This window comes from Martes martes (assembly GCF_963455335.1).
Source record: "Martes martes genome assembly, chromosome: 10".
Taxonomy (NCBI): domain Eukaryota; kingdom Metazoa; phylum Chordata; class Mammalia; order Carnivora; family Mustelidae; genus Martes; species Martes martes.
The window spans coordinates 95,324,101-95,396,189 of record NC_137898.1 but is presented as its reverse complement, the minus strand read 5'-3'; the positions used below and the strand labels follow the sequence as shown (position 1 = coordinate 95,396,189).

Sequence of the window (72,089 nt, the reverse complement as noted above, 5' to 3'; positions counted from 1 at the left end):
GCTCCATTAAAGGAGTTTGGACAAATGAACTCTCCAATTTTCTGGAAGTTTTTTTCTGGAATTAGTAGTATACCTTCCTGAAACGTTTCAGAGTTCACCACGGAATCCATCTGGGTTTCCCTTGTGAGGTTTTTAACTATGAAGCCACTGTCTTTCATGGACAGAAGTCTATTTCTGACTTTTGGAGTGTCCTTTGGTAGTTGGAGTCCCTCAGAACTGCCATTATCTGGCACAATGAGCATCATACGAGTTTGCCTTATTATAGTTTGCTTTGGTGACGACTTAAGATAACCTGTTGGCTGTGTTTGCAACACAGAGAAGGTGCTTAGAAAACTACAGTCATTTTTTAAAAAAGATTTTACTTTTTTTTTTTTGAAAGAGAGAGAACGAGCACAAGGAGAGGGAGAGGCAGAAGGAGAAGGAGAGGGAGAAGCAGACTCCCCACTGAACAGGGAGCCTGACACGGGGCTCGATCCCAGGACCCTGAGGTGATAACCTGAGCTGAAGGCAGACGCTTAACCGAGTCTCCCCCACCCCAGACATCCCTATCGTCATTACTGCGATCTACTAAGAAAAGGAACCATCAAAGACAAAAAAATTCTCAAGGTTAAGTTTATACTATAGAAAGGCAGGAATTCAAAAGATTCAAATACTAACACCCAAGAGTAATAAAACCATCAGTATTGAACCCCAGGGGCTTTTCATTGCTCCCCTCTGCTCTTCTCTGAGCTAATATAATCTATTTTTTTTTTTTAAAGATTTTATTTATTTATTTGACAGATCACAAGTAGGCAGAGAGGCAGGCAGAGAGAGAAGGGAGGAAGCAAGCTCCCTGCTGAGCAGAGAGCCTGATGCGGGGCTCGATCCCAGGACGCTGGGATCATGACCTGAGCCGAAGGCAGAGGCTTTAACCCACTGAGCCACCCAGGCGCCCCGCTAATATAATCTTTTAAGCAGCAAGCAATCATCTTTTCTAAGACTGCCTCTTTACCCCACATATGGGTAAGTGTCAGGTAAGTTCCTTCCGGCAGCTCAGGAGGCCAGCAGGTGACCGGCTCTGCCCTCTGGTGGCTATAATGAGGAGTTGCAGCTGAGACGCGGGTGTCCGGCGTTCCGGTGGAGGCTCTTCCAATAGCTCTGCCCTGCTCACAGAGCCCTTGGATGTGAGGAGCGGGCTAAGTCACACTGTGTGGGTCCCATGTGTCGTCTGGTTCTGGAGGGCGGAGGTGATTCCTCAGTTAATTCTGATGGAGGGCTTGGAGGGAAAGCTCTTGAGACATTGACCCTGGACTGTTTTCTCTCCTTGAAGCATCTTTCCGTCCATTTCATGGGTTTGGAAATGGAGGCTAAGAAAGGTTAAGTGATTTGCGAAAGTCAGAGTGCTAGGGAGCAGAGCTGTGACTGCAGCTTGGGCCTGTCCCCAAACCCATGCAGTTTTAATTAATTAATTTATTTTTTTTACATTTCAGCATTATAGAATTATAATTGACAAATAAAATTGGAAAATATTTAAAGTATACATCATGTTATTTGACATATATATTAAATATCAATATTGATATATTTAGATAGATATAGATAGATATTTACACACACACTTTGTGAAAGGATTTCCCCATCCCCCATCTAGATAATTTATCCATCATCTCACATCTTTTTTTTAAAAATTTTTATTTATTTATTTGACAGACAGAGACCACAAGTAGACAGAGAGGCAGGCAGAGAGAGAGGAGGAAGCAGGCTCCCCACTGAGCAGAGAGCCTGACGCGGGGCTCGATCCCAGGACCCTGGGATCACGACCCGAGCCGAAGGCAGAGGCTTTAACCCACTGAGCCACCCAGGCACCCCTCGTCTCACATATTTATCTTTTTGGCGGTGCAGAGGGGGAATGTGAGAACGCTTAAGTCCTGCTTACTACCTTGGAAAATTTCAATTATACAATACAATGTTGTCAACCATAGGCTCCCTGGTTTACATCAGATTTTCACACCTAATTCATCTTATAGTTGAAAATTTGTACCTTTTTACCAATCTGTCTCTCTTTCTCCCTGCCCCTGGCAACCACTTTTCCACCCTCTGTTTCTATAAATCAGATTTTTTTTTTTAAACTCCAGATATAAGTGGTACCATGAAGTGTCTGTCTGGCTTATTTCACTTAGCATAATGCCCTCAATTTCCATCCTTACAGCTTTTTTTTTTTTTTTTTAAGAGAGAGAGGACAGGGGGAAGGGGAAGAGAGAAAATCTCCAGCAGACTCCCTGCTGAGCATAGAGCCTGATGAGGGGTTTGATCTCATGATCCTGAGATCATGACCTGAGCCAAAACCAAGAGTCAGACATTAGACTGACTGAAACTCCCAGGTTCCCCAGCATCCATGCAGCTTTTATTTTTTAAAGATTTATTTACTAGAGAGAGCAGGAGAGGGGCAAAGGGACAGGGAGAGAATCCTTAAGCAGACTCCCCGCTGAGTGCACAGCCCAGTCCCAGGAGATCACAACCAGAGCCGAAATGAAGAGTCTAATGCTTAACAGGCTGAACCACCCAGGCACCCCTGTCCACGTAGCTTTTAACACTATGCCGGATAACGTGTGTACAGTGATGGGCCAGTTTCTCCGACACAGCAGGGCTCATCTCCGCATTTTTCCTGTTTGCTCTACATCAGAAGCATCTGCTGTCTGAGTAGAGGTCAGTCGGTTGAATATTGAAATATTTTGGAGCACTGAACTCTGCCAGGAAAGACAGAGGGGCTGGTCAGTGTGTAGGAGATCAGGGAAGTGCACCTCGTTATCAAGGCGAGGACACGGGACCAGCCTGCTTTAGTTCCTGGAAGGGGAGCCTGGGGGGCATGTAGCCCACGGGGTCAGGAGATCCTCTGGTGAGCCAGGCATTCTGCATTTAAATCCTTGCTGAACCTCTTCATAGCGCTCTTGATCTTGGGCAAATTAGTAACTTTGCTAAGTTTCGGTTTCGTGAACGGTGAAGTGGAGATGCTAATAGAATTGCCAACACAGGCTGGTTGGGATGACGGGATGAGTTAATACATGGAAAGCTATGCGGGCACCTGCGAGCAAGCAGCTCGTGTTTCTAGTTGGCTTACAGTGGGCTGGGGACAGAGTAAAGGGTGGCCCCAGGACGGAGACGTGGTGTGAAATCTAGCACGACAAGCAGGCTCAGGCTGAACGGCTGCATGAGATGGTGTCCTGGGGGGCGGACCGCACTGCTGGGGTTGCAGCCCGGAACGGAGCACTTCTGGAAGTCTCTCGCACCACTGCACTAAGCACCTTGCCCAGCTCAGGGGATCGGGGATCATCCCTGTTTCCAGACAATGAAGCTAAGACTCTTCATACACAGAAGAGCTGAGATTTGAGGCACAATGGTTCTGATTCTACTGAGTGGGCTCTTACGGTTGTGGGTAAAGCCTTGTGAGGTGCTGAAGAGGCTTGGCACCCTGAAAGGAAGCCGGGAGGAAGACCCTCTTGAGAGGGGCTGTGGGGACTTGTGGAGAAAGCCGAGCAATGCGGGGACTCTTGTCTTTGGAGGACACACCCTGCTTTGTCACACTCTGCCCCATGGGGACCGGCCACGGGCTGCAAGGTAGTCTTCCGTGTTTCGTCCTGCAGTGACCCTCTTTCTCCTTGGGGCCTTTTAAGTATGATTTCCTCATTAGGCCTCTCTGCTGACCCCCACACCCTCCCTGCCAGCTTTCACTCTTCTCTCTCCCGACCGGAGAAGGATCGTTGTCGTTGCCCCAAGCACGAGGAGTCCCATCCACTTCCTGGAGGGAGCCGAGGGCTCTAGCAGCGTTGCTCAGCATGGCGGTGAGGGTTGGGCTACAGCGGAGCTGAGGAGACAAAACCCCTGGGTGCCAGGGGTCAGAACAAGGGTACATTCTCTCGTTGGCTCCCAACCACAAACCACTGGGGGCGGTGACAGGCTGGTTATTTCAGGGGTGAGGAAACAGAGCTCTGAGGAGGTGTGACCCGAGGGCATGAGGACTCTCAGGGCCCCATGCTGTTGGGGCCACACCCTACAATCTCTTCAGTCTTTGACATAATTTAGGGCAGTTGGGGCACGCTTGGGGGTGGGGGTGGGGCTTCAAAACCCATTACCTGGGCGCAAGCCAACCTTACCCCAAGCCCAAATCTCTCCCCATCTCCTCCTGTTTATGGCAAACCTATGCCCTGAGAAGATGAGGGGAAAATATGCGGCCATCTGTAGCCAGAGGAAAAGAGACTTTTCAGGGATCCAAGTCTGGGGTTTTCTCACCTTCTCTGTACTCAGGACTCGAGGCGTGTGTCGAAATACAACAGCCTGCAGAGAATCTGTGGGAGAGGAGGGGTGGGGCTCTTCCTTCCCAGCCCTTCACGGCTCCCTCTGGACCCCAGAACTCAGTGTCAACTCCCTGAACTGTTGCTGTGGCTAAGAAAGAAATCTGAGAAGCTGATTCTGAATTGTTTTGTTTGTTTTTTAAGATTTTATTTAAGTAACCTCTACTCGCAACATGGGGCTCGAACTCACAGCCTTGAGATCAAGAGTGGCACATTCTACCCACTGAGCCAGCCAGGCGCCCCCTCCCCCACGCCTCAAGGTGTTTTTGGCACAGGACTCCCCAGGGGTATTCCCATGTATTTAATACATAGTTAGTGAAGATCTCCACACTCCAGAATTCTGTGTTAGGGAACACACACAAAAGAGGGTAACTTTTAGCCCGAAGGAGTGACTACAGGCGATGGACCTGGCCCTGGGTCATCTGGGCCCAACCATGAAATAGTCATGATAGTAATAATGATAAAATAGTGACCACACCCTGGAAAGTCATTGTGTGTCAGGCACTGTGCTCGATTTTGTATGTATGACCTTATTTAAGTGTCATAACAATTTCATTATTATTCCCGTTTCAGGTGAGGAACTGAGGCCCAGTGGTGTTACTATCTCAGGCAGGTGTCATTTCTTTCTTTTTTTAACTTTTAAATTTTTTAAAATTTAAATTGAAGTGACCAACTGATATTACATCATTAGTTTCAGGTGTAGTATTCAATAACTATCAGTGTCATTTCTAGTCAGTGGCAGAGGTGGGATTCATACCCAAGTGTGCTTAATTCCAGGCGTGAACTTTTAATCACTTTGAATGAGGCGATGACCATTTCAAGGGTTAGCAATGGCTGAGGTGGGGGTGGGCCCTTTGGGAAAAGGATTCTCTGGGGTATCCTCTGGGCATGTGTTGAGAGCGAAGGAGGAAAAAGCTCTATCATGTGAATTATAACATGGGGCTTGATGCTTACTCTTTTCACTGCTTTGTCTTGTTTCTATTTTTTTTTTTCTTCTCCTTGCTAATTTTATTTGACGTCTTTTAAACATTTTTGATTGATAAGTATAGGGTTTGGGTTCCAAGACATGATTTGGCTCTCACTTTCCACAGCGAAGCTTGAACAAATTGCTTAACTTTTTTTTTAGCTCCATACTTTCAGAATAAAATTCTTATTTCTATAGCCACCTCATAGGATTGTTTTCAAGGTTCAGTCATGCAAACAGACATGCACAAGCATGATCTCACTCTGCGCTGAAACTCTGCCCCATCACTAGCAGGCTGCTATATCACTGTACTTGGCTCAGTTAATCTCTGTGCCTCAGTTTTCAAAACAACATGTTTAAACCACTACTTGCCGCGTGGTCTACAAAAAACATCGATCCTCAGAGGACACATTAATCTGTCTGTAAAAAGCCTTGCAAATACAGATATGGAGTGTGTTTAGAAACATAACTCCTCATTATCCTATAGCCAAGTGCACATTAATTCTAGTTACAAAAGGTTCAGCTCATGGTGTATTACCATGATTTTTAGAAGTGCAGTTAAGTTAGCTGGGCACCGAGCTCAGGATCTCATGGGGAGAAATCCAGGGACCAGCCAAACTGAGTTTTCATCTGGAGCTCAAGGTCCTCTTCCAAGATAATTCAGGTTATTGAGAATTTGATTCTTTGCAATTGCAAGAATGGGGTTGAAGCTGAACATAAATGAATAAATAAAAGAGAAAGCAAAGCCAGTCCGTCCCTCACCAGTGTGAGTTTGAGAATCAGTGACTTGAAGGGTCTGTAAAATTTCTCACAGTTCCAAAATTATGTGAACCTAAGTTTCTTCTCTCTTAGCTGATAATTCTTATTTTGTTATTTCTACTTGGCCCTTCTTCCTCTAATACCATAAGAAGAGCTCCAGACATGACGTGTTTTCATCTTTTGCCTCATCTCATCCGTGGATGGATTTTGGTTTAGGTTCTTAGAACCTGGAACACAGGTGGTGCCTCTATACTTGGGCACTCAGAAGTTTGTGGATTTCAATGACCAATTTTGCACCGAAGCTCAGAGTCCAAATGTAAAGACTCACAGCCCCACATTCGGGCGCCAAATGATGAAGTTCTAGAATGTACGTGAGGTACGGTGGGGTGAAGTCTGGAGCCGATGACCAAGAAAGAATTCTTGAGACATGTTTGATGCAAAATGGTGGTTTATTAAAGCACGGGGACAAGGACCCATGGGCAGGAAGAGCTGCTGCCTCTATTTTTTTTTTAATTTAAGATTTTAGTTATTTAATTGAGACAGAGCATGAGAGAGAGAGAGGAGCAGGCTCCCCACTGAGCAGGGGGCCTGATGCGGGACTCGATCCCAGGACCCTGGTATCATGACCTGAACCGAAAGCAGCTGCTTAGCCGACTAAGCCACCCCGGAGCCCCATTTTGTTTCTATTTTACTGGGGTTTAATTATTTCATTTAGCCTGGGGGTGGGGCTCAAGACCTCTGCCGTGACCCTCCGGTATCTTGTTCTCTTGGCCGGCTTCCCTTTCCCTTTCTGGGGTATTCTCTTCACCTTCCTGAGCTTGTTACGCCTCAGGGTGGTCACTGTGAACTTGAGCGGCAGGTTGATGGGATGGCCGGTCACAGGCAGACATATTTACACCCACGTTGACCGGTTTCTTCCTCAGCCCCAGGCTCAGGCTGTCCCGTGCCTCAGTGTTACACCGTGGCTCCCAGTGGACCAGGACTGAGGGATTGGGATGTAGAGAATGTTTTCTTGAGCCATTGCCTCAAGGTTTCAGTTAATTTTCATTGCCCGCTCCCAGCCAAAGGTGCGACCCAAAATATGTTTAGTGAACTGTTAAACTAAACCCACGTCTTCTGACCTGATGTGGGAGAGAGTTGACATGAGCTCTCCCTCTGTGTGGGCATTACAAAAAATATCTGCTCATGGGCAACAATCAATTCACTTGGGTTTTGCGAGCTCCTACCCTTGACCCGGCCCCATCCTAGGCACTCTGGAGAATGCAAGTGAACATAAGTTAAGTCCCCAGAGGTGCAAACAATCTAGTAGAGAAAAATGAGGCTAGATGGAGGAAATATTCCCAATGCTAAAAGAGTTTTCAGGGCCCTGAAGGTATCTTTTTTTTCAGTGGCAGCTCCCTTGAATATTAACCACCTTTCCAACAAAGGACAGGATAGATTTACAGAGGTGGGCGATTAGGGAGCCATATTCATGTTGGGGTGGAGGCGGGAGTGGAGGAAGGGGAGGAAGGAATATTCGGGAAATACAAGGTACTGGGAAAGATGGAGAGAGAAGAGTGGGGGATGGGTGAGGTCGGGAGTGGACTGTGTGGAGGGTGTGATGTTGGTGTGAGATGGGATATGACATCAGTGGTCTGACTTTGGACATGTTGAATTTGATGGAGATGAAGAGAAGGCAGAGGAGGGTTCAGGAGGGAGCATACAGGGGTATTAGAGCCACAAGAAGCAGTCGCTGGAGGAGATAATTAATAGGGCAAGAAGACCAAGGATGGAGCAAGCCCTATCATGTCCATAACCTCAGGTTTTTTGGTGCTGAAAAGAAAAAAATAAAAACCTGAAACTCAAGGGGCGCCTGGGTGGCCCAGTCGGTTAAGCATCTGCCTTGGGCTCAGGTCATGGTCCCAGGGTCTGGGGACTGAGCAGCACATTGGGTTCCCTGCTCAGCGGGGAGACTGCTCCTCCTCCCTCGGCTGCTCCCCCTGCTTCTGTCTCTTTCTCTCTGTGAAATAAATAAATAAAATCTTAAAAACAAACAAACCATGAATCTCAAGCCACTAGGTATGATTATCATTATTACTATTACTTCTGGAAGCAGTGCTGCTCTGGGGGCTTGGGACAGCAGCCGGGCGGCCCCCTGTAGAGAGGATGTGCCGGATGAGCAGGCTTTGCCGGATGAGCAGGCTTTGCCGTCTGGCTTCCACCTGGGAGTCGGGGGGGTCTGCCTGAGCTGCTCACAAAGACTCGTCCTGGAGGAGTGTCTGTGGATGGGTGCCTGCGAAGGGCCCTCCGAAGGGCAGCCCACATCACGGCCATTGCGATCAGGGAAGTGCCCAGGAGACAGTCCCCAACCTAACATGCCATAAAGCCAAGTGGGGGCACTGAATGGCAGGAGGTGGGACAGAAGACACACTGTAAAGCCGCTGGCAAGGAGCAAACACCAGAAAAATGACATGATAATTAAAAAAAAAAAAGAACAAGAAATTATGATTCAAAACATGCCCCATTATACCTGGGATACTAGACTTTTGGCTTTTGCAACCATTTTGAAATTATGGAGATGTGGGTACCCGGGGGGATCTGAGCAGAGAGACCCTCGCAGACCACCTTTGGACATGCATCCCAGACTTCGTTTGGGGGAGGAATGTTTCTGGGCCCAGGAGTGGGGTGTGGAGGTATGACAAGGCTCTCCCTTCCTTATACTATGTGTGAGCATACATCCGCAGATTTCTAAGACATGCTCTTTCGGGTCTTGGACCTGCAACATTTGGGCTTATGTCTAAGTCTTTGAAATGATAAGGGCTGTTTTTTCTTTTCTTCCTGGAGTAGAAGGTGTCTTCTAAATGTACCTCTTACTCCTCCCCCCCCCCCCCCAAGGGCGCCAAGAGTTCAGTGCTCCTTGTTCCCTTTTCTCATCTGGATTAAGCTGTTCACCTCTCAGCTGCTGCCCATCTGGACTTCAGTGATCAGAAACCACCTCAGGTCAGGGCCCCGAGGAGAAGACGTTCTGTTCCTCTAACCCCAAGGGCTGGGTCCCAGGCTCTTCCTGGAACACTGGTCCTGGGCTTGTCAGGAGGACATGACACTAAACTAGTGTGTCCACAACCCACCTCCCCCTCCACCCCTTCTGGAGCTACGTGAACCCCACTCCCACCCCCCAGCATTACCACCCTCCTTGAGAGCGGGGGGTCCAATCGGACCTCCCCCCGCACTTCCGGCCCTGACCACCTCCCCCCGCACTTCCGGCCCTGACCACCTCCCCCAACCACACACTTCCTGCTCTGACCACCTCCCCCCGCACTCCCGGCCCTGACCAGGGGAGGCGCTGCTCCCAGGGCTCCTCTTCTTGACTTCATGCAATGCCCCCTTCCACAGATTTGTCATGGCGCTCCTTCCTCGGCACTTTCCCTCAGGCTGAAGTGCTTAGAACAGCCTCTCCTCCCGGCTCTTAGATCGTCTTCCTTCATTCCTCCACGCAGCTTCCGCACCCCAGCTCTGGAATCACAGCCTTCCTTTCCTCAAAGGGGCGGAGGCAGAGCCTTCTTCTCCAATCCAGTGCTCGTCAGACTCCATTCCAGGGGACTGAACTCAGTACACGCTTCCACACTGAGGAAAGAATGGGCCGCAGTGAGCGACAGGAAGGCCAGGTGGGAACGGAGAAGGGAAGGGGAGTCGGGAGAGCACGGAGACAAACAGAGAGGACTCTGTCACTGGGGTAATGCGGAATGGGAGAGGAGGACGAGTCCACGCGAGGGCTGTGTTCGCATCACGGCTCTCAGCTATGCTGTGGGGAGACACCGCAGTCAGGCGGCGACTTGGAAGGGGAACAGTCACACCAAGACCTGAAGTTGGATGGACACTTTCTTAGGGAGGAAGTGGGGAAAGCACGTGCAAGAGAGAAGGGAGCTCCTGCCCGGGACCGAGGAAGGTTCTCCACCATGCGAGCCTAGGGTGTCAACTGGGTGGGGTCGTCTACAGAGGGGCAACCGGCAGCGATCACCCCTCCTCCCTCGGAGCTTCCCGGGACCCCTCGGGCTTCCTCGCAATGACCCAGGGACTCAGCTGTCTTTCTTTCCTCTCCAGACTGCCACCACCCTCTGCATGCCACCGAGATTTTCTCCACTTATGCCGGGCCATGAGCTAGGCTCTGAGGCGTCCTCTCCCTATGTACGCTTTTCAATTCGGGAATTTTCCTGCCAAACACTTCAAACACAGAAACAGTGCAAGAGTTTTGAAAATCTTCCCACTTTCTTATAATTTATGAAACATGCCACCGTCTCTCCACACTTGGCCACGATGGCATCATGATCAGGAGGCAGACGACCTGGATTCTCCACTTGCGGGTCATGTGACCCTGTGTATGTCCTTCAGCCTCTCTATCTTCAGTCTTTGCTCCAGAAAAGAAAAAAAAAATAGTAGTATCTCTCAGGAAGAATTGCAAGGACTAAATTAGTACACATAAACTATTAAATTGTTTTTAAATGTTGTACCTTTTGAAGAGACCCGAAAGCAACATCGTGGAAACCGTGGGGGGTGGGGGTGGGGGCCTCCGAAGGACAGTCCCTCCACAGAAACCCTGAAAAGAGCAAAAATGGTCAGAATCAACCTCGTTTACGGTTTATAGAAATGGGGAGAATGATGAGTCACAATAAGGTGGTTTAAACACGGAGAGTTCTGTGGCATTTGAAATTTAGCATTCATCCCCGCAGACTTCATTCTTGATGTGGGTAACCTGGTTCCAGAGGAAGCAAAACAACCTTGTTGTCCAAGACTTGTGTTTGTCTTGACCTTTCTACAATTGTCTTTATTTCACCTGACTTGTAACTCTCCCGGGGCAGATAAGCAGCTAAGTGGAGGGTTTCCCTTGAACATGTTGAAAGGTAAAGGGACAAGCTCTAGTTACTACGTGGCGGGAAACATTAGGGTTAAGGCAAACAGCAAACATGCCAAGAACCAGGGAGGAAAGTCTGGGGAGAAGGTTACTTTGGGGAATGAGCTTCAAAGCACCGTCCCACATGATGGGGAGGGGTGTCTAGAAAACCACAGAAACTTCCAGAAGAGGAAAGACATGAGAAGAACCTAAGCCTTCACATCCGTCTGATTTGTAGGCTCAGCGCAAGCAGGAAGATACAGAATGGATCTGTGGTGCCAGTGGTTGGAAAGGCGGGACATGCTACCCTTTGTTGGTCTAATTCTGGTAATAGAGACATTATCCGAGAACTTCAGTACTCAAGGCCATTCTGATTCCCCATGGCTGTTACTGTCATTACTGTCTGATTTTAATCCCTCCACCTTGAGGATGGGCTGCTAATCAAAGCTTCTACAGGACAGAAATTTGGACCCAAGTGACCCCATTCCTTACCCTCAAAACTGAAAACCTTCTATGAGCTTTTAGATCAAAATGTGGAAAAAGATTTATCCTTCCTGGGGCTTAGGATTTCTGTTTAGTGAGACTTTAGCACCTGGGGGCAGCATCAGGGCCCTACAGAAATCATATATGAACAATGCAAGGAAGAATTATAATGAGACTCATGCACAAAACACCTTTTGAATCCATTTTACTAAGGTATAGATTGTGCATGTTGAAATGAACTCATTCAAAGTGTAGATTTCAGTGAGTGTTGACATATGTGCCCACTATAACCACCACCCTAATCAAGCTATAGGACATTTCCATCACCCCAGAAAACATCCTCATGCCCCTTTGCAGTCAACACCACTATTCCACCTCCTACCCGTTGAACCACTGATCTGCTCTCTGTCTCTAGAAATGTCACTAATTGTTGACTGCTAGAGCACCTAAACACTTTGAGTCTAGCTTTTTAAACTCAGTATAATGACTTTTATCCTAGAGGAAGAAAAAATATGTATGCTCACACATGAACCTGAAAAAGGTTATTCATAGCAGCTTTACTTGTATTAGTCTGGATTAAACTGGGGGGAAAAAAAACCCAGATTTTCTTCAGTGGGTGAGTGGATGAAGAAGCCATGGTATGTTCGTACAATGGATTACTATTCTGCAATAAAAAAGAATTTGATACACACAGCAACTAGACAGCTCTCAAGTGTATTATGCTGACCGGAAAAATCCAGTCTTAAAGGATTACGTAATATATGATTCCATTTTTGGAACACTTTCTGAGCGATAACATTATGGTGATGGGGAAGAGGTCAGTGGTTATTGGGCTCTGGAATTAGAGAGACTGTCTGAGTGTAAGGGATGGGGATGGAACAGTTATATATCCCGATTTGGGTGATTATTTCACAAATCTATACCTGTGACATATTTTCATAATAGTATACACCAAAAAGGGGCACCTGGGTGGCTCACTGGGTTAAGCCTCTGCCTTCGGCTCAGGTCATGATCTCAGGGTCCTGGGATCGAGCCCCACATCGGGCCCTCTGCTCAGCAGGGAACCTGTTTCTCCTCTCTTTCTGCCCACCTCTCTGCCTTCTTGTGATTTCTCTCTCTCTGTCAAATAAATAAAATCTTTTAAAAAAAATAGTATGCACCAAAAAAATGAGTATGTGTAAAAATATGAAATTTGAATAAGGTACATAGTTTACACTTGATTTTAGCCAAAAGACAAGAAGTCTTTTGTATGAATGAATGAGGGACATGGTTTGGTTAATAGTTTTGTACCATATCTATTTCCTGGTTTATAGAATGAATTATGGTTATTTACAATGTTTCACTGGGGAAGATGGATGAAAGGTACACAGACATTCCCTATTATATTTAGTAACTTCTTGAGATTCTTTCTTTTTAAGATTTATTTTATTTATTTAAGAGAAGAGAGAGAGACAGCATGAGTGGAGGGGAGGGGCAGAGGTTCTCCCAAGGGAGAAGCAGACTTCCCCCTTGAGCAGGAAGCCTGGCGTTGGGCTCGATCCCAGGTCCCTGAGCTGAAGGCAGTTGCTTAACTGACGGAGCCACCCAGGCGCCCCTCTAAGTGCAGATTTGTTGATGGCATTACTGTTGCCTAACAATATCCTTATTCCACTTCATTCCTGAAGAATGTTTTCCTCTGGATATGGAGTTCTATGCCAGCAGTGCTCGATTTCCAGCATATTGAAGATTTCATCCCATTTTCTAGTTTCCATCGTTCTGATTGAGAATTCAGCCAAACACTCGTTTGCAGCTATTATGTTTGTTGTCTTCTGATTACTTTTAACATTTTATTACTGTCTTGGGCTCTCTGAAATTTCACTGCAATGCTGGATTTGAAATTTTGTCTTGCTTAGGATTTTTTCAGGCTTCTTGAATCTCTGAGTTAATGATTTCCATTGGTACTGAAAAGTTCTCAGCCCTAAAATTCACACAATGGAATATGACATAGAAAAAGACGTGAGGCTTCCTACAAGAACATGAACAATTCCTAGGATGCGTACCGTTTGATTCCATTTATATCAATATTCAAAAACAAACAAAAATATAGCGTGGTGGGGCGCCTGGGTGGCTCAGTCAGTTAAGTGTCTGCCTTCAGCTCAAGTCATGATCCCAGGGTCCTGGGATGGAGCCCTACGTTGGGCTCCCTGCTCAGTGGGGAGCCTGCTTCTTTCTCTTCCTCTGTCTCCCTGCTCATGCTCTCCCTCCCAAATAAATAAATAAATAAATAAATAAATAAATAAATAAAATCTTTAAAAAAATCATAGCGTGATAAAACTATAAAACCAAACAATGGTTAAGTTCCATAAGAGAAAGGATGTTTCCCACTAGATGAGGAAAAAGGAGAATGTAGTTAGGAAGGAGCCCTTGGTGTGGGGAATTTTCTGTGGTTTTGGCAATATTCAATTTCATGACCTGGCTCATGGTCAATGATTTAAGATATGCACTTACATTTTTGACACTTTTTGGTATGTGTATTATTTTTCATCAGTCTAAAATATAGATGCTACACACATACACACTCTCTCTCACTCATTCTCTCTCTCTCTCTCTCTCTCTCTCACACACACACACACACAGGAAATAAGGGGGAAATCTACTTTGGTCAACAGCTCAGGGATAGTCTCTGAACCCAGAGAGGTTATTTTCGTAATCTGAAGGATTCATTTAAATAGTATGATGTAAACAAAGCAATACAGTGTCACCATGGGAGTGCCTGAGGTTTTGCAAAAAGGTCTCTAGCATGGCCTCTGTGTTCTGGTGACTTTCCCATGGAATGCACACAAGAGGATTCCCTAATTTCTCCTTAGCTGAGGTCACCCTTTGAGTGAGTTCTCCCGGTGAAAGATAGGTTTGTTGAAACTGCGTATTGAAAGTAGAGGAGTTTTGTCTTTGTTTTTGTTTTTGTTTTAAGCTGTAAACTGTAAGAGGAACAATGGGTAGATGAGTGGTTATGTCTGCTCCCTTGGGTCCTAGCCTTGCCTTTTCAGTTACGTCAATGTTCACGCTCTCTCTTCTCCATCATAGGAGGGAACCATCTAGGGAACTGTGGATATATTGAACTTGGGGATTGTGAGTCTCATGATAGAAAAGAATACACACGTAAAGTCTCCCCAGATACACTCCTTTTATGGTCTTTCTTGGACCTGCTCATAGAGTCTGTTCCTGTTTTCACATCCCTCCATAAAGTAGAACGTCTCTGATTTCATCTCGTCTCAGTTACCCAAGGCTGTGCTGGTCACTGGCCTGAAAGAAAAGAGACAGGCTGTTCTGATCGGACCATTTTCCCAAACGCTGATTTAGAAGAAACTGTCCTGTCCCTGCTAGATCACTGGAACAGGTCCTGTGGGTGCTGGGAAGAGCCCAGGACCCTGAGGCCATTGGTGCTACACCAGAACAGTCATTGGAATTCTTCATTTTGTTGAGACGCCTCTGTGTGGGATCTGCCTCTGTGGAGGTCTCATTCCTCAGATCCTGGTGGTATTCACCTGCGGTCCCATGAACCTCCTCAAAAAGGCCATTATATTGGGTGCCTGGGTGGCTCAGTTGGTTAAGCAACTGCCTTAGGCTCAGGTCATGATCCTGGAGTCCCAGGATCGAGTCCTAGGCTCCCCGGGCTCCCAGCTCCACGGGGAGTCTGCTTCTCCCTCTGACATTCTCCCCTCTCATGCTCTCTCTCTCTCACTCTCTCTCTTTCAAATAAATAAGTGAAATCTTTAAAAAAATAAAATAAATTTTAAAAAGTCATTATGTGAAAATATCTTAATTACCAGTGATTTTCTGAATATTGTGGCTGTATTCGCTGTGCAGAGTAGATCCATTTCTTTTAAAAAATAGTGGTAACTTAGGGGACCTGGGTGGCTCAGTGGGTTAAGCGTCAGACTCTTGATTTCTGCCTAGATTGTGACCTCAGGGTCCTGGGGTGGAACCCTGTGTCAGGCTCTGCACTCAGTGGTGGGGGGTCTGCTTGGGGATTCTCTCTCTCCCTCTGCCCCTCCCCTTCCTCATGCATGCACGTGCGCGCTCTCTCTATATAAACAAATCTTAAAATCTTAATCTTAAAAAAAAATAATGATGCCTTAGAATTGGAAAGTGAGTTTCCATTCAAAAAACATTTTGTTTTTTCTGACTTACGTGAAAACATTGGAGAGGCAAACCAAAAATGCTAGTCCATAATCAAAACAGCTTCTAACCAGACACATAAGGACACAATTAGGCACCTACCTCGTCGCTCTCAGAGTTGAGTGGTTGGGCTACTCTTCTGGACTAACAGGTGGGCCCCCAGAAGTCTGTGGTGGTTAGAAGGGAGAGCGTCATGAGCCAGGGATTGTGACAGACTTACATAAACCTTAGGGCAATCGGCAAAAGGGATTCATTCCTGAATACTGTTAAGTGACAGGTCTGAAATATATGACATAACATGAATTATGTGGGCTGCTTTAAGAAGATCAGAAAAGAACTAGGGGCACTGAGAAAAGGAAAGAGGGGGCCCAGTTAGAAAATCAGGTATCATGGGCTATTCACGCTGGAAGGATGATTTTGAGGAGACTTTTGGAGACAAGTAAGTCAATAAAATAGGGTTCAGCTGTAAGCTAGGAGTCCAGCTGGACCACTAAGGCTGGGAGAGGAAAATTCTGCTTGAGGAGAAGTGGTAGAACTGTAGCACAGGTGTGTCATCAGGAGAAGAGACAGTTTCTGACGAGGCGGAGGAAGAAAGCATTTCCGCCTTCCTTGTGGGCTGCCATTAGCCAAACAATGAAATATGGAATTCCTAGTAGGTAAAGAAGGGAGAGCTCAAAAGGTCAGAGAAAGGAATGTAAAGACGCAAGAGAAGATGCTGAATTCCAGGGCAATGGGAGGAGGGAAAGGGAAAGATCTGTTCGTAAATGTGCAGAACACAAGAATCAGTGGTGTTGTTTGTGTGTGTGTGTGTGTGTGTGTAAGGAACACATAAATACTTAATGGTCTTATTTCAAAGCTTTACCAGGGTTCCAGGTGCCCCGGGGAAGCAGTTAACTAGTTATACTAATAACCTCCAATATGTCATGGGGAAAATCTCCTCCATACACACGTCACTCTTACTGTCCCCTGTGTCTTCAGCCAACATCTGGCTTAGAACGCGACCCCACTTTGCTTCTGTAGCCCTAAATTGTGCCCCATTGCAAACTGCTTCCTTCTGGTTGCTGTTTCTCTCCCTCTATTGTTTTGCACTAAGTACGGGCCCAGACGTTTCCCTCAATTCCTTAGGATGACAGCAGAGACGAGGCTCTCACCTGTTAAAGGTATGAGAATAACCAAAGGAAACTACCAGAAAACTTAGAATGAGATACTAGGTGTGGCTGTTCCTAGAATCCACCGTCTCAGTCCCCTCCATGGGACTTGTACCTCCAGCCACCTCTCTGACCGAATACCTAGTCCTTCTCAGAGTTGGGGTAACCCCTGCCCCCCAATACCTGGCCTGACACCAAGTGGGAAGGACCAGCTTCCCTGGCTCCAGGAGGAATCTCAGACCTCTGTTTCCTAACAAAATCTCTCTCAATCCCTGGGAAACTTCAGGATGGGAAGCAGATTCCTCCTCAGCTCTTATGGCCAGGGTCTGCTTTGTTCCAGGGTGACTGAGTATGAAACTGGGAATCCTGTGTCAGTGTCCCAGAGTCTAACCTTCCACCTCTCTTCTCCGCCCCTCATATCTATGCCTTTTTAAGGGTCTATGCTCAATGCCCTTTCTGCATTGCCATGATTTGCGCTCATAGACTCTTTTCAGCTTTAATGAGCACCTTGGCATAGGTGACCCTGAATTGTACCCACCTAGCTCTGACTTACCCTCATATTTTCCCACAGTGTGGTATCATGATAAAAAGAAAAAAAAAACCACAGAACATGGCATCAACCATCTTGGGTGGTCAGACTGGAATAAATGAGGTCCAGGGAACTTTCGGGTCCCCTTTCTCCCCAGTTCTCCAAAAAGAGAAACTACAGAGTCACTGGTTTCCCTAGGGGTGGAGTATGCCTTTCTAGCATCTTCCGCAGTGTCCCCACCCCTAAGCCCTCCCGGGGAAGCCCAGCCTGGCAGAGGTATAAATAGGAATCTGGCAGCTTTCTACTCTAAACCCACTCCTTTCTCTTTTCAAAATGGACAAGCCCCTGCTTTTGGGACTCTCCATCCTGTTCAGCTGCATTAGGAGTGAGTCTCTGGCATTGGCGGTTGGTGTGGTGTGTCCAGGGTAGGGAACAGGTTAGAGCTCCCATGATGGAGGGAGGGGTTCTGAAGGGAGCTGCGTGATTGTTCTAATACCATGCCTTTCACCTCCAATGCATTACATCCCTGGGACCTTCACTAGAGTCTTCATCTCCCCCTTAGAGGCAGAAATAGGGGGATTATAAAGGAATTGAGAAGATTTTCATGGAAGCTCTGAGGCGGGGTTTGTAAAATGAGGTCTGCAGAGCACGTATCTTTTCCCCCAACAGTGCTGTCTGGGTCACTGCGTGACAAGGAGCACACAAGTGAGTAGAAACAGATCATGATGTGGGAGGGGGGAGATGGGAGGAGGGAGGAGAGAGGAGATGAGCCAGGCAGAGCGGGCACCGGGTGTTGAAAGGAACCCAGAGATAGACCTTGAGTTTCAGCACTCAGCAGCCTCTTACAGCAGGACTGGTTGGGCTGGGGGTTGATTTGCTGTTTGACAAAACAACAGGAGCTGCAGGTGATGACAAGGGGGTGGGGTGAGCGTACTCCAGGGCAAGTCAAAGGGAGAGACGGGAGGGGATATTGACCTTCCGGGTACCAGTTGGCTAGACCTACCCAGTGGCAACTTTGTGAATTTCAGACACTTTGCCCTTTTGTCAGCTTCCAGGCACAGGTACCTAAGAAAGCCGCACGGGTCAATTACAAAGAAGGGAAGGAGGGGGGAACGGGTGTGTTTATCTTTCTCCTGTGGCCTGTGCTCTAGGCCCCAAGAAAGTGAAGGGAAATGAAGGAAGAGGTGCAGAGATGCCAGGAGGCAGGTGCCAAGGCTTTGGAGGGACAGAAAGAGCCTAGACAGGCCCCAGGTGAAAAGCACGGTCGGACCCGTGTATTACAAGCATCACAGGGGCCCTGTGCAGGGTTAAATCTCGGACTAAATTGCAGATCGCTTTTGTTTCTCCTTGCCAGTACAGTCCAGGAAATATTTATCGAGGCTGCCCATTATTCCAGTGAGTATGAAGAGGACCTGATTATCTCCGTCTTGATTTCGTTCTTTTCCTTGCCCCGCCCCCTTTCTTTCCCCTCCCATTTTTCCCCCCAGCCCAGACTCCCCGAGACTGTAAACTCCAGTCCCTCTCCTGGTGTAGCCTCTCTTAATAGAGGCAAATACCTGTAATTCCTGGTCTCTGTGAAAGCCTTCTGGACTCCAAGCCGACTTCAGATCGGAAAGGGGAGGTGGGCTTTCTCGCTTCTCACTTCTCACTTCTGTCCCTGGTCTCCCGGCCCGATGACAGAACTTGTTCAGTGTAGGATGTGCCACCTGCAGTTTCCAGGAGAAAGGTGTTCCAGAGGCAGAGGAGTGTGCACTGCTACAGAAGACGAGGGCTGCGTGACTGGGAGGATTTTCAAGAGTAAGTTGGGGGACGGGGGTGTGGGAAGCTGAACGGGACATAGGCGCCATGGAACAAAGCAGGGACCTTATTTTGCCCCAGGCAGCCCCAGCCCTGGGATGCTTGATCTCTCTACCTCTATCACAAGCCATAATGGAAAATAGATGGAGGAGGTCCCAGAGGGGTGGGGATCTGTAGCTATGGAACCAGTAATTTGAGAAGCCTGCAGAAAGCAGGGAGGAGGAGGAGAGGGGAGGCACAATATGGCCAGTGGAGACCAGGTGCTTGTTGGAGAGGGGAGGGCAGCTCCTTGTCTGTCCCTGCCTGGACCTCCATGGGGTGGTTTTAAACTGTGAAGATAGGAGGATCAGTGTCCGCAACAGACACGAGCTAAATGGCCCTCTCAGTTTTCCTACAGTTCGTGCTAAGCAAAACCTTGGCATTTATAACCCTGACTTAAGCCAGTGTTAAGATTCTCCACTGAAACATCCAGCTTTGGAAATCCCTCCATTACTGCTGTCATCACCTCCCCACCCCCAGGAACTTTTGCAAACTCTTCTGCCACTGCTTTCCTTCTGGGAAGTCCTCACCTGGCAACATCTTGCAGTTCTGCCTGTTTGGATAACAGAGACTTGAGCTACCCACAAGGCTGTTCTTGTCTGCTGGTACGGGCTGCAAAGAAGTTTCTTTGCAGAAGCCTTTTTGCTAACCTGTTTCTCTTTCCTCCCGCAGAAGATGGGACTCTGTGGTTAACCTTCATGGGCTGCCTGAAAAACTGTGCTAATGTGGACAAAATAAAATGGAGCGTCTACTTGGTGACGTTCAGGTGCTGCAGGGTCTCTGACTTATGCAATGAAAACCTGTAGAGGTTGCGTGTCCTCTGGGGGCTCCAACCTCTGGATGACATTATTGTCTCAGCCTCTTCCGGAGGATTTCCTGGAAAGCCACTGTTTTGGATGGCAAGCACATGGTTCTGCCTTCTGCCTGTGTAAGAAAAAGTCCTCTTCTTTTCTAGATTTTTGCATTTTGGTCCCTGGTGGTTGTGGTGATGGAGTAGGGGGAAACGAAACACTTTGAGAGCAAGACCAGTGTCTCCTGCAGGTTCTTACAAAACCTAGTGCTTTCACTGTGTACCAAAGCTGCTTCAGAATAAGAAGACAAGTGATGTAAGCGTCTGACTCATGATTTTTAGTTCCAGTAAGATCTCAGTGTGCTGAGATCAAACCCTGGCTTGGGCTCTGGGTTGGGCAAGATTTTCTCATTTTCTCTCTCCCTCTGCCCAGCCCCCATCACGTGCTCACTCTTTCTCTCAAAAAAGGAAAAAGAAAAAGAAAAAGGATGAGACCGAGAATAGGTCAATTCTTTTCCTGGCTTTTCACCTTCCTTCTACAGTAGGTTCTTTTCTTCCCTTTCCTTTTTTCTTTTTTTCCTTTTCTTTCTTTCTTCCTTCCTTGTGTTTCTCTCTCTCAGTATTATCCTTCTTATCATACTCCCACTAAAGCCCATGACCCTGGCCTCTCGGGGAGGGAAGTAGCAAAATGAAAAGAGATAGCTTGGGTCTTCTTGAATTTTGTTCATGAATGCTATTCCCAGAGTGAGGAGAAGGGTAGAGTGTAGAAAGGAATTTGCATCAGGAATCCAGGAGAACACAAGCTTTTCTGCCGTCCAGGAATGAGGCTGTCTTTGAGGTCGGGGGTCGGAGAAGAGGAGAGGGCATCTAGAGGGGTTGGAGGTAGTAACTTGCACCCTGCTTGCCTGGCCACTTCACAGGAAGGCATCAACCCCTAGATATGGAAGAGCTGCAGGATACTGCCAAGGAGATGAGACCAGAAGCAGCCACACAAATATTCCCGTGTGTCTAGCGTGGCATGAAAGAGGCTGGGATTGGTGGGATCTGAGCAGCCGTGTGAGTCTGGCCACTCGATGTGTCAACAGTAACCTCTGTACAGAGCCGTGCCCATGAGCAGATGCCCCCCACCCCCACTTCACGCACACCTAGGCTTTCTACCCTGTATGGTTCTAGCACCCTGGAAAAAGTAGGAGTGGGAAGGAGCATGCTCACAGATGGAGACTGATTTCTAACAAACTGGTAGGAGGAGCCCTCTTTATTTGATTATAAAATATAAGCTCATTTTCCCATTTTTGTTGAACTGAATATAATTTGTTACTCTCACACACATTTTAATGTTTAGATTCGATCAGGAAGAGTCGCTTCAAGCTCGCTCCTGTCTCCTTTCAATATTCTTCATCCTTCTTGGAACATTTCCTTATATCTGCCTCATCCAAATGTTCAGGCTCATTTTATACTTCCCCTCTAGGAAGCCCTGCTTCTTTTCAGTGGGAACGTTATTTAGAAACTAAAACCGGGGTGCTAGGTATGCACATGGCCGCTGGAGTGTCACTGCCCTTAGGGCTTCGCCATGGCCGAAATTGAAGAACATACGTGTGGATGTACACATGTAAGTGTGTGCGTGCGTGAGCAGCCCTCTCCCCACACATGCGCACTTCCATCTAGAATTGATTCTAGTTTTTCTTTTTTCTCTTCCCGTATCTATAAATGCTTTCTACAATACTGAGAAACTGGGCTCCCATTATCCTCAATACATTTCTTGTTTTGTTATTCCCCTCTGTACAAGACCGAACTCCCATTGCTACCACCCGCCTTGGACTCCAGAGTCATCCCCACATGCAGATACCCTTCTGGCAACTTTCAGGGGCCATATCCTTTTTTGGGTCACCATGTACCCCACTTACATCTCAGCATTCCTTACCAGCCTGCCACAGCTGTCCACCACACAAGCTGCCCTCCTCACGCAGCTTGGACTCCAATGACCAACACTAGACCAAGTGACACTTGCTCAGTCCAGTCAGTCACCAACCGCCCATGTTCACCCCCATCTACCACCACACTACTCTGCAGGGACACTCTCCTCGCCGGAGCAGACTCTGACAACCTGCACCACAGCACGTGGATGTCGTCCTCACCCACTTGGGCTTCCAACAGCCCATGTTGCACCTATACCCAGTAACCTCCATCATGGGGATCTATCTTGCTCAGCCCATCTAAAAAGCCACCTAAAATGGCTTTTAGACTGAATTCTTAAAGAAAGAAGCTGAACATTTAAAAAAAATCTTTTTCTGGGGCACCTGGGTGGCTCAGTCAGTTAAGCGTGGGACTCTTGGTTCCAGCTCGGGTCATGATCTCAGCAGGGAGTCTGCTAGAGAGTCTCTCCCTCTTCCCCTCCCTCCACTCGTGTGTGTGCACACATGAGAACTCTCCCTCTCTCTCTCTCTCTCAAATACATAAATCTTTAAGAAGTTTTTTTCTATGCTGCTTTTTCATAGTTTCTATCATTTCCCTTATTTCTTTTCGTTCACTTTGAAATCTCACATTGAGTTTCTGTCAATTTTGCAGCCGTCTTTTCCTGGCACCCTTCTGTTTTCTGTAAGTACGGTGTTTAGTGCACTTGTTTCGTAACATTCTTACATGGGGTTTATGTGCAGTTCTTTTATGTCATACATGTTTAAATTAAATGTGTTTTTCCAGGAAGATCCCTATGTTGGGGCTGGCAGTGGACGGAGTGGGGTGGGCGGAGGGCTTTCCCAGCTTCATCTCTTGAAGGCAGTAAAAGGGAAGTACTTAAAATTTTTCATCTCTCCAGAGCAACCTCTATAGTGATTTCCAAGTGTTGCTACCTGCCATCTCCTCTCCCACCAACATTCGAATTTTGTCTTATAACCTTCGCCTGGATTCCCGGCTCAATTTTGCTTCTACTGACTGTCCCTTTCTTCCTTGGAATGGAACTCTTTGTTTGTGGGAGGAATTTCAGTGGTGTATTTTCTACATGTCTGAGATCCTTGAGGGCTGAGGCCACCCGAGCAGATCTTGATAGCAGATGGCACTTTGCTTTTGCTGTCCTAGCTATTCTGCCTTACTGATGAGAGGATTTGTAGAGGTTCATAAACCACGCTGCTGTCTCTCACTTGTTCCAACTGAGAGACCACAGTCCTACCTTGATGGTCCTAAGCAAAGATTTAAAATCAGTCCACAAAGTTTGAGGCAGGTGCTCTCAACCTCCAGACTCACAGCCTTTTCCCAGTCATGGCTTACACGTGTTCTTCCAGAGGACTCTTCCTCCGCCTGAGGACCAGTATCAGTCTGTGACAGAGCTGTAACTACCCAAAGTGCCAGAGGAACAAACAATGTTTATGTTTCCGGTTTTTCTTTGTCGCTGTGAGTCTCTGGAGAGACTCCAGAATAAATCAGGCAATCCGTACATCTATGTTGAATACTTACATGGCACATTTTCAAATATTCAGCAGTTTTTTTAGAGCTCCATCCATGGGAAAACATGAGATCAAACAGTGAGCCCCGGATTCTGTAATATGTCTGTGTAGAGTATATCATATCTCTGTATGAGGATCTGGGGCAGGCCTCCTGGTATTTCAGTCCAATCATGACTGGTGCAAAATTTGTGAGCAGAACAAAAGTTCTATGGTGTGGTTTTCTGAGAGCTTGTCGATCATGAGCACATTTCTATTGGGTTTCTAGGATTTTACACACATTTCTATGAAAGAAACCCTGTTTTCCTATGATGAATAATCCTCCAGATTTCTAGTTCCATACAATTGGTTTGTCTTCCTTTGATCAATTTTTCCTGTCTCAGTCTGTCTCCGAGTAAGGAATCCAAGGAATCTTTGGCCAGAATGAGTGTTCTGGACTGGAATCTGGAACTAGGGTCCATGATCAGAGTCTGTCTTTCCTCATCGCTTCTTCTATGTCCTATCTTCCCCCCCCCCCCAACCACCACCACCAAATGCAAAGAACAGAGATGTACTCCACTTGGGCAAGAAAATTAGGAGGTGATGGGGTATTGTAAATGGGGCAACAGGGGAGTCAAAATCTCCTGGAAATGCAAGATGAGAAACATAATAGGACGGGCTCTGAAAGATTGGACCTGGAGGGCCAGTCTGGGTATGATGAAGCGCTGGGGGCTTTGCCACAATGTTTTATGAAGCTCCACTTCACTTCACTCATTGTGCTAGTGAGTCTCCAGCTGCCTGTATAGTCTTCCTACTACTGGTTACCTTCTCCACCATCTCTATTGTTTCCCTTCTCTAATGTGAAGTTTCCAATTTTGACTGGTTTGGGACCATTCTAGGCACTAACCATACATCACAGTAATTCCCCTGCGAATCCCTTCATTGTTAGAAACTACTGCCAGCATCTCCATTCTATCCATATCAACGAATTAACCAGCCCTGAATGGACGTGTCTACCATATTTTCTACTTCTCAAGATGCTAAAGTATAATATGCCTGCTAATGTGACACAATTTGGGACAAGTCCCAGTACACGTATATTGCAAATATTTCAAAATTAATTTGTATTTTAAAATGTTTTATTATATCTATGCAAATACAATGTGGTAGAAAACAATAAGCATTTATAAGCCTGGATCCAGAGGGGAATTACTAAACCTGGGATAATATTATATTTGTATACATAATTATTAAGCTAAAAAAGAAATATAATAGTTTCTGTAGATTCTAACACATAGGAAGGCAAACAGGGCAAAAGAAAAGTTTAACCTAAAGTGAGTGAACAATAATTTAGGGATTCATTTTTGTCATTTCAGAGCTTATTATTTTGGTTAGAACACTAGAGTGAAGTCTGAAACTTTTATCTCTCCTTGACATAATCTGTTGCAGGGTTGTGCCAATAAATACTCAGCTTTTTATCAATGAGTTCATTGAGTTCAAGGTAAAATTTAAATATTTTTCAGGACTGGGTGGTACAGTATTCCTCACATGCCAGGAGACAGAGTAGTTGGCCAACAATGAGGCCAAGTACTTATCCTGATGGACTTGGCTTTGGCCATGAAAGCAAGGGGAGATCATTGGAAACATGGTAGCTTAGGGCTATGTGTTAGGTGTAACTGTGGCTGGTACAGTTTTCCCAAATGGTGGCAGGCACAAAGACTCTCTTGTCTAGTTCACCGACGATTCTTTTTGTGGAAGTTTGAATTCCTCACTTCATGTTTACTTTCTCAAGCCTTTGTTTCATAGAAGCCCTTCCTGCCCTCCACCAAATGCCTCTTCTATCTTCCTCCCCAATTTTTCTTCTAAAATATCTTGTGATTTCTTTTTCCTATTTCTATCCAGTCTACTTTCTTTTGATCTTTACTCAGAAGCTATACCAGAAAAATACTCTGTTCCCTTTGCCAGAGATTTCCCCCCAGGTTTAGCATCAGAACTTGAGGACAGTTACAGATCGCCAAGCAGTATCAAGTGGTAAAGACAGAGGAACCCAAGAAGAAGGCAGAGATTGGGGGTTCCCATTTTCCTCTTAATGAAAGCACTGACACGGGAAATATGGAGCTCCCGTGGGTAGATCTACTAGAACAGATTGGAGAGTAGGGTCTGGATTTTGAAATAATGTACAATGATGTTGCCATTGTGTAAGGGAAGGGCAAAGATTACTGGCAGAGATAGTCTAAGTTCATCTACCATTTAAGTGTTCTGGTCGGATGTCATCATGCATAGTGTAATCTGTGTCTTCTCCATACGGCACTGACCTTTCCAAATTATCCTTACCATTATTACACATGGATTTATCATTGCAGCAATGTGTTTCTTTCAGTAAGTCATGGTATACTTGGGTCACTCCCTCTTGACAAATTTTACAAGACAGTTTTGTAAGATGAAACAGGTATCTCCCTAAAGAGAGAAAAAAAGCAGATGCGATCACCTTGCTTATTCACACCATCTTCTTGGTAATAACGTCTCTCCAGAACCTCATTGGTTTTCTGTGGATAGGAATGAGCCCCAAAGCTGTGCCTGCGTCTCATCTAGGTCTCTCTGGACAGGATCAGGCAAGAGACATCTGCCTTCCACATAAACTCTACCCCTGGTTGGTGTATGGAAAATTCCTCTTTCCCCAGTATCTCCCATGGTCCCAGACTCCAGGGAAGGCGGGCACCACTGATGATGTTTTGTGTCTCTCTTTAACCCCTGCTTACCTGTAACTCGATTCCCATAGTAATAGTGCTCTGTGGTACAACTCCTGTTGTACGGCAGGAACAAATTAAACTTCCAGCAGCGTTTCATTTTACTACGGCATTTGAATCCATCAAAGAAATCACATTCATGGCAAAATCGAATCCCTAAAGAAACAGAGGAAAGACTGAAAGCAAGGCACTAGGGAAAGGAATTAGGCTTTATACCGGTGAGGTGTAGACCTCACAAGAAGGAAGCTGACACCCTTCCCAACTCCTGCCTGGGGTCCTTACTCCCTTGAATGGGTGACAGCTATGACCCCAGGGATTCAAGCCTCCTCCCCTCTTCACCCAAGGATGGGGAAGAAAAAAGACACTAGAGCAGTGAGTGAGGAGAGTGGGATATTTCAGGGAGGTAGAGAGACAATGTTTGAAAAAATCAGGAGTATCCCCTCTCATTGTGGCATTATTTATCCAAAAACTGCAAACCAACTGCGCCATACATTTTGAATCTGGGGCACGGTCCTCTGTGAAAAGAAGAAGAAAAATTCTCCTTGAGCCATTGTACAGCAGCCCAAAAAGTCAAGGTTAGAAACCACCTCCCTTTTCTCCCCACATAGGCTCTCGCTACCCATCCCTGCCTCCTTCACCAGCCTTTACCTTCATCAAGGTCCACGAAGACCACTGTGAATGTGCCCAGCAGAAGCAAGTGCAACAGTCTGGGGCTCATTCCTGAGCTGGTCCCAGTGGGAGGCTCCAGCTCTATTTATTCCCATCACCTGCCCTCAGGCATCCTACTACATCACAGAATCATAAATTTCCAGATCAAGCCGCCTGAATCCTCTCTACAATGTTCCCAGGAGAGGGTACATCCTGTCTGCGTTTGCATGCCTCTAGATACGCAGAACTCAGCCCATCCAGACACCCCACTTCATTTTATTAGATCCAGCATGAGGTACTCATTAACACTGGTAGAGAATCTCTCTCGCTAGTACCTCTTCACTTCCCCTGTAGTTCTGGATGTTGGCCTGCAAAGAGCATGACTGACCCCACGTCCGCAAGACAGCCTTTCCCATATGACAGAGCTGGGATCACTGAGCATCTGTGACGGAGCTGCGCAAGCCCTTTCAGGTAGAACCATCCTGGACACTGGCCTCAGGGCGACCTCCAGCGGTACTACCCTCCCACCCCGCCAAAGTGGGTCATCAGGACCAGAGCCTGGGACTCCAGATGTGGTCCACCTGCCCAGTGTAGCACGCCTCTGAGAGACGGATGGGACAGTTCAAGAAGCGGTGAAGAGGTTTAGATCTGTGTCCCTTGATCTTTATTCATTAATTTGTCCAAGGGAGACAAAGACCAGAAATGATTACAGTGGGAGAGACTTACACGGAGGGTGACGGGGAGAGGGGAAGACATATTTGGATTAGTCACTAGAAATGGAGTGTGAGGGAAGGAAAGGAGAAGGGAGGCCTGGAAGGGAGTGTTCCCATCAGTTCTCTGCCTTTGCCTCCCTCCCTGCAGATCACGCCCACAGGTGTCCCTCCCTCTTTCATCCACAAAGTGTCAGTTGATTAGTGAGGCTCCCCCACGTGTTTGGCCCGGTTTGTCATTTGATGGCTTTTCCTTATTTATGTTTCTTGTCTCTTCCCCTCTCGAGGATGAAAGTGCCATGAATGTAAGATTTTCCTGTGTTGTCCACTGCTCTCTCCTCGGCACCTAGAAGGATGCCTTGCACCTCTCAGATAATCAAACTATCTGATGAAAACACGAGTGCATTGTTGTCCTAGTTAACCTGAGAGGCACAAGAAATGGTCCCGCCATACGGACAGCCCCTAATTCCCAGATCGCAGGATGACAGTCCTTGTCTACCTTGCGGTTGGTGGTCACCACACAGAAGACAGGCATGGATAATGGCAGCTTCCCGTCTTGGGGGAAAGAGTGAGTGTGGGGCCCATTTATCTTGAGTGGGCTCGTTCCCAGAACCAGACGTAGGCTACCCCAAGTGTGATCCCCCACATAATCTTCCCTCCACATCTGGGATGGAAGGCAAAGTGTGCTACCTACCTGCCATGGGATCTGAAACAAGTTTCTCCCTTCTCTGTGCCTCTGGGACCTCACAGATGGAAACAAGGACTGCCAGAGGTACATCAGATGGAGGCGTTGGGACTTAAGAAATTCACGTAAGGAGCGGCGCCTGGGGGCTCAGTCGGTTAGGTGTCTGCCTTCGGCTCAGGTCATGGTTTCGTGGTCCTGGGACTGAGCCCTGAGTAGGGCTCCTTGCTTGCCAAGGGAGTCTGCTTGTCCCTCTCCCTCTGGCCCTCCCCACCAACACATGCTCTCTCTCTCTCTCTCTCTCTCATAAAGAAATAAAATCTAAAAAAGAAATAAAAATTCATGTATGGATAATGGTCAGAAGACCTTACTTGGTGTCAAACCTTCTTTGGGCATGTTTTGCACTTGATTTCTTTGGATTTTCTGAACAAGCACGTAGGTTAGAAAGAATGGACCTCATCTTCCAGTTGAAGCCCAAGGGCACATGGAGGGGAAGCATTTTCCCCCTGGGAACAAGGTGCCTACCTGTTGGACTGGGTGGGCCATTATCTTTCCATGTTACCATGCTCTTTCCTTCTTTTTATAATCTGGAGACAGGTTCCCAGGGCTGGGGATGACTGTGGGGAGAGACAAAGGGAGAACAGGTAAGAAAAAGTCTTTCTCCATTAAAAAAATTAAGTAAAAAAAGAATCTCTCTCTGCCTGGCAGAGAAAACATTCAGAAATGAACTCCCACTAAAACTAGGGCGTCCCACAAGCCTGGTTGGGATCTAAGACTTATGAGCCACTGTCCAAGTAATTTCCATAGGGACCACATCTGTGAGTCTTGCATTTGGACCCTGTGAGACACGGGCACCAATCCATGGACAGAAGTTTGGAGGGTCTGAATTGGGAGGCCAAGGTTCTGCTTGGAAGCAAAGGACCCCGTGTTCTGGCTGGAAGGATGCTCCTGCACCAGGATCTGGGCAACCAGGGATTAAATTGGCACTGAACCCAAACTTTGTGCAACGTATCTCTCTCCTGTGTTCATCAAGCAGCTTTGAACGACATTCTACGTGGAAGAAAAGGAACAGGAGTTGTGGAAATACACCAGACTCCTAAGAAGTACATAAAACTCCCTTTGTGCTTCCAAATCTGAGGAAAACTGTGGACAGGTGCCATACCTCCATGCAAGAATTCTTCTGTGCATATACCACAGGTTTGCATTCATAACAACTGTCATGGTTGACGCGGTATGTGTGAGGCTATGATTTGTTATTCTGGGAAGGGCATCTTTGTCACCGAACCTGCCTTCCCCTCCTAGAATGCGAGGCCCAGAGATGGCGGGAGATTTGGGAGCTGGTCTCCTGGTCAATCCCTTTTAAAAGGTGAACACCCGAGTCTGCCTTCCAGACTGTACCAGAAGCTTTGGCCGCTGCTTAGCCCTTCAACCCCTCACCTGAGGATCTCAGTGTGGGCCCCAGACTGACCTTGGACACCTGCGGCCACCTCTCCCTCCCACAGATGGAGACGATGTGCCCTGTAGCCACTCTTTTCCTCCCCGCTCTGTGTCTGAACCCCTGGAAGCAGGTTCCCAGCCCTCCCCCATCTCGGAGCTGAGAGTCTACCTTCTCTCCTCCTCTCCTGGCTCCTATTCAAAGCCTTTCCACTCTGCTGCCCCTTCCTCCATGGGAGGTTGTAGGACATGCTGTCCTGCTCCTGCCCTGCCCAGAGGCTCACCCTGGCCCCATGCCCTATGTCTGCAGATGGAGGAGAAGGTAATGGACTGGAGGCCACATTCGGCTCCTTTGTAGTTAGTCCCAGGGTGGGCTCCCCTTGTCCCTGTAGGAGGACCATGAAAGGGCAGGGGATGCAGGGAAAAAGAAAATAGGAACAGAAGCCATCTCTCCCCACCCCTCAACCCAAAGAATGTTCCCTGCATTCCACAATAACCTCTTCACTAGTTCTGCCAACCTCCAACAAGCACTTCTCCTGGCCCTGCTCAGTAGGGAGCCCACCAGAGAGTGGGATCATCTGGTCCCAGAGAAGTCTGGGAGAAGAGGGAGACTTGCTGTATTACAGGGCTCCCGTCGAGCTCCCACACAGGCAGGAAGAAGGAAGTGTGAGATAGATATCCAGTCCCATTTCTTTTCCATGACCATATCTTCTGCACACGACAGCAAACCTGCCTCACTGGCAGGCCTGCAGGGGACATGGGGTCTGGATGACTAGCTCTCCTGGCCTGCAGTCCCCCAGGCCTGACTCAGACCCACGCTCCCTCTAGCCGCTGGACCCAGCCCACAGCACTGCCCTGCAGGCCTGGGTCTCACCCCAGAATCCTCTGGCCCCCTCCCCCATACTCAACTCAAATCAGCCTCCTGACCTAGCCTCCCTTCTCCCCTTTAACTGTCCGCCAGACTTTCTAGCTGTGGCAGCCTGGAAGGTACCATTTTCTGAAACGGGTCAATGAGTTGGACATAGAAGCCACAGAGCCCTATGTCTTTCTTTTATGCCTAAGAGATGGGACTGAACTGAAATTCTGTCACAATGTCAAGGCAGAGAGAAATCCTGATCTGGGTCCCCTTAGCTGTCAGGTCAGGGATCATGTGTGACCGGCGACAGAAGCAAGGAACAGGAATTCGGGGTCAGACATGGACTCTAGGTCACCCCTTCTCCTTGGTTCAGCTCTTACCATGTACACCACTTAGGACCTTAATTCACCTAACATAGTTGACAGGGGATCGATTGTGGAGAGGCCATGGGTAACGATGGGCTTCTTCACCAGGACACCCCCTAAAGATTTCTGCTTGACCCCTTTCCTGAGGCTCGTCTTAGATGGAATCAGCAGGATCTCAGTCACCAAGGCCGGGAGGGCTTTGCCCTGAGGCCATTCCCTGAAGCTCTGTTCCACTGCCCCAGCCTCCTACCGCCTTCCAGCCCCTTGCTCTGGTTATTGTCCAGCACATTTCGGAGTGATGACTACAGGATAGGAGACTCCAGTCAGCCACCCCCTAACAGCCGTTCTCGACCAATTTCCAGGACTGTGGCCACAGCAGAGGAGCTTCCCTCTGCAGGCTGCTGGGACATTGACAAGTCAGCCTGGAGAACAGGGCGTGGAAGTTATACTGTCCCCTAGCTGTCACTTCTGCATGTTCCCGTCTACCCAAGAATACCCAAGTGTGAGGTCCAGGAGATGGAGAACATCCACTTTAACTTCATTTGAATTTGCTCCAAAAGTGCATTGGGAGGAATGGGGGCTGACACCCCAAACATGACAATATGGGATCCATTTCCTCTATTTTCCCAGGCTCTGAGGGAGCCAGGTGGGTGTTCACCAGGGTTACCAGTAGAGAAAGATGAATGATGAGATGAGATGAGAACTAGGCACACAAAACACTTTGCATTTCTAGCTTTCCATAGTAGCCCAGAACTCTCAGCCAGGGCAGATGTCAGAAATTTCAGTCAGCAGGAGCCAGTCATGAGAAGGTCCTCTGTTCATACAACAGCAGGCTTGGGCTGCAGGTGTCCCTCTGGCGTGGGATGAGGAACAGCCTGACCGTGAAGGCAGTGGCAGGAGTGTCCTGAGAAAGGTTAACTTCCACTAAGGCTTAGATTTGGCTTGTGTGTTGAAGTGGGCACAAGAACTGTTCCTTCCAGAATAGATGTGAAGGTGGGGGCTCAGGTTCAGGGCAGACTCTGATTTTCCTTGGTGGGTAAATAGCACAGATATTCCCTGAGCTCTGATATTGAGCCTAGACCAGACTGGTCCCTACTCTCTAATTCTGGGTGGCCACAGTCTGGGGACTCATGCCGAGAACGCACAGAGATCTCAAGAAGCTCAAGTTAAATGACTCGAGAGGTTCTCTTTGTGTCTCTGCTTCATTTGTAGGCTTACCAACTCTCGGAACTTTGCTGGTCATCTACAAGAGCCCTTCGAGATGTTCCAAACTTCTCGGACTAGGTCATCTTCCCCAGGTTGCTGGGGGAGGAGAAGAGGAGGCAATTGGGGGGAAGGGGAAGAAGGTAGCCTACAGGCAGTATCAGGATTTGGGGGAGATGACCTATATTCTACACACGTCTGGCTCAGGAAAAATTTCCCAACTCTTAACACACTGCAATGAGAACTTTGTCAATGACTCAATAATTTCTGGAAGGCTCCGGATCACATGAACTCACACATCACCCTCTGTTAGAGAGGAAGATCAAAAACTCCCTCATGCATACTACAGTTAGCAACAGGATCCAGGACCTCAGCAAGACAGTAATAGAGAGCTTCAGGTGCAGAGGGAGGGAGGAGAAGATGCCACCCCCTAGTCTGGAGGTTCCCTGTTCCCATAAATCGCCATCAAGATTTCTACTGCTTGCCTTTTTCCACCCCTTCTTACTGGTAGAATTCAAAGTCATCACTCTTCCCACTCAGTCTTGATGGGGGGATGCGAAGAACTGGTTGAGATAGTTTCTTTATCTCTAACCAGCTGTGAAGGCTGCTGTTACATCAACGACATGTTCCCCCTGGATTTGCTGCTTTCTCTCTCCATCTGCATAGATGCCATTTAATATCTTAAGCCTCTTACCATTTAGATAACATGCATTATCTACTTACCAGAATGTACCATTACAGGGTACAAAATTTGTATTATATACAAAATTATATAATTCTCCGTTATATGAAACTTGGGGGGCATTTTTAATGTATCAGATAGAGGAAGGACATGGAAACTATTGCATTGTGTTTCATAGAATTGATGTGTTTAGATGAGGAACCTACTCTGCTACCCCATTCCCTGCCACATAAGCCAAGACTAATGCTACCACCTTTCTAACTCCTGATTCATTGGGGATATCATAAAATTTAAAACCTTGCGATCTCTATTCATACTCAGAGAACACTGTAGAAATCCCTGGTTTAAAACGGTCGTCTTCCCAAAACAGAGCAGTGGATCCAAAACTTCAGTCCAATGCGATATTCAGTTCCAGGACACCGGGATCATGACCTGAGCCAAAGGCAGCTGCTTAAGCAAGAGAGTCACTCTGGTGCTCCCCAAACTGAGTGTATTAATGAGAAGTTTATCTTCAGAATTTTTTAAAAGATTATTTATTTGACAGTGAGAGAGGAACACAAGCAGAAGGGAGAAGGAAAAGCAGGTTTCCTGCCAAGCAGGGAGCCTGATGCAGGACCCAGGGATCATGACCTGAGCCAAAGGCAGAGCTTAACGACTGAGCCACCCAGGTGCCCCATCCTCAGAATTGATGGGATTTCATGAGATTATAATTGATTTGAACCAGGGCCTAGTGTGGAAATGAGATTGTACTGAGAACCAGTTATAGTACTAATCTGAATCAGGAGTGAATTTAAGACTAATCTCCTTTCCTCCCAAATATATTTCCAAGATGAGTCCCTAGAAGGAGGCGTTTCCTGAAGTGCAGAAATAGAACTTGGAAAGGAGCACTTTGTGGTTGGTTGGTTGGTTGGTTGGTTGGTTTTGACAGGGGTACTCTGAATTGCTGTTGAACCAAACCTCTGAAATGCAGTGACTCCCATCCTCTCTTGAAGCAGAAGGGCAGCCGGGTGTGATGGAGAGCAGCTGGGTCTGGCATTAGACGCTGCCTGGGGCTTAAGGGTGGCTGGTGTCTCAGGCTAGCTGGCCAATCCTCAACAGCCCTAGAGTAGACACTCTGTTTTGTAGATCACGTTAGAGACAGAACATTTCCCTCCTGGTCACCTGGTACAAGAACACCCCAAAATCTTTGCTTCTCTACCTCAGTTGGCTATATTGCAGTCAGTGCAGATAGGGACCATGGGAACATGGCTGGGAGATTCAGGACTCATTGGAGAAGACTTCTGAGGCTTTGAACAGGGAAACATTACTGGAGGCTCTGAGACTGGAAGACGTGGAATCAAGGAAAAGTCTATTTGGTCTTTTATGTGATTTTTCTCTCCTGCGAAATCAACCTGACCGATTATATCCTGGCTACTACCCTATCTAGGAATAAAGCAAGATTTGGTACAGAAAAGAGGAGAGCTAAAATAAAATAATAATTACATGCATGGTCTGACTTTATTTATTTATTTATGTAAGTAAGCTCTCTGCCCAACATGGGGCTTGAACTCCCAATCCCAAGATCAAGAGTCACATGCCCTACCGAATGAGCCAACCAGGGACCTCTGGTCTGGTATTTTTAAAAAGATCATGCAACATAACATTCCCTCATCAACCAGGGAATTATTCTGAGCAAGTGTTTTCCAAATACTTTCATCTTTCATTTGTAACAGAACCCAGGGGACACGTATCAGAAAATTCTCTTACGGCATAAAAGGATTGCTTCATCCCCCATTAGCCCATTAGCCCACGATGCTGGTGGTCAGAAGAAGAGAGGAGAAGAGGAGTAGGAGCAGGATAGCTGAGTGTCTCCATTGCCTGTCCCCAACAGGCAGAGAAAAAGGTCACTGTACTGACTGTAGTTTTATTTTTTTTAAAGTTTTTTTTTAAATTTATTTGTTTGTTAGAGAGAGAGAGCGAGCGAGCACAGGCAGACAGAGTGGCAGGCAGAGGCAGAGGGAGAAGCAGGCTCCCCGCCGAGCAAGGAGCCCGATGTGGGACTCGATCCCAGGACGCTGAGATCATGACCTGAGCCGAAGGCAGCTGCTTAACCAACTGAGCCACCCAGGCATCCCTGTAGTTTTATTTTTATTACATGAGGGAGTTTAAGTTGTAATTACACAATGGGGGAAGGAAAAACGAAGTTTGAAAATCAAGGGATTCGCTGGAAGATCTTTAATTATTCCTCTGCTCAATAGTCTTGTTGAATAGGAAAGACAATAAAGACAAAACCACCAGGGATTGAGATCTTGCAAGAATGAGGGCTGGAGTATGCCACCAGGTCAGGAAGCCTCTCCAGTTGAGACATCAGCAGAAGTGAGAGAACAGGTAACACAAGTGTGATGATGCAGCTGGGATGACTGACCTTCTCAGTTATGGAAGTGGGGATTGTGGTGCCTACTTCATACTGCTTCATCATTTCAGTGATCTCCCTTGGCCTCCACTAGAAGGAGCCCTGGCAGTGGCTATTTCATTGTTGGTGGTGGTAGTATGATTGAACTGTTATCACCTCCCAAGAATAAGGCTGTAATGGGAGTTACTGAACCCCCTGTGCTGGGAATGTAAAGTTTCCACCCAAGTGAAGGAGGATGGATGCTGAGAGATAAAAGGGGTGGGGTGTGCTGGTTTTCTTCCATTTACTCCTTCCAGATCAATTCTCCACCCTTTTCTACCTGCTGGCTGACCCATATGACATATGGATTCATGATATATGGCCCCCAAACCTCTGGGCTCTGTTTGAGCAAGGCCAGTGGGAAGCTTCTACAGATCAGTAGGATAGAGTAGGATGAGATCACTGTCCTTAGTTTCCAGGTTCTCTCTTGAAAACATGGCCTCAGGCCAACTCTGCCCCAATAAAAAGTCTTTGCCAAACATGCTTTGCATGTCTAGCAACATCCTTCTCCCCTTCTTCCTGTGGATTAGGGAGGCTGGCAATCCAAATGTCTCCTCAATTCTTGAACTGGCCTGCTGTATAATTAGACTCTTGACACATAAAACTTATTGAATTCTTTATTAAATGTTCCTGTTTCTTGTTTGAACCCCAGTGGTGCCAGCAAAGTTCTCGGGATTTTGGCTAAATCCCTGAGACAGGCAATGGAACAAAAAATATATACATATATTTTTTCTGCTCTTTTTTCCCACTTCTCTCCTTCTGAGACTTCCACCGTACATATGTTGGCATACTTGATGGCTCCCAACAGGTCTCTGAGCTTTTATTCATTTTTCTTCACTCTTTCTAGTCCTCAGACTGGGGGATCTTGACCTATTATAAATTCACTCACACATTCTTCTGTTAGCTCAAATCTGCTGTTCAATCCCTAAAGTGGGTTCAATGAGTATCAGTTACCACAGTTTTTCATTTTAGAATTTATATTTGATTATTTCATATGTCTGTATTTTGGGAGATATTGTACTCATACTTCCCCTTAATTCTTTATACATGGTTTTCCTTTATCTTTTTTGAAGATATTTGTCACAGCTGATTTAAAGCCTTTGTCTAGTCAGTCCAACATATTCTCTTCCCTGCATATAGGCCATACTTGCTATTTCTTTGTGTGTCTCACAATTTTTTTTTTTTTTTTTTTGTTCTTGAAAACGGAACATTGTAAATAATATAAAGCGGCAACTCCGGAAATAAATTCCCCAGGATTTGTTGTGGTGGTGGTTTATTTGTTATTCTTGTTCTTGTTCTTACTCTTGTTATGTTGCTTAGTGACTTTCCTGGACTAATGCTGTAAAGTGTGTATTCCTTATCATATGTGGTCACTGATATCACTGCTCACTTACTTTTGTGGTCAGAAATAATTCAACAAAATTTCCTTAAATTCTGTCAACCAATAAATCTATCCTTTACAGAAGGGCTATCTGTGTATATTGACATATGCCTTTAAAGCTCTGGCAGTTTACAACTCTGCCTTAGCCTTTACTTCCTGCTTGTATAGAGCCCCAAGGTTAGCCAAAGTGAGAGGTTAAGTTCTTCTCAGGCCTTTCTTAGATGTGTGCACAGCTCTGCTTCTTTCCATATTCTCAGAAATACATTGAAGCTTTTCAAAGGCCTCTATGGACAACTCTTTCCCCAGACTTCTCCTTTAAGGTTTTTGGCTCTCCACTTGCTTTCCCTAATTAATATCACCACCTCAGGCATTTGCAATGTCAACACTTGTCAAGTATTGTTTTCCACAAATGCCCCAAGGATAGACACTTTCCCATGGAGCAAGCTCTGAACTAAGGCAAACAAAGACAAGTTCTGTGAATGGAGCTTTTTCAGAGAGTATTCATATATGCAGAATAGTGACAATTCTGTGAGAATGGGGCTTTTTTGGGTAGCTCCAAGCTCATTTTTCTCCCCAGAGTGTCTGCTAGGCTGATGATTTTCATAGCTACCATGGTTACAAGGGTGCTGTGGTTTTCAAGGCTACCATGTAGCTAGGGAAAGAGAGAAAGGAATAGGTCAAGTTAAAATGCCACAAAGCTGGCCAATTGGGAGGGAGGCTATCCTGTGGAGAGGAAGCTAGTGAGGACCTCAGGGGCTGAGAAGTGAGCGGATGTTTGGAGTCCAGGGTTCAGGCCACCTGCCCCTCTTCCTGCATGGAGACTGCACCCCTGCAGGGGACTAGCCACCTTGGAAACCCTGCTCACAGAAAGGTCAACAGTGAAAGAAGCTTCAAATAACTGTATCCGCATAGAATGGAACAAAGGCATTGTAGCACCCGTGAGGGCCCTTGGTGAGACACTGATTCAAAGATGCCTCTGTGGATCGTCTGTTCAATGCAGAACTTGAACAAATTACAGGGTACAAGGTACAGTATTCTTTGTATGTCAATTAAGAATTATAGGGAAGAGGAATCATTGAGGGAAGAGAGGAAGATGGTGGTGGAGTGGGAGGACCGTAGGCTAGTTTAGTCACATGAACATAACTGGATAACTATGAAATCAACCAAAACACCCCAGAAATCAACATAAAGACTGACAGAACAAACTCCACAACTAAAGGGAGAGTAGAAGCCACAATGACGAAGGACCAGGAGACGTAATTGGCTTTTCTAACACAGAGAAGATGGTAGAGATTTAGACAAAATGTGAAGGTGGAAGAATTTATCCCAAATGAAAGAACAAAATAAAGCCATGGCCAGGGATCTAAGCAAAGTAGATTAAGTAACATGACTGATGGAGAATTTAAAGCACCAATCATAAGGATACTCACTGGGGGGGCGCCTGGGTGGCTCGTGGGTTAAGCCTCTGCCTTTGGCTCAGGTTGTGATCCCAGGGTCCTGGGATCAAGCCCCACATCAGGCTCTCTGCTCAGCAGGGAGCCTGCTTCCCCCTCACTCTCTGCCTGCCTCTCTGCCTACTTGTGATCTCTGTCTGTCAAATAAATAAACAAAATCTTAAATAAAAAAAAAGGATACTCACTGGGTTTGACAAAAGAATAGAAGATATCAGTGAGACCCTTACCACAGAGACAAAAGAGTTAAGAAAGAATCTATCAGAGATGAAGAGCACAATAAATGAGATTGGAAATGAGCCTGATGCAATGGACAGCTGACTGAAAAAGTAGAATTAATTAATGACCAGGAAGACAAAGTAGTGGAAAGTAATGAAACAAAAGAGAGAAAGAATTATGCAACATGAGAATAGACTTAGGGGACTCGGTGATTCCATCAAACATAAAAACATTCTTATTATAGTAATCCAAGAAGAAAAAGGGAGAAAAGAGAGCAATTATTTACTTGAAGAAACAATTGCTGAAAACTTCCTTAATATGGGGAAGGAAACAGACATCCAGATCCAGGAGGCACAGAGAACTCCCATCGAAATCAACAAAAGCAGGCCAACACCAAGGCCTACTAGATATGTCTCCTGAGGCAAGGGAAACAAAAGGAAAAATAAACTATTGGGATTATGTCAAGATAAAAAGCTTCTGCAGAGTGGAGTGCCTGGGTGGCTCAGTGGGTTAAGCCACTGCCTTTGGCTCAGGTCATGATCTCAGGGTCCTGGGATTGAGCCCCATATCAGGCTCTCTGCTCAGCGAGGAGCCTGCTTTCCCCCTTCTCTCTGTCTGCCTCTCTGCATGCTTGTGATCTCTCTCTCTCTCTGTGTCAAAAAAAAAAAAAAAAAAAAAAAAAGCTTCTGCATAGTGAAGGAAGCAATCAACAAAATTAAAAAGGCAGCCTACTGAATGGGAGAAGATATTTGCAAATGACATCTGATAAAGGGTTAGTATCCAAACTGTATAAAGAACATATAAAACTGAACACCACAAAAATGAATAATCCAATTTAAAAATGGGCAGATGACATGAATAGGCATTTTTCCAAAGAAGACATACAGATGGCCAGCAAACACATGAAAAGATCCTCAACATCACACATCATCAGGGAAATGCAAATCAAAACTACCATGAGATATCACCTCACTCCTGCCAGAATGGCTAAAATCAACATAAGAAACAACAGGTATTGGTGAGGATGTGAAGAGGGAATGCTCTTGCACTGTTGGTGGGAATGCAAACTGGTGCAGCCACTCTGGAAAAGAGTATGGAGGTTCCACAAAATGTTAAAAACAGAACTACCCTAGGATCCAGCAATTGCACTACTAGGGATTTACCCAAAGAATACAAAAATATTAATTCAAAGGGATCCATGAACCTCATTGTTTATAGCAGTATTATCTACCATAGCCAAGATGTGCAAACAGCCCAAGTGTCCCTCGATGGATGAATGGACAAAGAAGATGTGATACACGAACACACACACACACACAGTGGAGTTTAGTCATAAAAAAGAATGAAATCTTGCTATTTGCAGCAATGTAGATGGATCAAGAGAGTACTATGCTTCATAAAATGAGTCAGGAAAGACAAATGACATATAATTTCACTCGTATGTGGAATTTAAGAAACCAAAGCAAAGAGCAAATGAACAAATGAGCAAAAGGGAAAAAAAGAGGAGGAGGCAAACCAAGAAACAGACTCTTAACTACAGAGAACACACTGATGGTTACCAGAGGGGTGGTGGGTGGGGGAACCGGGGAAATAGGCGATGGGGATTATGGAGGGCACCTGTGATGAGCACTGGGTGTTGTATGGAAGTGTTGAATCACCAGATTGTACACCTGAAATTAACTTTAACACTGTATGTTAACTGGAATTTAAATAAAAACTTTTTAAAAAGCCACAAAGCTCACTGTTATTTCCAAAAGCCAGTCTTTCTAAAATAAACTTCACAGAGTGTTGCAAGTCTGTGGTTAATATCCAGAGTTTGAAAAAAGTTGATTTTGGCCATTGTTGCTAGTGTTCTCATTGTTTTTATGGAGAATCACACTATTGGTGATTTTTACTCTACCAGTCTGGAAGTCCTTCTCAGGACAAGCTTTTGAAAGAAGGAAAAAAGAATAACATTTTGTTTGCCAGTTTGGTTAACTTTATAGCTTCCTTGATGAGAAGGTAAGATATTCAATATAAATATGAAGTTTTATTTATTTTTTTAAAGATTTTATTTGAGAGAGAGCAGAGCAAAGAGGAGATGAGCAAGGGAAAAGAGGCGTGAGAAGCAAGTAAGCCATGTTTTAGGCAGAAAGGACAAAAACCGGTGGGAAGATTTGCCTCAGACGTACCCGCGACAGTCTGACCTTCCACTTTTCAGCGTGGAGGAACAGCCAATATGTAGTGCACAGAAGGAAGAACTCAGGCTGCCTGGGTGGCTCAGTCAGTTAAGTGTCTGCCTTCGGCTTGGGTCATCGTCCCAGCGTCCTGGGATTGGGCCCTGCACCAGGCTCCCTGCTCAGCAGGGAGTCTGCTTCTCCCTCTCCCCTCAACTGCTTGTGCTCCCTCTCTCTCCCTTGCTCTGCTCTCTCAAATAAATAAATAAACTCTTAAAAAAAAGAAGAGAGAATCTGCCATACAACTCAAGAGGATTCATTGAACATAGTGTTAATTTGCCATTTGTTGCTCCAAAATTCCAAAAGGAAAATAATTCATATCATAACTTGGAGGTTTTGAGTTCTGTGAAATAATATTTTCTGTAATGCTATATTCTCATAAGTTATAACTGACTATTAAATTCCCACTTTATAAAATACTTGTCAAGTGAAAAGAAACTACATAATCCAGTTATCGATCTGTTTATTGTGATTGCTTCTGATCAATACCAAAGAAATGTGACTTTAACCTCAATAGTTTGTCAAGAATATCTCATATATTACTTGTCTGGAAAATCAAAGTAGTTGTCTCTTATAACAACTATATTCACGCTTTCAAAAAAGTTAGTTCAAGAATGAACATCTCATTTTCTGGGTTACTGGGCAATTTAGTGGAATTGTTAATGACAGGGATTCTCGGTCAGACAGATATTGAATGCATTCTGGCAGTGCCTTTGCAAATTATTTTTTCTCCTTAGAAAATTTCAATATCTGGGGGCACCTGGGTGGGTCAGTGGGGTAAGCATCTGCCCTTCGGCTCAGATCATGACCCCAGGGTCCTGGGACTGAACCCTGACTTGGGCCCCTCCTGCTCAGTGAGGAGTCTGGTTCTCCCTCTCCCCTCTCTCCTGCTCATGTTCTCTCTCTCTCTCTCTCTCAAATAAATAAATAAAAACTTTTTATTATGTTCGGTTAGCCAGCATATACTTACCAAAAAAGAAAGAAAGAAAGAAAACTTCAGTATCTGTAAGACTCAGCTTCTGCATCTGGGTCATAAAGACAATGAAACTATTTAAGGAGGTTGAGATGAGATGTATGTATATATTGCTAAGCACTTGAAAGTGCTCGAAATATTTTTAATTATTACCTGGCTCTTAGAGCAATGACAATGATATCAAGGTTGGTGTGAGTTGGCTTTACACATACCTACAATGATAAATGGAACTGAGGAAAAATTGTGTTAGTTCAAGGGCTTCATAATATTGACTCATCTTTCATCGGTACCTTCGCTATGCATGTGACATGAGTGATGACTCTGTTATCTGTTTTTAATGAGCCTAGCAGATTGCCAGTAGTATTATAACTCAAAAGAAAGCTAAACAATCTTCTACTTTGATGTCTCAGATTCACTGAATAATACAGTGTTATCCTATTTAAATTATTTATATTCATTATTAATTTTAAAAATAAAAATCGAGCCACACACAGACTGCCCTGATTTTGGGGGGCAAGCCACACACGGACTGCCCTGATGCATCAGAACCCTGGGAGGGCTCCCAGGGAACCTGCCTGTGTGTTCAGATGGGCCAGCTCCTTAGCTCGCTGCTTCTACCCGCACCTGCTGCCCTCCCTCCTGTTTCTATCCCCTCTAGAACTGGTATGAGCAGGGGGGCACAGTGCCCATTTAAAAAAAGAAAAGAAAAAGAAGGACAAGAAGGAAGGACAAAAATGTAAAGTACCGGGGCACCTGGGTGGCTCATCGGGTTAAAGCCTCTGCCTTCGGCTTGGGTCATGATCCGGGAGTCCTGGGATTGAGCCCCGCATCGGGCTCTCTGCTCAGCGGGGAGCCTGCTTCCCCCTCTCTCTCTCTGCCTGCCTCTCTGCCTACTTGTGACCTCTATCTATCAAATACATAAATAAAATCTTAAAAAAAAAGTAAAGTACCTATCATATTACTGTTATAGGAGCTTTTTGGTCAAATGATTCCTTATTATATTTTTCACCTCTCTGTTGAGAGTCCCTACTCTTCATTCATGTCTGTCTTCTGCTGTAAGTTTTTGAGGTTATTTATAATAAGGTTTTTAAATTCCTTGTCTGTGAATTCCAACTTGGGTTGTTGCAAGGTTTTTTTATATTGATTTTCTGAAACTTTTTCCATGACTTCACTTCCATAGGAAAAGAAAATAAACTTATGCCAGAAAAGTTTATCACTCAATGTTTAAAACTACATAATACATTAAAAATGTACAATTTTCTACTATTAAAATTTGATAAATAAAAAAGCTGACTGATAAAGAGGTAGATAGATAATAGATTTTAAATGAAAATAGGATCAAACTGGGGCGCCTGGGTGGCTCAGTGGGTTAAAGCCTCTGCCATCGACTCAGGTCATGATCCCAGGGTGCTGGGATTGAGCCCCACACTTGGGCTCTCTGCTCAGCAGGGAGTCTGCTTCCTCCTCTCTCTGCCTGCCTCTCTGCCTCCTGTGATCTCTGTCAAGTAAATAAATAAAATCTTAAAAAAAAAAGAAAAGAAAGAAAATGGGATCAAACTAAAACACACTATTTTGATTTTTACTGAACACACTGTAACATGTTTTCAAATTAATACATTTGTATTGATATTCTATCACTTCTAAGGATGCATGGTATTTCAGTATATGGATGTATCATATTTGATGTATCATATTTGATTTGAGCAATCCTGATTGTTTTTACTTTTTCACTTTTATTACCAACATTGCTGTGAAGCTTGTTTCCTCCATGTGTATTTTCTTTATCTTACTTCATTCTTTCCTCAACATTAAAATTACTTTCTCATGGTTTGTTTTTAATTGGGGTATAATTGATATACAAAATTACATTAGTCTCAGGTGTAAAACATCATGATTCGATTCTTGTATATATTGTGAAATGATCACCACAATAAGTCTAATATCCATCACTAAATACACAATTTTTTTCTTGTAATGAGAACCTTTAAGATTTACTCTCTTAGCAACTTTCAAATATGCAAAAGAGTATCATTAACTACAGTCACCATGCTCTACGTTAGAGCTCCATGACTTACTTATTTGGTAACTGGAAGTTTGTAGCTTTTGATTCCCTTCACCCATTTCATCTATCCCCTACCCTCCATCTCTGGCAACCACCAATCTGTTTTCTTACTCTCTCCATCTATGCGTTTGTTTTGTTGCTTTTGTGGGTTTCCTTTGATTTTAGATTCCACATGTATGTAAGATCATGTTGTATTTGTCTTTCTCTGTCTGACTTCTTTCACTTAGCATAATGCCCTCAAGTTCCATCCATGTTATTGTAAATGGCAAGGTTTCATTCTTTTTTATGGCTGAATAATATTTCATTTATATATATATATCACAGATATAGCTATAAATATAGATATATGTATGTGATTAATAAAGCTTCACAATGTCCACTTTAGGAATTATGGGCTCTCGGTGTTGCCAGTTGTTCCTGATTGGCCCTTTGATGTATGTGCATGTACACACACACACACACACACACACACACATTTTGTATGTGGTCAAATCTGTCAAACTTGTCCTGTTTTGTGATTGATGTTAGGATTAGAAAAGCTCTATTGCTAGATTATATAAATATTTATAATTGTTTTTAGTATGATAGTGAGTTTAGAATAGGAGAGCACTTGGGGATTGTGTAAATGTTGTATCCAATTCCAGCTGTGTCATTAACTAGTTGTAACAAACTGTATTTTCCAAAGATGGCTGCAGCAATTTCTCCCATACCACAAACTCTCCTACAACTTTGCTACTCTTCAATCAAAAAGTGGAACTTGCACAGGCTTGTGACTCACCTATAAGCAACAGAATGCACCAGAAGTAATGATGCATGACTTCCAAAGATAGCCCATAAAATGTGATACAATTTCCACGTTGTTAGAATACACACTTTTCTCTAGAGCCCTAAGCTTCTGTTTAGGAAGTGTGGAGTCTCCATGCTATGAAGGGGCCCAAGAAACATAAAGGGTCCATATGGAGGTATTCCGACCACCAGCCCCCGGTGACATCACAACTTATACCAGGGTCAACTGTAAAGACATGTGAGTGAAGACACCTCAATATCATTCCAGTCTCCAGTTCTTGAATCACCTACAGACTCTGAGTCTTCCCAGTTGAGGTCCCAGACATCAGGGAGCAGAGACAAGCTATCCCCACTCTACTTTCTGAACTGTGACCATAGTACCAGTCAATACAATAGTATTTTTATTCAGGAGTGATAACTGGAAAACCATGTGACACTTGTCAAATTATTATATTTGTCCATACTTGTCAAGTTATCCAGTTAGCATCTGGGAAACCCTTCTGTTCTTCAGGTTTCTCATCTATTAAACTGTCTTACAATAATAGCTACTTCCGAGGTAGTTGTGAAGATTAAATGAGATCACACATGAAATGTACTTAACATGTATCTAGCAAACTCTAAAAGGTCAAACAATAATAGTCATGACAGTATTTAAAAGTAAGGTTTTTTGTTTATTATGCTTAAATCTTTCATACATGTGAAATTTATTTTGGTCTAATGTGTAAAGTTGTATGAATTACTTACCAGCCAACTCCAAGTTAACACTTAGATTAGTAGTCATATTACCACCTTTTATTTATTTTTGTTTTTTTAAAGATTTTGTTTATTTATTTGACAGACAGAGATCACAAGTAGGCAGAGAGGCAGGCGGGGCGGGGGCAGGCTCCCCGCTGAGCAGAGAGCCCAATGCGGGGCTCGATCCCAGGACCCTGAGATCATGACCTAAGCCAAAAGCAGAGGCTTAACCCACTGAGCCACCCAGGTGCCCCAAATTACCAACTTCTAAGATATATGTGAAGAAAATTCTCCTGCATCATTATATGCGCAGATATGAGAGAAGAACGTGTGTGTATCAGAGGAATGATACTTGGGGGTGGTATCACGTGGATAAAGAAATTTTCACCTAGGTATTACTGTGTTCATTTGGGCAAGTTGGAAGATGGAACTAAGAAGAAAATCCCAAAATGGGATGAGCCAAAAGATAATCTCCAAGTTTAGAGCATTTTTATCTAGGTGGTAAGGAAGCCCAGCAAGAAAGAGTCTCCTTATTCACGAGGAGGAGTGCATTTAAACCCTACACTTACATGTCACTCCTGAGTGTCAAAATGTAACTTCATCTTCTAACCTAACTTCATCTTGTTTTAGAGTTCCATTCCTAGTGATGGTGGAAAACATTTGGTCTTCTCAGCTCACAATTTTGGTGGCAGGGAGGGGGTGGAAACAGAAGCAAAAGATTTCAGGCAAAAAGTGTTAACAAGAACATGGTCTCAGCTGGAGACGGGGTTTAGTCAAATCTTGTGGAAGAGCTCTGGAGCACATAATGTGCCCCAGACTTAGTCCCATCGTGACGCAAGGAGTCAGCCTTTTATTGGGTGAGGTCTGTGCTCATGTTGGGAGCTTAGCATCTGGGCAAGGCAGCTCCCATTTAGCAGAGGGCAAATCTGCAGAGTAGTAAACAGCTCTGAGTTGCCCTGAGCCAACACTCAATGCAGCTGGATGGCAGAAGCACTGCTCAGCTAGGAGGACTGGGGCAGGGCACCAAAACCAAATGAAGGTCATTTACTACATTAACAAATTTTTTGTGATTCTCTGATCCTGAGAATGCCAACATTTGCTCTTGGGCCATCGAGGAAAGATTTTATAATTAGAACCCTCTTCTTGTTCAACAAAGCCAAGCTTTGTCCAAACAATGATGCACAAATATTTTTAAAGTCTCTTTTGAGACCCAATGCAAAACAATGATCTCTCTCTCTCTTTCCCCCTAGACAGGTATCTCCCATCCCCTAATGATTCAACAGGTGAGTGAGCCCATAATACAAGTAGGAATAAAAATATGTTTTTTCCCTAACTCAAAATATCCATGTTACATTGGCTTTTCCAATCTGCTTGTCCATTTTTAAAAGGTTGTCTTCATGTCTTTCTTCATTCTGGCTCCATAAAATCCCAACTGAGAATTCCTCAGAAAGGAACATATTCTCAGACACAGAGAGCATACCAAACGACTTGAATAGAGGGGTGGTTGGTTTATCATTACACATTTCATGTGGCCTAATGAGGGAGGAAAAAGCTCATGAAAATCTGGGACCAGGAACTTCAGTGTGCCTCATAAGGAGAGAAATGCTAGAGTTATTCTGTACCCAAGGAAGCTTCACCACCTTGGCCACACTCCACCATCAGTGCTACTCCATTCCTCTCTGCCTGTTTATTCCACTCAGTGTCTGGGGGCTTCTCTTCCCACCACTACTAACTTCTGCTCTCTTATACCCTTTGTTTACCTATAACTTCATCTTATCTGGGAACTTTCTAACTACAACCCTACCCATGGCATCTCTGTTCCTTTTATTATCTTCAACTACCATGCCATCTGCTTTATTATTCACATTTTCCCCTTTATTCTTTTTCACCCCCTTCATTCTTATAAGGAATGCTGGCCATCCTTGCACAAGGTCTCCATTCCCAGTAAAATCACCTAGTTCAATCTGGTGCTGGCTGGTCACATGGCCAGCCAGGGCCCTGATAATTCAAGCCAATTTCACCCACACCAAATTGTCTCTCAAATCTTAGTTTTTCCACAGTATTATGCTGAGTGAAAGAAGTCAATCAGAGAAAGACAATTATCATATGATCTCCCTGATATGAAGAATTTGAGAGGCGACGTGGGAGGTTTGGGGGGTAGGGAAGGAAAAAATGAAACAAGATGGGATTGGGAGGGAGACAAACCATAAGAGACTCTTAATCTCACAAAACAAACTGAGGGTTGCTGGGGGAGGGGGGTATGGAGAGGGGGGTGGGGTTATGGACATTGGGGAGGGTATGTGTTATGGTGAGTGCTGTGAAGTGTTTAAACCTGGCGATTCACAGACCTGCAACCCTGGGGCTAATAATACATTATATGTTAATAAAAAATAAAAAATTTAATAAAAAAAATCTTAGTTTCCACAAACAGAAAGGTCCCTACAATTTCCCTTAATGCCTCATCCCTATGCCTGTCCAATTTTCTTTCTGCCTGATATTCCCCTCCTCCAAGAGCTCTACCAAAGAAAAATATGGCTCATGTTGCCAACAAATTGGGAAGCCAGAGTTTTCCTCTTTTATCTCCATAACCCATGGGTAAAAGGAGAGCACCAGGAGATATCAGGGCTAATCCAAAGAGAATCTCAACTCCAACCAGAAGAGTGGATATAGATGAGCATAAAGTATGGTCACAGAGTTCTTTTTTTTTTTTTTTAGAAGTTTTTTTTTTTAAAGATTTTATTTATTTATTTGACAGACAGAGATCACAAGTAGGCAGAGAGACAGGCGGAGAAGAGAGGAAGGGAAGCAGGCTCCCTGCTGAGCAGAGAGCCCAACGTGGGGCTCGATCCCAGGACCCCGGGATCATGACCTGAGCCGAAGGCAGACGCTATAAGCCACTGAGCCACCCAGGCGCCCCTGGTCACAGAGTTCTCAGCACAAGTTTGGGATTTCCAATTCTTTGCATTACCATACAGGAGATAATAACTAGTTCCAAACCCAATCCTATTTGCGGCAACTCTATTTCCATCATAAGGAAATAAAAACTGTCAGATGTGAGCAACAGGGATTTGCAAAAGGTCAGTCTGGTCTAGTCCTCCATCATTAATGAGACTCACTACTCTCTACTCTCTGTCCTTACGACTTTCACCAGCTGGCTTTCTCACTCTCTACCCTTGGCTGGAAGAGGAGATCCAAGTACAGGTTTAGGGGGAGAGATAAAGGGAATGGCGAGTTGAAGAATGAGCCAGTCCAGGAGAGCTGCTGAGCTAGACCCCCGCAGGGAGGTTGCAATAGTTACTATGTTTGCAACAGATGAGCTCTGTCCTTCTTTCAAAACTCAGGAAGTTGATGTCCTCACAGTTGGTCATACATGACAGTTTAGAATAATAGTACATACTCCGCCCTGAGGACATGAAAGAGAGAGAACACAACTGTAATGACTCCACTTCCTCCTATCATGTTCCGAGGAATAACCTCTCCTCAGAGCTTCAAGAGCCCTTTGCTAAGCCCAAATGAACTACAAGGCTGAGTTTACTCATGACTGACCAGAGAATGGACTGTATTTCCCCAACTGATAAGAAACATCAACCTTTCCTTTACTCAGTATTGTCTTGGGGAATAATGCATTTTTGCCATCCCCTCTACAGGACCGCCCCGTCTTCAGCCACCCACTCCACCATGCACAGGTGGTTATTTCTCAGCCACTCTCTACCCCACGTTACCTTTTCTTGTAAGGAAGTAAAGGTTCTCAACAGCACAGGACTGTTGGTCCTTTAGGGTGCAGGTCTTCATGGTGTCATAGCACAACCCAAGATGGTATTTTCCACATTTATAGCATGTGTTGGTAATCTCTGCCAGACACAGAAAGAGCTCTTTAAAGGATGGAGTCTGAAGATTCTCCAGGCCTGTGGGTTTCTCTATAGGAACTTACTATTGCCTGGTGGTTCCGAATCTTTCTTTGGCCATTGATTCCTGTGATAATATTGTGAACAATAACTTATACAGACATGAATCAACTGTTGTATATGATCTCAAAAGATCAGAGTTCCTAGGAAATTTATCTATGGGCCCTTTATTTTTTTTTTAAGGTTTTATTTATTTATTTGACAGAAAGAGATCACAAGTAGGCAGAGAGGCAGGTGGGGGGGGGGGAAGCAGGCTCCCCGCTGAGCAGAGAGCCCAATGCAGGGCTCGATCCTGGGACCCTGGGATCATGACCTGAGCTGAAGGCAGAGCCACCCTGGCACTGAGCCACCCGGGCTCTATGGGCCCATTATTTAACCTGATGATCTCATACAGTCATAAGGGAAATGAAGCAAAGAGATTTCAGCTTCCTTACTCCAAAAAATGGACTAAATTAGTCTGAGACGAGATAAAACTCCTAAGATTGTTGAGTAAGAATGGATTACAGCCCTCTCTGAAGTTTGAGAGGTTTTTCTCTTCAACATGTCACAAACGACCTGTTTACAAAGGATTGTAGACTAGTCATAGTTGTACCTCTCAGATGTTCCTGAAATTCACCTGGGGGAAAAAAAAGAAAAGCCTTCTTTGTCATAATCTCATACACATCTGCCAAAGCCCAAAGAGCCAACTGTGGAAACTTCCCCTTCCCCAGCCCATCTCTTAATCAACAACAGCTCTCCCTCTACCTCCAGGACTTACCCTTACTTGAGCAAACCAGAAAGACTATGCCCAGCAGAAACACAACAAACATCCTGGAACTTTTGTCATGTACAATTTCCTGTGGAAAGCACTGGTTGATCTCCACCAGTGATCTGTCCTTGGGCTATTCATCCAAATCACGTAATCATAAAATTTCAGGGACAGACAGTAACTCAATGTTCCCAGAACTAAGCCACCAACTTAAGTCTCACTACCCCAAAGGGATCTATTTTTTTTTTAAGATTACTTGTTCATTTATTGAGAGAGGGCACGAGCAAGGGGGAGGAGTGGAGGGAGAGGGAGAAACAGATTCCCCACTGAGCAGAGAGCCTGATGAGGTCTGGGTTTGAGGACACCAAGATCATGACCTGAGCCGAAGGCATATGCTTAACCAACTGAGCCACCCATGCGGCCACCCTGTCCCCACAAGGCATCTATTTAAAAATTCCTCTGAATGATAAGATCAATGGTACAATTTATATAATTTATAATATAATATAGAATTATATAGAATATATTATGATATACAACATATATTATTGTTATATGTTATATATAACATATAATATGTTATATTATTGTATTTATGTTACTTTACATATTATTACATATAATATAATAATCTATATTATAATATAGAAATAATATGTACCATACTCTAATATATAATATACATGTATATAATTTCTAAGCTTTGTGCTTTGCAAGTAGAATCAAATTTCTCTCCTACATTTTAACCTTTCAGGTATTTCAAGACAGGATTTGGAAATCTAGTTCTTTTTATCTCTCTTCACTAACCTGGTCACTCTCCTCAGAACAATTTCAGATTTGTCTCTGTCCAATGGAGACTGAGACACCAGGAACGAACTCAGACTCCAGGTGTAGTCTGGATGTGGAGGTGGGAGCACTGGAGTATCCCTTTCATGGTGGAGGAAAGGGAAACTTCAGGAAAAGGGTGAGGAAAGGTGAAATTTGTCAGGTTTGCCCTCAGGTGTTACCAACTAGCTGACTGATATTCTCATAAATAATTTCTAGGGATATACCAAATGCCAGTATCCCAGGAAGAGAAGATGCCAAGCAGCCAGGACACGACTCAGTGGCCTCACAGAAGCTAAAGTCTAGTTGAAGACATCAAAAGGACACCAAGCACAGTTGGCTAGGTACATCTAGGTGAGGGACATTCAAATGTCACTGCCTGACCAGGGAAGCTTTCCAAGAAGAACGGGGGTTGAGCAGGACTTTGAGGGCTAGCAATGTGTTAGGTGGAAAAAGTGAGTAGGGACAGGCACCCAAAGGAACAGATATGTCAAGAGTACAGAGATGTCAAACAGCTGCCACACTGTGAGGAGAGTGGGTCATGTGGCTACAGAGACACAAGTGAGCCAGAGACTCAGGCACAGAGACACAGCTTGGTGGACAGGATGGCATATCGGTGAAGAGAAGGGCTCAAGGGGACACTGCACTGGTCTTGCTGCTGAGACTCCTCATTTGTAGGATGAAATTTCTTGCTCACTACAGTGTAAATTCAAGATGTCAGTGAAAAGAGCCCTTTTCCCAGAGTTGGGAAACCTATGAAAGTATGCGCTCCTCTGCACCAATACTGAATTCTGGAAAGGACGCTTCCCTCAATCCCAAACTTAAGTTTGTGACACATAATGGGCTCGAATCCTGACTCTGCTGTTTGCCAACTTTGTGACTTTGGGTGAGTTCCTGATGTTGAGACTAACTGTTGTCTCTCATAGGATTAGTATTAGGATTATATTAAAGTTTGCGAAAAAAAAAAAAAAAGCAGCTCATATTTGTTAAGGCCCTGGAAACTATCAAGCACTAACTGCCTGTGCAGTGCTTACAGTTCCATGGGCCCTTTCGCTAGGGTAGGCGTCAGAAACTGCCATCATCAGGAGTCATATACAAGAAGGACACCTGGTTAGGCAAGGCATAGGGTAGTGGCTAGCTGTGGTTATGGCATTCGAGGGGCAAGAGCCTGGCTGTGAGGGGGGGTACCAGGAGCATCCAGTCAAGGGTTAACTTTCAATAAGATGGATATTTGGCTTTGGGTATTCAAAAAGATGAGAAGTTAGTAACCATCTCTTCTAGAATGGACCTTGAAGATAGAAAGTCAGATTCAGAACTAGCTCTAATTTGCCTTGCATAAGTGAGCAGCTAGAACAAGCTGAGTTCTGACTCACTGAGACTGGGTGAGAATTGGGTCCGTTCTTACAGCTTAGGGTATGCTCCGTAGGCTGATGACATGCAGTTTTACAACTCTGTCTCAGACCCCTATTCTGACTTCCAGACTCCCGTCTACAAATCTCCTTCCACTTCGGAAGGCTCACAAGTACCATAATTTCAGGCTGCCTCAAAATGAAATCATAATCCTTCTGGTTCACTAAATCTGCTCCTACTTCAGTGTTTAGGGGTTCAATAAACCTGGGGAAAATTCCTTATAGATCCCTGTGCCTCAGCCTCAAAGAGAATCTAATAGGAAGTCTTATCCATTCTACCTACTAACTTCTCACATGGGTTTATTTTTTTCTGTCCCACTGCCACTACTCTAATCCAATCTGTCTTCATCTCTTGCCTGGTCCAAGGCAATTTTCTTTTCTCTGCCTGTCTCCTTCTATTCTTGCCCAATTATAGTCAATTCTCTATAAGGGAGTCATACAGCGCTTTTACAGGCCCTAGATGCTGCACACCTGCTCAAAACCCTCCAGTGACTTTTCATCACACTTTGAAGAAAATCCAAAGCTCCTCCCACGGCCTGCAAAGTCTTCCCCATTCTGAGCAAAGCCCACTCTCCCTCTTATTTCCTACCACATTCCCCTTGCTCACTCAAATGTCACTGCCTCAGTCCTGGTACATCTTTTTTTTTTTTGTTTTTAGATTTTATTTATTTACTTTAGAGAGAGAGATAGAGCGAGTGAGCGTGCATGTGCACAAGCCAGGGGAGAAGTAGAGGGAAAGGGAGAAGCAGTCTCCCCACTGAGCAGGGAGCCCACTGGCCGCATGGGGCTTGATCCCAGGACCCTGAGATCATAACCTGATCCAAAGGCAGATGCTTAACCAACCAAGCCACCCAGGGCCCCCTTAGTCCTAATATATCTTTAGAAAATGTCAACATCCCTCTCCATCCTTTTTCTTGCTTTACTTTTTAATAACGATTCTCACTACCTGACCTTTCACACCTCTTTGGTCACTTGTTTGATTCCTTGACTATAACAAAGCAAGGACTTTGATTTACCACTGTACCCCAGCATCTGGAGGCTTGGAATGTAGGAAACACCCCCAAAATATTTGTGGAACATCCACTCTTGCATCCTTCAGGCCATTCTCACAGAACAACCAGGTTAATCAGACTGATTTTTTAAAACTATAGTAAGGAGATGAAAACAAGGCTCTTTCTTTCTTTTTTTTTTTAATTTTAAGATTTTATCTATTTATTTGACAGAGACAGACAAAGCAAGAGAGGAAACATAAACAGGGGTAGTAGGAGAGGGAGAAGCAGGCTTCCTGCTGAGCAGGGAGCCCGACGCGAGGCTTGATCCCAGGACCCTTAGATCATGACCTGAGCTGAAGGGAGACACTTAATGACTGAGCCACCCAGGTGCCCCAAAATGAGGCCCTTTCTAAGTTCCAGCTAGGATCTCAAGGTATTTGTAGGTGGCAAGTATTTTTACATTTCAGAGTGAAGTGTTGTGCTACTTATGCAGACTTACAAAGGAAATAAATGACAACCAGTTTCAATGGACCACCCAGATGGTATAAAGAAATAAACACTAATGTGTCAAAGATAACAGGAGAGGAGTTTTTATAGTCTTGCGGGGGGGGGGATGCCTTTCAACACATGGCTCAAAATATACAATCATGAAAAAATTTCATGTTTGGCTACATTAAAAAACTTTCTGAAGCTGGGGGTGGGGTGGGGAATTAACCACTAACTCATAAGCAAAGCCCAAATCACAAATAAGCAATCAGCTACAAAATATTTGCAACTCATAACTCAGACTGAGGGCTAGCTCTTCCTATTATACAACAACATCCTGAAAATTGACTAGAAAAATATTAACAATTCAAGAAGGAAGGTAGATGGTTAATGCTAACATTAGTTCACAGAAAAAGGAATACAAATGGTTATTCAGCATATAAAATGTGCTGAGCCTTACTCATCATTTGAGAAAGGTGAACTGAAACTAGACTCAGATATTATTTTGACATTACAGACTGGCAAACATCGGAATCTGGTAACACCCCTAAACTGGGTGTTACACTCATACACTGCTATAAGTGAACACATCAGTGAGGAGGAAAATGACATAGCAGCTATCAAAATTATACAGATCTAGCGATCTTACCCAAGTCCCTTTGTGGAATTAGTCTTGATCATCTGTGAAAAGCTGAATACACATAGTTCTTTACAATCTGATAATTGCAAGACTGAAAACAACTTATACTGATCTCATTTACGTGTGAAATCTGAAAAAAGGAAGTCAAACTCATATAAATAGAAAATAGAATGGTGGTTACCTGGGGCTCAGGGTGGGAGAAATAGGGAGGTTGGTCCAAGGGTACAAGCTTTCGGGTATAAGATGACGTTCTGGGGATCCACTAATGCAAACTCATGGTTCAGTTAAAGACATTCTTGTGTCTGCGTATTTCCAAAAGTTCAAAACCGGATCCACAGGCTTGATCAAACTCAGATTCCATCTCTTTGGGAAGACAGTAGGTGACGTGTTGTTGTTTAATCAAGGGACAGAATATGTCTGGGCTTCTCTCTATGTTAGTGGCCATTTATGCTTATTATTTAGATCCATAATTCATCAGGTTTTCAAAATGGTGATATTTATTTTTTTTCAAGTTTTTATTTAAATTCTAGTCGGTTAACATACAGTATTATATCAGTCTCAGGGGTAGAATTCAGTGATTCAACACTTCCATACATCACCCGGTGCTCATGACAAGTGCCCTCCCCTCTGGTAACCATCAGTTTGTTCTCTACAGTTAAGAGTCTCTTTCTTGGTTTCCCTCTCTTCCCCCCTCCCCACACCCCAAACATGTTCACTTGTTTTGCTTCTCAAATTCCACATATGAGTGAAATCATATGGTATTTGTCTTTTTCTGACTTATTTTGCTTAGCATAATACTCCCTAGCTCCATCCATATCATTGCAAATGGCAAGATTTCATTCTTTTTATGGGTGAATGATATTTCTTTTGATTATCGATACCACATCTTTGTATCTCTTCATATGTTGATGACATTTGGGCTCTTTCCATAATATGGTTATTGTAGACAATGCAGCCATACACACTGGAGTGCCTGTATCCCTTCAATGAGTATTTTTGTATCCTTTGGGTAAATACCTAGTAGCGCAATTGCTGGATCATATGATAGTTCTATTGTCAACATTCTGAGGACTCTCCATACCGTTTTTTACAGTAGCTGCACCAGTCTGCATTCCAAAATGGTGATATTTAACCTCCCAACTCATTTTTAGTTGTTAGCAGGAATAATTTCATAGACACGCTTTCCTCATCTACTATTTGGTTATCCAGTGGTTCCATTCATATGGCTTCTGATTACTCTCCAAAAGTAACCAATTTTTTCTAATATCATTTTGAACTCATGAATCCAAATACATTTTATCAATCTCAATATACTATATTTCTTATCATTACTAAAGCTTAAATGATCACATCTTTACGGAATCCATTTGAAGTTGTCTCTGTTTGACCCTTGTGCTGTTTGATAATTATCCTGTTATGTGGAATGAAAAGATGTCCCAGTTATCTTGTACGTTGCTTGCCCCAGACTTGAAATTCAAGAAATTCCATACTTCTGTAGTCAGAGAGGCTATTTCAGGACCAGAATCTTCTTACTTCTGAATTGGTCTTTATTCCTTTATTATTCCATTATTCCTAAAAATTATTATTCCCTTATTCCTAAAAATTTTCTGGGAATAAATAGAAGTCAAATGCCTTGTGAGTACCAACTGATATTTCCAATTCAAATACTTAACTTCTTTTATTTTATATCTCTTTTGTTTCACACTGTAAATTCTGGTGCTCAAGGACACAGAATAAAATTAGAATTATATATAACATGCATAGCATAAAATTATACCTATATGAATTGTAATATTGGCATATACAAAATAGAATATAATTATAATCAAATAGAGTTAGAATATTCCATAATTAATTATTTGCTTTATCCCACATTACACATACAACAGTCTAAACATAACAATGTTAATACTACCACCATCGATTACGGTTACTAAAATAGTTTCAGAATTTTGCATATGCTCTCCACTTTTCAACAATCATCTAATGGTTGTATTTCTTCGTAGTAATTTTTAAGAATCAGAAGACTTACATTTTGATGAAGTTAAATTTGTAATTTTTTTCTTCTGTAATTTGTGCTTCCAGGTTCTGTTATAGAAATCTTAGCCTACCTGCATGTTGCGAATATTTTCTCCAATGTTTTCTTTTGGTAGATTTATCATCTTAATTTGTACATCAATCTAAGATCCATCTGAAGTTATATTTAGTTTAATTTCTGTACAGTGTAAAGGAAAAGTTACATCTTTTGCCGTACGGATATCCAGTTGTTCCAGCACAGTTTGCTGGAAAGACTACCAATTTAATAATTCACCATTAAGAGGATTTTTATAGATACTCTTTATCTAATTTAAAAAGTTCTCTTCTACTGTTATCTGATGATAATTTTATTATAAATTGATATTCAATTTTATCATCATGGTTTTGTTTTTCTTCTTCCACAAATGTGGACAATTAAATTGATTCCTTCCTCTAATGTTAAACAACTCTTGTATTCCTGAAGTAACTCTACCTGGTTGAAGTAGATTATCCTTTTTGCATATTGTTGAATTAAGTTTGGTAATGTTTGTTTTGGAATTTTGCATCAGGGTTTGAGAGATCAGTCTCAAAAAATTTTCTGACATTCTTATCATGTCAAGGTTACCTTGGACCCATAACACTGTTAGGTTTTTTTCCTTGATGTTTGAGAGGAGTCACTGGTAAAGACATTGGGGACTATGATTTCCTTAGCAAAAGAGTTATAACTATGCATCCAATTTCATCAGTAATATTTCTTCTTCTGACAGTTTTCACAATTGTTTTAAAAAATGTGTTTTGTGAAATTGTCAAACTTGTTATAGAAAGATTGTTATACTATCCTCTTTATTTTCTTTCCAATGTCTGCTGGAAAGGTAGTGATATATACCTTCTTTATTCCGTTATTCTTTTTTTAGTTTTTTGCATTTGCCTTTTTATAAATCTTGCTTTTAAATTGATTATTCATTTATTTTTGTTGAAGTAGAGCTGACATGCAAATGTTGCATTAGTTTCTGGTGCACAGGGTAGTGATTTGACGGGTTGATACATAAAGCCATGTTCACCACGGGTGTAGCAGCGACCACCTGTCAACATACAGCGCTATTACCATACCATTGACCAGCCTGCCCTGTGCACTAGATCCCGTGACTTATATTCATTCTGTGACTGGAAGAATGCACCTCCCACTTCCCTTCACCCATTTTGCCCACCTCTATTCCTGATATCCTTACGTTTTGTTTTCTCTCCATTTTTATTCATTAAGAATGCGATTTTCAAGGAAACACACTTAGAATTTGTTGATTTTGTCTTTTGAATATCTACCTGCGCTGTTCTCTTTCTTTTCTTACATTTTTGCCAGGTTTGATATGCTCTCCTTTGTCTAGCTCCTTGAGGTAAATAGTTAGATCGTTAGTGTTCTGCATTATTTCTTTACTACTATATCCATTTTAAGACTATAAACCTTCCTTTTAGTCCTGTTTTAGCTGCTTCCCACAGTATGAATGCAACACGTTCATGAGCACTCACTTCAAATTATTTCTAGTTTCCATTATAATTTCTTCTTTAATCCACCAGTAATTTAAAGGTTCCTTTTGTTCCAAACAGTGGGGAAATTTTCTAGTTTTATTTTTATAATTGGTGCATTTCTTAATTCCACATTGATCAAAGAACACATCCTGAATTATTTCAATCTTTTCTGAATTTTTACATCTTGGTTTATCATCCAATTTTGGTAAATATTCAACGTGCACTCAAAAAGAATATGTATTCTGCCTTTGTTAGATGCACTATTCTGTATATGTCAACTGCTTCAAGTTTTACCACCCAGATAACCTATATCCTTACTGATTTTTATATGATTGTTCTATTGGCTAGTGAGGAACGTGTAATAAAATCTCCCCTAATGAGATACCTCATAGTGAGATGAGAAATAATATCTAACTCCCTTATTATTCCTGCCATTCTTCGGTTTTCTACATTCTGATGCCATGTTGTTAGGTGTACAAATACTTTGAATTATGATATCTTCCTGGTAGGTTAACTTCCTTCTCATTATGAAAAGTCTCTTTTCATCTCCAGTAAGGTTTCTCACCTGAAAGTAAATTTTTTGGATATTTGTGTAACTATGCCAGGTTTCTTTTTCTGAGTCAGGGTTTTCATGGTATGACTTTTTTTAATCTTTTACTTTCAACCCTCCTCACTCTTCTTGTTTTTGATAGAGCTCATAAGTAGCACAGGGTTGGGTTTTTGAAAATACCATCTGACAATCTTGGACTATTAATTAGAATATCTAATCTCTTTGTATTTAATTCAGTTACTGGTGTATATAGAAGATTTTACTTAGCACCTATTTTTTTTCCTATTTGAACTGTTTTAGATTCTTCTAAAATTTTTTCCCGGACTTCTTTTGGATTTCTCAAAAATATTTATTATTTCATTGTACTTATTTATTAGCTCTACTTTTTATTTAAACTCTTCTCTAAATTGTTACCTTGATATTACCGCGTACATCTTTAACTTATTACAGAAAACTGCCAATTATCACCTTTCCCACTTCACCAGTAATACTATGACCTTAGCACACATTCATGTAGGCCTACCTGGCTTTTGTTTTGTTGTTGTAATTACTGAAACACTACACAGCCAAGGAATAATCAGTGAGACTGGAAGATATGCCAAGAGTAACTTCCAAAACTGAAATGCAAAAAGAGAAAAAAAATGAAAAAGATAGAACAGAATAATCCAGACTGTGAGGCAAATAGAAAGGGTATAACATACATAGTGGGAATACTGGAAGAAAAGAAAGAGATAAAGGAATGGCAGAAATATTGCGAGTAATGACTGAGGATTTTCCAAAATTAATGAGAAACACCAAACCACATATTCAGGAAGATAAGAGAGCACCATGCAGGATTTTAAGAGATAGTAATAAGAGACAGCTGCTCCATGGGCCACAATTCCCAGCCCTTCTTCCCTGCCGCCCACAAGGCGTTCCCCCAGCCTTGGAGATGCTCAAAGCACAACAGAAGGTGGCGGTACAAAGGGTATCCCAGACCTCGGCTCCCATGGTGACCACTGTGATCATCACAAAGATAAAGGGGGCATTATAGACTTTTAAATGGGTCAATTTTCCAGGAAGACATAACAATCCTTAATGTGCATGTGCCTTGCCACAGAGCATCACACCGCAAAAACTGATAGAACTGCAAGGGGAAATAGATGAATCTGCCGTTATCGTTGTAGATTTCAGCACCCCTTTATCATTAATGGGCAATCCAGTAGGCAGAAATTCAGGACATAGCTTAGTGAATAGCACCAATCCACACTTCGATCTAATTGACATTTATAGAATATCTTATCCAGCAGACAGAATACTACAGTGTATGCTCTCAGAACTCAATGGAATTAAACTAGAAATCAGTAACAGAAAGATAGCTAGAAAAAACAATCCTCAAACACTCGGAGATTAAATAACATACTTCAAACTTCCTTATGGGTCAAAGAAGAAGTCTCAAGAGAAATTTAAAATATTTTGAACTAAATGAATTCAATTCAAATGTCCATCAACAAATGGATAAACAAATCGTGGTATGTCCATAGAATAAGTATGTCCAGGCAATATAAAGAGATAAACCATTGACTCAGTAATGTGGATAAATCGCACAAACAATATGCTGACTGAAAGAAGCCATACCAAAAAAAATTACTTGCTGTATGATCTCATTTTATAAAATTCTAGGACATGCAAACTGATCCAAAAGTACCAGAAAGCAGCTTAGTGGTTGCCTGCAGATGCTAGGAGGAGAGACGGAGATGGGAGAGAGGCATTACAAAAGAAATTATGAAGGGTCACATGGAAATCTCTAGACCTGATGAGTATGTTCACTGACTTGATCTGGGTGATGGTTTCACAGGCATGAACATGCCAAATATTATCAAATTGCAGACTTTAAATAAGAGCAGTTTTTTGGATATCAATGATACCATAATAAAGCTATTATGAAGAAAAATATTTTAAAATAAAACATAATGTATTTTAAAATCATCGAGGGACACATGGACATTTTATACTCCAGATATGTTACAAATTAAAAATATTTTTTTAAATTTCTTTTCAGCGTAACAGTATTCATTGTTTTTGCACCACACCCAGTACTCCATGCAATCCGTGCCCTCCCTAATACCCAGCACCTGGTTCCCCCGAACCTCCCACCCCCCCGCCCCTTCAAAACCCTCAGGTTGTTTTTCAGAGTCCATAGTCTCTCATGGTTCACCTCCCCTTCCAATTTCCCTCAACTCCCTTCTCCTCTCCATCTCCCCTTGTCCTCCATGTTATTTGTTATGCTCCACAAATAAGTGAAACCATATGATAACTCTGCTTGACTTATTTCACTCAGCATAATCTCTTCCAGTCCCGTCCATGATGGGTATTTACCCCAAAGATACAGATGTAGTGAAAAGAAGGGCCATCTGTACCCCAATGTTTATAGCAGCAATGGCCACGGTCGCCAAACTGTGGAAAGAACCAAGATGCCCTTCAATAGACGAATGGATAAGGAAGATGTGGTTCATATACACTATGGAGTATTATGCCTCCATCAGAAAGGATGAATACCCAACTTTTGTAGCAACATGGATGGGACTGGAAGAGATTATGCTGAGTAAAATAAAAATATTTTTTTTAAAAAATTGAACTACAGTAGGGGAAAATGTTTTGTCCTCAGACGAATCCATCTTCAGCACTTCTGTGACATTTTAGATATGATTTATACCAGAAATATAGAAAGCATAAAACATCGTGGGGGCACCTGGCTGGCTCAAATGGTGGAGCATGCGACTCTTGATCGTGGGATTGTGAGTTCGAGTCCCACATAGGGTATAGAGTCTACACAACATAAAATTAAAAAAAAAATTTAAATATGAAATAGTGTGATTCCTGGACTCAACATTAGTGTCATGAAGATAGAAATGACTTTCAAAAGATTTCTGGGGTATTTCCAGATGATCACGGATTTCTCCTTTCAAGTAAATTGACAGAGAATTTTGTATTTCAATTCCATTCTGGCAGAGTTTTTCCCACAGCACTTGAACATTTGCAAGGGGAAAAAAGGGGAGATGTTGGTCAAAGAGTGCAAACTTACACTTAGAAGATGAGCAAGTTCTAGGAATGTAATGCACAGCATTGTGATTACATTACTTGAAAGTGGCTAAGAGAGTAGATGTTTAAATGTCCTCACCACTAAAAAGAGATGGCGATGATGTGTGACATCATCGATGTTGATGATTGTGTGACACAATAGAGTCATTAGCTAAGGCCGCCATACTAGTTAGCTAACTGCCACCATTGGGTTGTATCCTATTGCAATATCTAAGTGTATCAAATCAACATAATATAGACCTTAAAGTTACCCAAAGCTAATGTTAATTATATCTGAATAAAGTTGAGGGGAAAACATACATTTGCAAGGATATTGGCCTCTACCTTCTTCATTTATACCGGCAGTTTAGCCAAGAAAGCTTTGATTTTTTTCAGTAGCTCCTTAGCAATAAGTTCAGGGCCTTACATGCAAACATATATCACATTCAGATGGTTAAGTATCTTTGGAATGAGCCACGCCATGAATAAAGTCCTCTTTTTCAAAATGTTCCAGGGTAGGTTTGCTTTTTCTTGAAAAAATAAACAAATAAATAAAACTTCTTTATCAAAATCGGTACTAAAGTTTGCCAGAGAACTTCTGTGTGATAGAGAAGATTTTCCTATTTTCCAAAAAAATATTTTTTATTTTAAAAGATTTTATTTGTTTATTTGGCAGACAGACAGACAGACAGCCCGATGCTGGGCTCGATCCCAGGACCCTGAGATCATGACCTGAGCCAAAGGCAGAGGCCTAACCCACTGAGCCACCCAAACGCCCCTCCACAAAAGTATTTTTTAAATGTGATGATTTAGAAACTTACTTTGGATAAAGTTGATGACTTTTGGCTGACGGCAGAATTTCTTTCAGAGTTGTTTGAATAGTCTGTTGTCTATTGTGCATGTCTGTCCTAAAATCGAGTGGCTAGGATGTGAGGAGATTCATTTCTCAAAGAAGTAGGAAAACCAAATGGTCACCAAGCATTGTAGGAGTTCCATCTGTGAAAAGGGAAGAGAAGCTTTTGTTTCAAAGTTCTGCATGATAGGGCGCCTGGGTGGCTCAGTGGGTTAAGCCTCTGCCTTCGGCTCAGGTCATGATCTCGGGGTCCTGGGATTGAGTCCTGCATCGGGCTCTCTGCTCAGCAGGGAGCCTGCTTCCCCCTCTTTCTCTGCCTGCCTCTCTGCCTACTTGTGATCTCTCTCTGTCAAATAAATAAATAAATAAATAAAATCTTAAAAAAAAAAAAAAGTCCTGCATGATAAAACCACCTTTTTACCATTGCCAAAAAGTCACTGATTTTTGCAATTGCCAAAAGGGACTCATGATGTAAGAATTCTTTGACAGCTTCAGCATGCACAGAGCATGCTGAAGGGAAACTGGCAACATTGAAAAAGGTTCCTTTAGTTTCATCCATTGTAAAATGAAGGAGTATGGCAAATGTCCCAATTCCTCAATGACTGTTTCAAATTTTTAAAGAAATATCAAGTATCCTATTTGAGAAGGAAAATGTAGTACGGATTTTTTTCCCTTTGTTGCAGTCCACAAATCAGTGCCAACATGGTTCACTAAAGTTTATCCAATATAAGTGGAGCTTCTTTTCATCCAACAAGCTGGTAAGGAAATGTATGGAAGCCCCAAGAAAATGGTTTTGTAAAATGGCACAGCTCCATTCAGAAATGTGCCAATTCTTTTTTTTTTTTTTTTTTAAGATTTTTTAATTTACTCATTGGGGAAAGAGAGAGTAGGCAAGAGGGGGCGGGGCAGAGGGAGAGGGAGAAGCAGACTCTCCACTGGGCAGGGAGCCTAATGCAGGGTTTGAACCCAGGACCTTGAGATAATGACCCCAGCCAAAGGCAGATGTCCAACCCACTGAGCCACCCATGTGCCCCAGAAACATGCTAACTTTTTCTTTTCTTTTTAAAAAATATTTATTTATTTATTTGACAGAGAGATCACAAGTAGGCAGAGAGGCAGGCAGAGAGAGAGGAGGGAAGCAGGCTCCCTGCTGAGCAGAGAGCCCGATGTGGGGCTTGATCCCAGGACCCTGGGATCATGACCTGAGCCGAAGGCAGAGCTTTAACCCACTGAGCCACCCAGACGCCACCATGCTAAGTTTTTCAAACTGAGCTTTCTTATTATGAGAAATTCCTAATTTTCTGGACAGACAGAAGTGAGACGCACTTTCATTTTATCTGGCTTCACACTTGCATTCATGAGAATATTTACACACACACACACACACACACACACGTACACACACAAAAAACACTGTGGCCTTTGTGTTCCAGTAAGTTCAAAGATGCAAATGAAAACATCTAATTGCTGTTCTTTCACGTCTATTAGTAATAGCCTTGGGTACTGCTAACATTTTGCAGTTTGTTGCCAATATTAAATATGGAAAGAAATGATAAATCTCCTTTAGACTCTAGGAGCCAAGAGCAGGCCACCCCAAGATGGGCTACTTTGGCATGAAGATTATTTTTAGTCAAAAAGCAATCCATCAGTGGCTCCTGGGTGGCTCAGTTAACTTCTGCCTTTGGCTCAGGTTATGATCTCAGGGTTCTGGGATCGAGCCCCGTCTCAGGCTCCCTGCTCGGTGGGGAGTCTGCTTCTCCCTCTCCTTCTGCTCCTCCCCCCAATTCTGCTCTCTCTCAAATAAATAAATAAAATCTAAATTTAGAAAAGCAAGTAATTACAAGCCAGCAGATTCAGGAAAAGTTCTTTACCTACCCCTCAACTGCCTAAAAGAACTTAGATGCAGGAGCTGCTCCAGGAAGAGAGCTATCACTGTAGATAAAATTACAGTATGATAAGAACTAGGTATGGTAGATGGGGAGGAACCTAGCCCTCTATATCCCACTGTTTCTGAGTAGCCCAGCAAACTTCTGTTCACAAAAATTTACTCTTTATTTTTTATGTTTCAGTAAATTGCATTCCTTTCCTCTGAAGTCACAGATGCCTACCCCCTCCTCCTTAGTTTGGGTGGACATATATACCTCATTTTGCCTGCCTGTCTTTGGAACTTCCATGTTTGAGTGGATTCCCCATATGTATGCTATTAAATTCGATTTTTCTCCTATTAATATGTTTCATGTGAATTTGATTCTTAGTCTGGCCAAATGGACCTTGAAAGGGACAGAAATTCTTGCTCCCTGACAAGAGGTTAATAGAAAAATATTAAAATTTTCTATCAAGGTTCATAGAACCTGTGAAACTAAGAGGACACTAGACCCCATATTAATAAATTTTGTTCAGGAATGAAGGTAAGGTGCTAACAAAAATCTGCTACTCACATGTATAAGTTCAGTCCATATACTGTTCTGAAAGGGTTTTTTGAAACTTTTCATTAGGCACTGGGACTTTTCATCTAAAGCATTAGATTATCAGCAATATTGTGAATGAAGTCAGAATTTTAGTGACACTGATCTATACTGGAACCTCATCTGGGCTTCTTGACAGACCCTGCACCACCAGGGTGTTGTGAGGGCTCCGTGAAGTGATCTAAGTAGAAGTGGCTAGCCTTGTGTATAGCACATAGCAAACACTCGATAAATGTTGGTTTTGTTCTTCTTTCCTTTACCTCTTTTCCCACTAGCAATTGGATTTATGAGGGTGATTTCCCTGGGACCTGCGATCTGGCTCCTCTCCACCAGATTTTTGAAACAATCATTATCTCACACTCTAGTCTCCATACACATTCTGGAAAGCCACTGCTTGGGAACAAAGTAGCCAGCTTCTGACTCTGTGCCAAGGTCCATGTCCCAAAACAAAGGGCAGAATTTAGAAGCACAAGTTAAGAGTTTGCTCATCTGTGGTATCATCAAGATCTCTTACCCACCCTGAAGGCAAGAGAGACCATGAATATGAGGACACAATGTTCTGCTTTCTCCTCCTCAGAGCAGGGCAAATGGCATCTATGCTGAGCAGGTGGCTGTCTTGTCATGGAGTGCCTTAATTTGGGACTCTGTATCAGTGGGAGAGTGGAGAGTGGTATCATGTGAGGTTTATCCTTCATTCATTCCCTCCTTCGTTGAGCCATCGTGGTTCAGCACACCATCATGTGCCAAGAAAACTGCTAGGTCAGGAGAACAGAACTTAGTACCCGTCCTCATGATTCACATTATGCAACCTTAGAATGTTGAAGTTGTAAGGGACCATAAGAATGGTTGAAGTCTAACATCACAGATAAATGGCTTGCTAAAGATGCCATGAATTACACAGTAATCCACCAAAGGTCTCCAGACTCCTAGGGAAATCCTCTTTCCATTGTACCACACTGCTCCTGGTGGGTTCTAATAGTTATTCTTTCCTATGTCATCCTAAATGAAGAAAGAAATTGTTTTCAAGAGAAAATCTGATGGATGAGGTACTGGGAGAAGATGAGGAGAAAGTCAGAGGATCCCAGTGTTTGGGCAGAATTGCAAAATTCCACAATCCTAACTGGAAAGAATCTAGTAGAAAAGAGATTCAAAACTCAGGGGGCCTTTCAGAAAGCATCTACCAAGGAAGAAGAGTAGACCCTGAAAACCAACTGCAGCTTTACCTAGAATGTACTTTGCTTCCTTGGCTATGATTTTAGAGTCATTCTCTTTAAATAGATAAAGCAGAGAAAATGGGTGGCAAATAAAATGCTCTGATAGCCTTGTAAACCCAAGCACCAAAGGCTCAGGGTTTTGCCCTCTTGATAAGCCTTTGGAAAGTCCTGAAAAATACCATCCGGTTTCTAAGATGCTCTCTATGGAACCAGTTCCCTGTCTAAGGCTTTTGGCCCTCTTCTTAGGCAAAGATGGGCTCCATCATATTGAGTGGTCATAGAAAAAGGACACTGTAAATTCTGTGCCATTTGTACTAAGACCTATGTCATCCAGTCTTCACCTGATGTCTAAAAATGTCAGACTTCATTTTTTTTAAAGATTTTATTTATTTATTTGACAGAGAGAGACACAGCAGGAGAGTCAACAGAAGCAATGGGAGAGGGAGATGGAGAAGCAGGCTTTCTGCCGAGCAGGGAGCCCAATGCAGGGCTTGATCCCAGGACCCTGGGATCATGACCTGAGCCGAAGGCAGATGCTTAATGACTGAGCCACCCAGGTGCCCCTTAGTATGTTTTAATGAACATATTGTTCCTACAAGAAAGAACATGCCATTAAATTAGCTCTGTATGGAAGATTCCTAATATTTCTAGCCAAGGTGCTATTAGCTCACAGGCAGGTTTAGGAACCCTAGAATGCCAAGACTGGCAATGGTTTCCCGCCGCTTTGCCTGTGGTGAACCTTTACTGAGTTAACTCTTTTTTTTTTTTTTAAGATTTTATTTATTTATTGGACAGACAGAGATCAAACGTAGGCAGAGAGGCAGGCAGGGGGGGGGGGGAGCAGGCTCCCCGCTTGATCCCAGGACCCTGAGATCATGACCTGAGCTAAAGGCAGAGGCTTTAACCCACTGAGCCACCCAGGCGCCCCTGAGTTAACTTTTATAGAGTCGTAACTAAATCATAGAAAAACCAGCTGGTTCACAACGTGATAAAGATCGTGTTGTGTGATAATCCTAAGGGAGACTTCATAGCCCTACAGAATAAACAGTCTCTGGGTGTGAAGAACAGATTTCTGCTAAGGTGAAGGGGTCCTAGGCTGAGAATCAGAAGTTCTAGGTTGAAGGCCCAGCTCGATCATAGATTATATATCTTTTTAATCTCTTTCACTCTGCTGTTTCTCCCTCAAAGGGTAAGGAGCTACATGAACTTTCCTGACTTATACATTGTTCTACTTTCACACATGGGACTGTGCCTGGCACACAACAGTTCCCAGTAAATGTTTGCTGAATGTATGAATAAATGTCCAAGAGGCAGGGTGCCTGGGGGGCTTAGTCGGTTAAGCATCTGCCTTGGGCTCAAGCGTCATGATCCTAGGTTCCTGGGATCGAGCCCCACATCAGTCTCCCCGCTCAGCAGTAAGTCTTCTTCTCCCTCTTCCTTTCCCTCTGTGGTCTCTCTCTCTCTTTCAAATAAATAAATAAAATCTTAAAAGAAAAATCTCCAAGAGGTATTGAATCAAGGTGGTGTCAAGTGTGGCCTCCACTCACTATGTAATCATGGGTAAGATGTTAGACCTCACCAAGCCTGTTTTCTCCTCTGTAAAATTAGGGTAAGAATGATAACATCATAACTATAACAATAATTACTAGGAGAAAGATTTTATTTAAAAAAAAAGTTAACTTGGGGGCGCCTGGGTGGCTCAGTGGGTTAAGCCTCTGTCTTCGGATCAGGTCATGATCTCAGGGTCCTGGGATCGAGCCCCGCATCGGGCTGTCTGCTCAGCAGAGAGCCTGCTTCCCTCTCTCTCTCTACCTACTTGTGATCTCTCTCTCTCTCTCTTTGTGTCAAATAAATAAAATCTTAAAAAAAAAAAAAAGTCAACTTATAAGCCAGAAAAAAAAGTTAGCTTGCTGTAAACCCCCACATTGACTAATTATCATTATACTTGCTATAGGGTACAGAGAAAATAAACTTGAGCTTCCAGAGGAAGCCTTGGGTGATTGGTTGCCTTTAGGCATGAATAATCCTTGCCCTATCGTGCAGGTTTTGTCCCTCTAGCCTGAAGAGCCATCCTTGCAGTTCCCGGCTTCTTCCTGTGCAAGGGACTTCTGGCTCAGGATGGACAAACACTTCTTGATGGTTTTCTTCCTTTTCTGCTTCATTGTAGGTGAGTCACAGACCTGAGAAGTGGACTCCAGAGACAGGTTATAGGGAGGCCCTGGAAAATCTCCATGTACTGTAGGTACCCATGGAGGGCTGAACTTTGAACGCATTTATGAGGGAGGAAAAGCCATTCTAAAGAATGCTCCTTCTGTCTTACAGGCCATCTTTTCTGACCTTCTCAACATTCTGTCCTTCCTCATCAGGAGCTCTGTGAACCCCTTCCTCACCAGCCTCTGTGGCTGCCCCTTTCTCCATTCTGTCTCTACCACTCCCCATAATTCAAAATCCTAGCAAGATTTTCCTGAGGATATCCTTTCATTCATAAATCTGTATCCCATTTGCTGACAGAGCTGGTCGGTGTATAATGGATAATTCTGTAGTTTTAGTGCCAGTGGCTTTTGATATTCTTATCAGGGACTTTATATGAAAACAAATGATTATAGGAAAGGAAATACTGGATGCTCTAGAATCAGAATTTTTTAAAAAATGCTTCGGCTGCTGTCTTAAATTCTCTGTACCTTTGACTGCTTATCTGAGAAATGGGGAAATACTTACAAAGCTTTTGTCATGATTAAATCAGATACAAAGTGAGAGAACATGGCCCGAATGAGATGCTCAATAAAGGCTACCTTCCTTTCACATTTGGGCTTTTTGCTTGTTTCTTTTATTAACCTGTATTTCAATTAGCTCACCCCACCATACCATGTCACTAACTAGTCATAATTCATGAGGACTTTACACAGATTCAGTTTGAAGATTACAGAGTATATTCCCTAACAATATCTAAGCAGCAAATGTTAGCAACACTAGCTTGGGTAAAATATTTTATTTTATATTTTATTTCTTTATTTTTATTGTGTTATGTTAGTCATCATTAGTTTTTGATGTAGTGTTCTAAGATTCATTGTTTGTGTATAACACCCAGGGCTCCATGCAATCTGTGCCCTCCTTAATTTGGGTAAAATATTTTAAAGCAGTCACCCTCATTATTATACTCCTGCCTGCCTACAGTGCTGTCAGGTAGACTATGCCATCATTAATAGAACCATTTCAAAGCTGGGGTGGGGGGGAATGCCACGGAGGCAAAATCATTGCTCTAAGTTACCCCGGTTAAAAGGGCTGAAATAGGGACCAGAAGAATCCTTTTCTTCTCACAATGGCATTTCTCTTGGAAATGAAGTTTACTACATACATACATCTTTACTACATGCTCTTTTCCCCACCACCAGCTCTTCATCCACCCCCTGCGCCCCACCCCCAGCTCCCACAATCCGGTCTAGATAATTCCAGGTCCTTCCCAAGTTCCCCTGGTCTCACTCACAGCAGCTGTCCACTCTCCAGCAGCGACACCACTGAAGTGCATGACGTGCCACCTTCGCGCACGGACAGATCGCTGTAGAAGAGGCTTTGGTTTCTGTGTTGCTGAGAAGTATGAGTCATGCATGACTTTAAAGATCTTCCAGGGTAAGTTAGAGGGGTCAGGGGAGGTACTGTGAGATTCTTGGACATTCTTAGGAGAGTCAGCAATTTCATATCTCAACTCAGGCTAATCCAGGAGAGGGACCGAAGAGCAGAATGCCCCTGAGCTCAGGTCCCTGTGCACGCAGACAGAAGTGGATGGGGGAAGATGAGATAGGAGGAAGAAGAGGGGGGTTCTATGTTCCCAGTAAAACTAACCAAACAGATCTGAACTCTGAAGGTACTAAAGCACTAGTTGCTAATCTTCTACCAGGAATAGGAATGAAGCAGCTACAGAGAATCGTTGGTTGTTAGGGACCTCAGGCAAACAACCATGAAGGGGGCCAGTGATGTCTATGTCTCCCTGCCTCTGTTCTTCTGGTATGTAGAAGCTGTGAAGCCATCCCTTAACCTACCCTGATGCCTAATTAAATTTTCAGACAGGACTAGTGCCAGGTTTGACCTGTCTTTACAGAACTTAGATCACTGCATTATTTTCTATGTTCTTCCTTATTACAGATAACATTCTGCAGTTATCATATATGGTGTGTCAGAAATTCTGCAGAGACTTGACCTTTGATTTCAACAATCGGACTTACGTTCATAAGTGTTGCAAGCAAAATTTTTGTAACCTCAAAATCTAAAATATTGGCCCTCCAGAGGTCTCACTTTAGAATGATGTCAATGTTTCTCCCCTTTCATGCTCCATGCGCCCTTGCTTTCCTGCCTTATCCATCCTCGATGTACTGCAGCTCTCTTCCCTTCAGTGTCATCTTTCCTGATGCTTCTAGCTTGGTTTCTACCTTAGTCAGAGGATAATGATCCAAAACAACAGATTTCTCCCATGACAGGGAATGGCATTACCATACTCCAAGAAGTCTGTCCTGAGAGTCTCCGTACAGCAAAACTTAAAACATGACTGTTCCCAAACCTTATGATTAGCTTAAATTAGTTGAGGCAGACTAGAAACACTTCAGCTGAAAGTTCACAAATATTTGGATCTAAAATTCCCATTTGTTGCTTACTATAATTAAGCAGAAACAGCAGCAAAATGGATGGCGGACAGTTGAGATTTTCCTCTATGGACACATTATTTTCCCAAGTGGACAGTGTTCACTTCAAACTCAGTTATGATTTTCTTGGCCTTTGCAGAGTGCATCCATATACAATGTTAGCACAAATCAGAAAATAAGGAAATTCCTGCCTCTGTGATAGTCACAGCTCACACATGGCCACTTGTAGGTCTGTCAAGATCTACACTCAAGATACATCACAACTCTCCCTTCTTCTCCTTCCTCTCCTAATCTTTCCCCATTCCTTTCCTCTTTTGCTATTCACTTCCACTATCACTTCCCCAGTTACCCACACAATCACTGTACAAATTCTCCCTCTCTGAATACTCAAGTCACTTTATGAATACTTTTTGTGACTCTCTCAATGAATCATTTCTCTGTTTGTCTTATTTGCCCTAGTATGTTACAGATCACAGCAAGAACAGATTTTGTGTCTCACTCATTTCTACTGCCTGTAACTGGCCAGTGAAAATTTACTGTGTTTAACTGAATGGCCAGTAAGGTTGATGAAATTTTCCTTGTGCATCTGTTTAGTTTACAGGACTTATGATGCTTTTATGCTTTTTCTGGCTGCGTACCTATTTTCTTCAGTGTACTAGGAAAGGTAATTTCTACTCCCTGCCAAACAAAGAATGTTCACTATACCATGTGTTTTCCTTGAAGGTATTATGCAAAAGACATTTCTTTTTATGGGACCCTTCAGTATTCAAATACCTTTAAAGATTTTTTAAAATTTATTTGACAGAGAGAGAAAGAGAGAGAGAGAGAGAACAAGTGAGCACAAGCAGGAGAAGTGGCAGAGGGAGAGGGGGAAGCAGGTTCCCCGCTGAGCAGGGAGCCTAACATGTGGTTTGATCCCAGGACTCTGGGAACATGACCTGAGTCGAATGAGACGCTTAATGACTGAGCCACAGGTGCCCCACCGACGATTATTTTTTATGAGATTCTTCCAAAATTCATTAGCTAATCTTATTTCAAAATTCATAATCAATACTACCATAATAAAATAGAAGTGTAAGTTTAGAAGGGGTAATCTGACCCAATTCTATTGGAAATATCTGAAGGCATAGGTTTTCCTAGTTTTAATGATGTCAAGATTGATCACATAGATATTTTTGTTCTCAGATTTATTTTATACAATATAAAGTTCCCCTTCAATGTTTTATCTGACAGTTTTAGCCTCCACTGATTATTATTAAGTAGATCCAAATTCATTATGAGTTGAAATATAATTACTTTATCTTCTTTTTTTTAGAGAGGGGGGAGGGGCAGAGGGAGAGAGAATCTTAAGCAGGCTCCACACCAAGCACAGAGTCCAATGTGGGACTCCATCTCACAACTCTAAGATCATGACCCGAGCTGAAATCAAGAGTTGGATGCTTAACCAAATAAGCCACCCAGGACCCCTAATTACTTTATCTTCTTAATTGAAGTATAATTCATATATAATAAAATAAACATATGCTAAGTATACAGTTTGCTGTGATTTGAGAACTATATAAACCTATATAACCACCATCCCAGACAAAACACAGGACATTTCCATTAACCCAGTAAGTTTCTTCAGGTAACCACCCACTCTCAAAGTTACTGTCCTTCTACCACCATAGTATAATTTTACCTGTTCTTGAATTTATGAACTTGGACAAATGAAAGCATACACAGGTTTCTATCACTCACCAGATATTTTTTAAGATTAATGCATGTTTTTGTTTACATCAAGAGTTTCTTCTTTTTTTGTATACATACATAATATTTGTATTATGTATACATACATATACATACATATATAGTACATATAAATACATAATAATTTGCATACATATATACATACATGTATGTATACATATAT

General features: G+C 43.5%; 3 protein-coding genes across 3 annotated transcripts; 2 read left to right on the top strand and 1 right to left on the bottom strand.

Annotated features, from left to right (window-relative positions):
* Positions 1–18,909: 18,909 nt before the first annotated feature.
* On the top strand, positions 18,910–19,878 carry PATE1 (prostate and testis expressed 1; the record flags this gene model as incomplete). Its single annotated transcript, XM_080816379.1, has 2 exons — positions 18,910–19,033; positions 19,745–19,878. The coding sequence occupies 2 exons, from the start codon at positions 18,910–18,912 to the stop codon at positions 19,876–19,878; spliced, it is 258 nt and encodes an 85-aa protein (XP_080672505.1).
* Positions 19,879–48,122: 28,244 nt separating this feature from the next.
* PATE2 (prostate and testis expressed 2) lies at positions 48,123–67,705 on the bottom strand (the record flags this gene model as incomplete). Its single annotated transcript, XM_080816378.1, has 3 exons — positions 48,123–48,259; positions 48,579–48,707; positions 67,603–67,705. The coding sequence occupies 3 exons, from the start codon at positions 67,703–67,705 to the stop codon at positions 48,123–48,125; spliced, it is 369 nt and encodes a 122-aa protein (XP_080672504.1).
* A 69-nt stretch (positions 67,706–67,774) lies between these two features.
* Positions 67,775–69,808, top strand: PATE3 (prostate and testis expressed 3; the record flags this gene model as incomplete). The annotated part of the gene is made up of 3 exons (XM_080816377.1): positions 67,775–67,781; positions 69,051–69,170; positions 69,684–69,808. The coding sequence occupies 3 exons, from the start codon at positions 67,775–67,777 to the stop codon at positions 69,806–69,808; spliced, it is 252 nt and encodes an 83-aa protein (XP_080672503.1).
* Between the last annotated feature and the right edge of the window lie 2,281 nt (positions 69,809–72,089).